This window comes from Nelumbo lutea, chromosome 3 (genome assembly GCF_056320005.1).
Source record: "Nelumbo lutea isolate HS-2025 chromosome 3, American lotus-T2T, whole genome shotgun sequence".
NCBI lineage: Eukaryota > Viridiplantae > Streptophyta > Magnoliopsida > Proteales > Nelumbonaceae > Nelumbo > Nelumbo lutea.
Window position 1 is genome coordinate 60,435,547 of NC_142686.1, and position 72,089 is coordinate 60,507,635.

The 72,089-nt window shown below is 38.3% G+C and overlaps 4 protein-coding genes and 2 non-coding genes across 6 annotated transcripts in view; 2 read left to right on the top strand and 4 right to left on the bottom strand.

Annotated features, from left to right (window-relative positions):
- Nucleotides 1-7,348: 7,348 nt before the first annotated feature.
- Nucleotides 7,349-8,916, bottom strand: LOC148865227 (putative F-box protein PP2-B12). The gene is made up of 3 exons (XM_088974382.1): nt 8,342-8,916; nt 8,091-8,209; nt 7,349-8,017 (listed from the first exon to the last, which is right to left on the bottom strand). The coding sequence occupies exons 1-3, from the start codon at nt 8,639-8,641 to the stop codon at nt 7,540-7,542; spliced, it is 897 nt and encodes a 298-aa protein (XP_088830508.1). The 5' UTR covers nt 8,642-8,916; the 3' UTR covers nt 7,349-7,539.
- A 13,702-nt stretch (nt 8,917-22,618) lies between these two features.
- LOC148865228 (uncharacterized) lies at nt 22,619-25,254 on the bottom strand. The gene is made up of 2 exons (XM_088980118.1): nt 22,900-25,254; nt 22,619-22,798 (listed from the first exon to the last, which is right to left on the bottom strand). The coding sequence occupies exons 1-2, from the start codon at nt 23,324-23,326 to the stop codon at nt 22,791-22,793; spliced, it is 435 nt and encodes a 144-aa protein (XP_088836244.1). The 5' UTR covers nt 23,327-25,254; the 3' UTR covers nt 22,619-22,790.
- A 2,210-nt stretch (nt 25,255-27,464) lies between these two features.
- LOC148865229 (gibberellin 2-beta-dioxygenase 8-like) lies at nt 27,465-32,997 on the bottom strand. Its single transcript, XM_088980117.1, has 3 exons — nt 32,073-32,997; nt 29,685-30,006; nt 27,465-27,989 (listed from the first exon to the last, which is right to left on the bottom strand). The coding sequence occupies exons 1-3, from the start codon at nt 32,525-32,527 to the stop codon at nt 27,756-27,758; spliced, it is 1,011 nt and encodes a 336-aa protein (XP_088836243.1). The 5' UTR covers nt 32,528-32,997; the 3' UTR covers nt 27,465-27,755.
- Nucleotides 32,998-67,163: 34,166 nt separating this feature from the next.
- Nucleotides 67,164-67,270, top strand: LOC148865230 (small nucleolar RNA R71). The gene has a single exon (XR_016112112.1). It is a non-coding gene; the product is annotated as a small nucleolar RNA R71 (small nucleolar RNA).
- A 4,567-nt stretch (nt 67,271-71,837) lies between these two features.
- The window catches only part of LOC148865231 (uncharacterized), a 645-nt gene continuing 393 nt past the window's right edge, over nt 71,838-72,089 (bottom strand). The window contains exon 2 of the mRNA XM_088976364.1: nt 71,838-71,917. Coding sequence (XP_088832490.1) covers nt 71,838-71,917 — 80 coding nt within the window. The remainder of the gene's footprint in view (nt 71,918-72,089) is intronic.
- Nucleotides 71,995-72,089, top strand: part of LOC148865232 (small nucleolar RNA R71) — a 107-nt gene continuing 12 nt past the window's right edge. Inside the window, exon 1 of the small nucleolar RNA XR_016112066.1 lies at nt 71,995-72,089. This exon is cut by the window's right edge and continues 12 nt beyond it. This is a non-coding gene — a small nucleolar RNA (small nucleolar RNA R71).

Genomic DNA, 72,089 nt, shown 5'->3' on the forward strand with positions numbered 1-72,089 from the left:
TCGATGCCAGCTTTATTAGGGAAGTGAAATATCCCAACTGGCTGGCCAACGTGGTGATGTGAAGAAGGCCAACGGGAAGTGGAGAATTTTTATTGACTTCACCGACCTAAACAAAGCCTGCCCCAAGGACAGTTTTCCTCTGACAAAGATCGACTAGATTGTCAATGCAACGGTAGGACATGAACTCCTGAGCTTTATGGATGCTTTCTTAGGATACAACCAGATCCAGATGCACCCAGACGACCAGGAGAAAACAACCTTCATCACTGACTTTAGACTCTACTACTGCAAGGTGATGCCATTCGGCCTGAAGAATGCCGACACCACTTATCAGCGGCTAGTGAATGACATCTTTAAGGATCAGCTTGGTCGGAATGTTGAAGCTTACATTGATGACATGCTTGTGAAAAGCAAGAAGGTTGAGCATCACCTAGTAGACCTCAGGGAAGTCTTCGACACTCTCAAGAAGTACAAGATGAAGCTGAACCTGACCAAATGCACCTTTGGGGTCAGCTCGGTAAATTCTTGGGATTCATGGTGACATAGAGAGGAATCGAGGCAAACCCAAAAAAATCCAGGCCATCCACAACATGCAATCACTCCATACTCACAAGGAAGTGCAACGTCTCATCAGACGAATAACCACCCTTAGCATATTCATGTCCAAATCTATAGAATGGTGCCTACCTTTTCTTAAGGCCCTCAAGCATCTGAAGGACTTCCAATGGACCGAGGAATGTGAATGGTCCTTTCAAGATCTTAAATGGTACCTGAGTTCGTCGCCTCTCCTTACCAAACCGAGCCCAACGGATGAGCTGCTGCTCTACCTCTGGGGACGAGGTTGTTAGCTCGGTACTGGTCAAGGAGGAAGACTGGGTACAAAGACCAATTGACTACACCAATAGGGTTCTGGGCGGCGTAGAAACCAGGTATACAAACCTAGAGAAGGTAGCCCTTGCATTAGTCATCTCGGCAAGAAAACACAGACCATACTTCCAAGCTCACAGCATCCGGGTGCTTACTGACTAGCCCTTCAAGCAAGTACTCCAGAGGTCGGAAGCATCTAGTTGCCTAGTCAAATGGAGTGTGGAATCGAGTGAATTCAACATTGACTACGCCCCTCAGCCCACAATTAAAGCCCAGTCCTTGGCCGGCATCATAGCAGAGTGCACCTTCACTACACAAGATCCGGCCCCCACTGTAGAGATGGATTTTCCATGTAGACGGTTCATCAAACAAACAAGGCAGCAGGGCCAGCCTCATCCTCCTCGGCCCAGACAACACGGTACTAGAGCACGCCCTCAGATTCGAATTCAAAGCCTCCAACAATGAAGTTGAGTACGAAGCCCTCATCATTAGACTTCGGCTTGCCCTAGACCTCAGAGCCTAGAGAACCGAAGCATTCAGCGACTCTCAGTTGGTAGTCAATCAGATCTACAGCCAGTTAGAGATGCGTCACCCACAATGGCGAGCTACCTACAAAAGGCGCAAGAGCTCGTCCAATAACTCGAGTAGTTCAGCATTCAACAGATTCTTTGAGCCAAAAACATCCGAGCCGACACACTATCGAAGTTAGCTAGTTCGCTGAAAACCAACCTCAACTAGACAGTGTAGATGGACACCCTAGCCCAGCCGAGAATTGCGCCGACATCCCTCCTTCATCCTCCCAGTACATGGCCCATCCTGGATAGAACCCATTACAGAGTACCTTTGGTATGGCACGCTTCCAGAAGACTAGACAGAAGCCAAGAAGCTCCAGCATAGATCAATTTGGTACTACCTTATCTAGGGTCAACTTTATAGCCAGTCACATACTCTCCCCTACCTGAAGTGTCTTCCCCCTTTCGACACCGACTACGTTTTTAGGGAAATACACGAGGGCATTTATAAAGACCATCCTAGCACCCGAACCCTGGCACACAAGGCACTCCGGCAAAGATACTTTTGGCCGACCTTGAAACAGGATGCAGCTTAGCTCGTGCGAAAGTGCGACAGTTGTTAATGGCACTCCAACCTTCACCATCAGCCAGCGGTCCCCTTAAATCCGATCACTAGCCCATGGCCATTTGCATAGTGGAGCATGGACATCCTCGGTCTCTTCCCCACCGTGGTAGCGCAAAAGACATTTCTCTTGGTAGTAGTGGACTACTTCACCAAATGGGTGGAAGCCGAAGCACTTGCACGCATCACCGTGCACAATGCCTGAAATTTTTTCTAGAAAGGTATTGTCTAATGATTCGATATTCCACGAGTCCTCATTACAGACAACGGGACGCTGTTCATTGATCGAAAGTTCGGAGCCCTTTGCACCAACCTGAAGATTGACCATCGAACCACTACCGTGTATCGACCTCAGAGCAATGGATAGACTGAAGTAACCAATCAAACCCTATTACATAGCCCGAAGACCAGACTTGACTAGGCCAAGGGAAGGTGGGTCGAGAAGATACCGGGCATACTTTGGGCATACAGGACTACTACGCAAACGACTACTGAAGAAACACCCTTCAACCTGACCTATGGGGCCAAAGCCATGGTATCCATGGAGATAGGCTCACCCAACTCTTCGAACCGAGTTCTACGATGAAGATCTAAACGATGAGGACCTCCGTGCAGAATTAGATCTAGTGGAAGAAGCACAAGATTGGGCACACATCAGGATGACAGCATAACAACAGAGGATGGCCAAGTACTATGACTCTAAAGTCCAAAGACGAGAATTCAAAACCGACAATCTTGTCCTCCGGAAAGTCATAGTGCCCGCCCCAGGAGAAGGCAAGCTTGAAACCAATTGGGAAGAACCTTACAGGGTCACTAATATCCTTGGCCCCGATACTTATAGGCTGGAAGACCTCGACGACAGGCCCATACAGAGGAGTTGGAATACTGGGAACCTTTGAATGTATTACCAGTGATTCAATGTTAATAAAGAACCTTTTTCATCTACAAGTTGGTTGCTCAGCATGCATGCGCACTCCATGCTACACCGCATTCACACACACCACACCATGCCAGCCGCACACACAACACACTTCACAACATGCACCACGCAACATACACTGACTCGGTTGACCACAATGGGTAGAGCCCATGACGCAATGCTCGGCAATGCATATCTGACTAAGTAAAGCAACTCGGCTGCCAACGGCTAGAGCCCAAAGCGGAGAAGAACACCTCCGCCTTCCAAGGCCTGAGAGCGGTCATCAAACTCTGCACACCCCTAGTTGATGCGTACTCAGATCAAAGCTAGCCGAAGAATGACTAGCCCTCAAAGAGCCAAAAAGCTCCCGAAACCGGTTATTGAGCATCCCTCTAAGAGACGAAAGCTCGGATGACACCTTAGCCAGAAGTTGGGGACTAAAGATCTCGGCCACACATGACCTTGGTTGCAAGATCAAGGCCCACAACAAAGGAAAGATAAGGAAAAGAAAGCGCAGTACACAAGCTCGAAACAAAAAGCATATTTCTATTAAATAGTTGAAACCAGTACATAGCTTTAAGCTTGGCAAACTGAGCCGTTTACACACAAAAAAAAAAAAGATAACTCGCCAGTGATACCATGACAATGATAGTAAAAATAGAGTAGGAGTGGAGCCAACAGTCTCCGGTAGACAACACCTCATTCCTTGGCAGGAGGGTCCACCACCTCTTCGATCTTTTCACCATCAACATCCTCTTCACGTACGACCTCGGCGGCGTCATACTTAGTAGTCGGGGAAACACTGTGAAATGGGCCCCAAGCCTGTGCAACCTCGGTGATGTCGAGATAATGGCATAATGCCCTCCTCCTTAAGTGGTTAAACCCAGCCTCGAAGGAGCTCATAGCAAAGTCATCCATCGTATGTTAATCTTCCTTCGAGGTCTTGAACTCCTCGATAGCCTAGGCAGTGGCTTCCTTCTTCAACTGCTCCCGCTCGGCATTCAACTCAATAATGCACTGCCTCAAGTTGCGCACGGTGTTCGACTGTTCCTCGATCTGACGCCTTAGCTCGGTTACCTCCGCTTTCAACTTAGCAGTCCACTCACCAGTTGCTTGGAGCTTGGCCAATTGAGCCCTCAAACGCATAAGCTCGGTATGTTCTTCATCATAGAGACGCCGTAGATGTTGAAGACGGTCAATCACAGCAACTACCAAGCAAGCATTCTACAAAAAGGTGCACATTAGTATGATCAACCTTGACTAAACAAAGACCCAAGAATAAGCATGAACTCACTGCAGTAGCTTGGCGAAGAAGCGAGCACTCTAGGGTGCCACTTGTTGTCTCTATGGCCTCCCGTTGGATGGCCATAGTCATGATCCCGTAGAGAAGCTGCTTGGGTACATCGTCCATCTCGAGGACAAAAAGTCCACCGCGGTGTGGCAGGTTGAGCTACTCCACCCAGGAATGTCCACCTGTGGAGAAGGTGGAACCGCAAAACAATAACCCTCCGGATCAACTACCACAATGTCCTCGTCTTCACCCCGTTGCCTAGCCCTCTTCAGTTGCCGGGACCCCCTCTTAGAAGACCATGACAGATTGGCCTCAGAACTGGGCTAGGCCCGCGCACCGACTCGGGTTCGCCTCTACTGCCCGACCATCATTCTGTAGACAATCTCTTCCTCCCTCGCCATCTCAACACCTGCACCAAAAAAGCGAAGCCCGTCAGAACAGACTTGAGCCCAGAAAAGAGATTCAACAAATAAACTAAAGCAACACAGCAGACCGGCCTACCCATGCACCAGCTCGATAGCAATCAACATCTCAGAACATGTGTATGTCATTACGTTGATCTCCCCAATCATACTTATGGCTGGCCTCTCCTCCCTAGTAAGTCTGTGCCACTTGGGCTGCGACAACTTCGTCTTCGGCTTCTGTAGCGTGGCTAGGAGAGGCAGGCCCCTAGGATAGCACACAAAGAAAAATCCATTCTTCCAGTGCTTCACTGAGGATGGAGCCCCGACCAACACCCTGATATTCTGCCTAGTTGAGAAGTAGGAAAAACCCTGTTGGTGATGCTTCAGCTGGAGGAGATAACTCACCATCCCCAGGGTAAGTTCAATGTTATGGACAAAGCAGTAGGACATGAAGTTGAGCAAAAACTTAAAGGAGTTTGACATAACTGTATCGACAACACCCGGTACCATTCAAACACTCCGACTACCCCTTTATGCAAAGGAAACCTCAGCTCAACCTTGAAGCTCTTCTCGTATACACAGAGTTCATCTGGCCGAGCATCTGTGGACCTCTCTCCATTATGTGGACACCTCATCTTGAACTGTTTGTGTGGTCGCATTGCACAGAACGGTTTCGGGGCGAGCTGTTGTTGTTGGCAAGCCGATCTTGCCTCAACTCAGCCACGCACCTGATGTTGATTGCGATGTGCCAATGTGTTGAGCTGTCTTATTGAGTTGAACACTGTACCGCCAACAACATCCACATGTCTGTAACGGTGTGGGCTGACAAAAATGCCGCTCATCACCTTTCACTCTAGTCACCACTGCCAATAGAGAGGAGGGAGTACGCAAAACTCACGGCACTGGAAACATTAGTTGGTAAATGTTCATTTGATTCACTATTTGTCCAGTCACCGACAGTCAATTAGGCTTTGTTTTTAAGTTATCTCATAGACTATCTTGTCCCCTTTGTGTTTTTGTCGCCATTGCCACCGTTGTGAATAGAATTATATATAAGTCCCAAAATTTACTCTCGTTGGACGGATGGCTACTGTGATTTTATTAAATGTTTAAAAAATAAATCTAGGAGGGGGACGTAGAAGCCTTACCCCTCAAAAAATCTTTAAAGGGGCCATCAACTCATAAATAATGTCTGATGCACCTATAAATCATTTAACTCGTAAAAAAGGAATTCCGCTTCCATCACTAACAAAAAGTTTATGCACATGGCATAGAAGATCAATTACTGAATTGTAGAAAATTCATTGAGTTACTAATTCAACCCATTTTAGCCAGAGCGTCTATACCTGGTTAGCTTCTCTATAGATATGTACAGCCTTCACCCTCCAAGTTCTTCAACACCTCCGGCCATCACTAATTCAACTCCTACCTTCAATAATTTCTAAATAAAAAAAGAAATTTTTGAGGGAATAGCTTTGTTCCTATTCCAATCCACTTGAGGCCTCGAGATATCAACATAGTTCCAAGCACTTTTAGTTGTGAAATCTCCATTTTGATGAGAGTCGAATCTCTGAAAATGCCATCTCCCATCAACTAGAGTTGTATCTTATAACCTTCTTTGGTACATATCATGAATAAATTAGATTAGAAACAAAGTTTTTCACTGATCAAAACAAGGTTTGATGTCAAACAAGATTTGTAATCACATATTAGAGTTTTCTTTTTGATAATACATATTAGGTGTATGTTGAAAAATCAATGTGAAATAAAAGCATGATATTGCGCGCAATGCTTATGTCTCCAATATATAGTCCAAGTTTCATGCTGATGCATTTGAAAATTCCATAGCAAGTGGTTATTGGTCCATTCTGACCAATTTTAATTTTTTTCTTTCATTTGTATGTAGTGAAGATCTTTTCCCTATGACAAATGGACCCAATGCAATCATAATCCTTGTATTTTGTTCTATAATTATGAATTGTTGTTGCAAGATACATATTTTATTATACTAAAGCCATGTTTGGTTCGATTTTTTATCATGGTTATCCATAATGAAATTATAGATTGGACAAAAAACGGGTAGAGATGGGAAAAATGAGAAAATGTTGTTATGTACCAAACACGTTTATTTTTTTCCAGAAAAAAGAATTCTTTTGTGGCAAGAAGGAGAATAAATTTTGAACATATTTGGTTATGAATTTTATTCTCATTCTTTATTTTCATCAACCGAAATAATGCAATACTCAATAGTATATATATAGTGAAATCATATAAGACCCACACCAGTAAAACACAAATCAACCATGTGGTCCACACATCAATAACATTGATGAGGGCGGATTTGGCCCTCCAATAACATTGTGACACCTGATACCTCATGCCAAATAAGAGCCTCTTGACAACTAAGCAGCTTACCACCTTGCAACACTTCCAGGCAGTTCGCCACTAGGCAGTTCACCATCTTGTAGAGCCATTTGACAAATAAGAGCCTCCAATGACATTTTTCACTCGTAGATGTATAATAAATATACATATGATATCTATATATAACAATTAAGGCAAGTTCTAAGATCCAAAAATGAGATGGTAAGATTAGGAGTCAAATCAGGTATTAGACTTTTGGAGTCTATTCGCAGTCCTAGTTATCATTGGTTTCCATATACACATGCTAATTCAAATTCATAAAACAAAGGAAAACGATAACAACAATAGGAAAAATGACATTGTACATTGTTTATGTAATTTATTTTCTTATTGAAATCATTTCCATCACTCAACAACTACATTTTCCAGGTCTGAACCTTCTAAGCCGAAGGACATAAATGCATCAGGAAGGAATAGCCGGTACAAATAAGCTACGTACAGATGTTTATATTGATCCATGCATGTAAGAAGAAAATAGCATAAAGAGGGAGAAGTTATGCTCAGTTACTCTGCTTAGGCCTGAGCTCAATTCCTTCAACGATGAGCCCAGATTTCCAGTGACCACCTTTCACCTCCATGAGACACATCTGCACCTCCCCATCATCTCCCTGATCGTTAAAGAACTCACCCATCTCTATCTCCATCCACCCATCTTCTCGCTCTCGCGGGGACTGGCCTTCTGGCTGTCGCAGCGATGCCGGCGGTGGTAACACCGTGGGTGACAGAAAGGGGTACCAAGGGTCGTACGATGGCCAGTACTCATCCAGATACACATTGTGGTTCTCTACTTCTCCAACCTCATCACCGATAAAGCTCACGAACACCTCCGCCGGAGCAAGGCCAAGCCCTTGTCGCTCCTCCGACAACTTGAACACAAGGTAAGCTGCATAAGTTGTTCTTGGGGACAGAACTCTCGTCTCCACCTTGCCACGGATTTCGAGCCAACACACATTTAAGAGCTCAGCCACCTCTTGGAACCTGTTCATTTTAACTTCATATTACACAATATTTACCGAATTTGCAGAGAGAGAGACAGAGAGAGAGATGAGACCTGGACTCAGGGTAGGAATCCCAGCTCCAGTACTCGGGAGTATCACCCCATATAATAGAAAGCTCTCTAGCTCCTAGCATAAAACATTTCTTCCCACTGCATCTGTCAAGTCGAAAGCTCTGCTTCAATCAAATTCAGAATCCAACTTAATCAGTTAATTGCCGCATGGAAGAAGGGAATGAAATGATAAAGTTACTCTTCTTTACTAAATTCGACAACATAACTGAAAAGGAGAAGAAAATGATTTTGACCTTCTTTCCGTCGTCAATGAGAAGGGGATGATCGCAGAGATGGAAGTAGAAAGCTTTCTTAGATGACAAAATACTCGCAGGCGGAGGAGAGATTGCTCTGGAGAGGATCTCTTGATAATCCGATGGAAGAAACCTATCCCACACGGTGTTAGACTCCGCCGCCGATTGGAAGACTGACGAGACCGCCGCCGATCGGCAAGCATCCCTGGGAGATGTGAAGGAAAGGATGTTGGAGATGCAGCTCTCCGGCAAGGCGGACAAATCCACAGTCCTACTCATCCCTTGTTCCATCCTCTGCATCTTCTCTCTCTCATGTTTTATGGATGCACATAGTTCAAACTTAAAATCTTCGTCGTTAAGGTTTTGACTTCAGTTAATGGATGACGTAGAGGAGTGATCATTTCTGGCCGATCAGGGTTCGGGCAAAAACTTTTGCTCTTTATAGAAACCGAAAAAAAAAAGGGTTAACGGGTATCTTTAAATTTGTTAACCAATCAAGTGGAATTTTTCAAGATTTACAGGTGGTTTTGATTGATCAAAATTCTTTACCTAGAATAGGGCATATCGTTGTTTCCACGGTCCGCTACACAGTTCAGCATTCAGCAAATCTTAATTCGCTTTCAAGTGTGAACATCACATATTACATTTTTGTTTTTTAATTAAATGAACATTGAATCCAATAAATTGATCATTAATTATATGATTAATTAATTAAAGGAATAAAGAGTGACCAATCGGGTGGTATTGATGACAATTTATGGGTGAATTGATTGGTTAAAGCTTTTCGGGTAACATGTCGTTAGAGTGTCAGAGATTTTCCCTTAATAAATAACAGTCCACTGTCTTTAACGTTCATGTGCATAAATGGGTGTCATAGATTTTCCCTAATAAATAACAGCCCACTGTTTTTAACGTTCATGTGGATAACACGTTAAGCATAGATGTAAAAATAACTAATTTATTAATGTGGGTCAATGACAATTAACCCCGTGAACTTTCTTTCATTTGCAAAATGCATCCTTGAACTTTTATTTTGCAATAAATACTCCCTCTTTTTAGAATTTTGTCAGTTAACTTCGAAAAATATTTTCATTCAATTTAATTTTTTAAATCTCCAAGCTACCTCCTTTTTTTATTTGAATGATTTATGATTCCTTGTAGATTTCTGGCTAGATTCAATATCCAGATTAAATGGTAGAGGTTTCTTTCAAAATTTAAGGTTTTGTTTTGTTTTTCTTGGTTTCTTGGAGACAATTAATAGTGGATAATTTTTATATTTTAAGATGAAGAGAGACATTCTTGTTAGTGAAATGAAACAAAAAATAAAAAAAGCTTGTTTTTCTATCTCAATGAAATGATTTTTGTTATTTTAGCCGATTTCATTTAGAGGAAATAGAGGTATTTTTGAGTTAATTGGGGTTTAAGAGAAAGGATGAGAAAAAGAAAATAAGGAAAGCTCATGTTGGTATTTTGGTAATTTAACACATTTCATCATCTAACTTGATGGTCAGGGCTATTTATTACAAAGTGAAAGTTTAGGGGTTCTTTGCCACAATCAAGGTTTAGGGGGTTATTGTAACTAACCCTATAGTACAAGGGGGTCTTTGTAATTTACCCTTGTTAATACCAACCTATGAAATGTCATTAATACCACCTGATTGTCACCTATTTTATGATACCATTGATTGGCTATAAGTTTTTTCAGTATCATAGTCAAACCCTTTTTATAAATAGCCAAACTTTGCTTAGAATAGGTTGTTTTCTCCTTTTTCCTCATTTGCAATTAATTGTATTATGTAATGGTTGGTTTTGTTAAATTGAGGTAGAAAATGACATTTTGACACTAATATTCTTTCAACCAAATTTTAATTAAAAGAAAAAAAGAGAAGGAAATGAAAAATATGTATTGGGGATCTAGCAATCCTCAAGACAAACACAATGGCTATTCTCTTTTTTTAATAGAGTGAACACTACTGATGAGAATAAAATTTATCATATTTTTATCTCCCAATATTCTGTCTTTTACATTGAATTAGTATTTAATTAGACTCGTATTTCTTGTAATTTGGTGTAGGGCAAGGAAAGAAGTCGCAAGAAGAAAAACAAGGCTAATCGGATGGGTTTGCACAGTTTCAGTAGCGATCAGTAATCTGGGCCTAACTTTCATATCTGGGCTCTGATTGGGCTGATTCAAGATTCATTGAAAACATAAAAGAAAAATCTACAACTTTCATGTTTTGGGCTTTCGCAGATTCGGCTTAAATAGAAGTCAAATCCGGGCCCGAAGATAGAGAAATTTCGTAGTGAGGCCCAGTTCCCAACTGAAGCCCATTTCGCAGAAAAACCTTGAAGCGGCCCAAGTTATTAAAACAGCCCACTCGAATTCGAGAATTTCAAGAGTTCTCTTAGATTTAAATTTTAAATGTAATTCCAGAAAGATTAGGCAAGATTTAGATCATGACATAGGAGATAAGATAGGATAGGATAGGAGGAGTTTGGATCAAGGCTAGATTATCCATTCTTGAGATAACTCCAAGTAATTGTAAGCTATATCAGAGTTGGACGTACCAACGCTAAGGTATCGTGAACTGAATTGAGGATCCAGGAAGAAAAGAGAAAGCAATTCAAGAAACTTGGGGGGAAAGTGATCAAGAACTCAAGAAACTTCAAGAAGAAGGTGGCGGCAAGAAGAGGAGATCTCAACACCATGGGTGAATTCATGAGTTCTTTCTTTCCCTTTGTTTGCTTTAATTCTTTTATCATGAAATGATTTGTTTTTAGCTAGGGCTGTGGAAAGCCTAACCCTGTTAATGAGTATATTTTTGTCTTTATGATTTCTCCTAGATTGTGATTTCCGTATAGTCTATGAATTATTTTGCTTAATGCAATTAAGAGCTTGGCCACCCCTTAATTGATTTGGTTTATGTGAATGAATCGAGAGAGGAATTCACATAATTGACGGAATAGTTCATAGTGTGAATTAAATGGTATATAGAGATATATATACATGATTCATCTGAATATAATGGTTTTTCCTCGGACTTAATGCACTCCCATCTTGAGAACTCTACTCGAGAGATCGAAGGGTTACCTGATGGGTGTAATTTTAGTATATTTCAAGAGAGAATATTAAATAAAATTGGAGAGACTTCAGCTTATGGAATGACAAATAATCTTGGTTAATCGAATCCATTAATATTCATTACATTGGTTAGGTGGACCAAAAGCCCTAGCGATTTCATCCATTGCATATTCGGTAGTGATCACCCTTGCTTCTATTTTCTTTTTCTAGTTTTTATTTTCAGTAGTTCTTACTCTTAAATCTAAAATTCGATTGTCCAAATAATTAGGGATGGCTATAGTTCTAATAGTTATTTTGTTAAATCCCCGTGGGAACGATATTCTTATACTACTTGATAACTAGTGCACTTGGTAGGGTTATATATATAGCTATCAACTACCATTGTTGAGCGAAAAATTGCTGCCCTCATCCATCCTCTTATCTTTCTTCATCTTCTATTTTTCCCCTCCTCCCTCTTTCCGCCTAAATGAGTTTCTTCCACTTTCCTTTTCCCCATTTCTAGCAAATAGAGAATCAAATGCAACAATTGTCATGAATGTAGGAGAGAAGTTCAATTATATGTAGTTGCATTGGCTTTGTGCATGCAAAAACATAACAAGCTAAAGCCAAGGAAGAGGTCCTTCCCTACCGGTAGTGTTATGATCATTATGGCCGGAGAGGCTTAGCGTAAAGACCAATATAGGTTTGATTACCTAATGAGATTTATCTCACATAAGTCCATAATCCTTGGGTCTTCATAGGGTGGTTGAATGCAAGGATAATTTAGGTAAATGTTGGGCCAAATTGATCCCATGAGTAATAAATTCGGCCTAACCTCTTTCAAAGGTGGGGCTGAACCCTCATGGACTTGTGTGAGACCTTTGTGAGGTTCCACAACATACAATATTAGGCCCAAAGTGGCCATACAACACCTAGAAACGTGAGCCTTTGAAGAAAATGGGTCAAAGGACCATTACAAATAAGATTAATTAAGTTGTCATGTGATTTGGACCGAAACTAGGCATGGTTCTGGGTATAGAGCACCTATTCTCTTAAGAGGATAATGCTTATCTATACTATATATAAAAGTGTGAAAGTTGTTTGAAGATTTTTTAGATTAAAATTACCCTCTATTTCTTTGTTTGAGAAGGGTATAAAAATCATTTATTATAGTTTTAATGCCAGCTTTAATGGCTTCTATAATGGCCATATTTTTGTAATTAATCCATCTCTAATTGTAAGGGTTGAAAATGTAACTTCAAATATTTCTTTCCACCTCATTTAATCCCCTCTCATTAAGTCTTATACTTAAGGTATTAAATCCGATTTTCTCTTATTAAATTTTATATTTTTTAAGTTATTTTTACTAATAAATTAACTAATTTGATTTAGGTCAATATTTTTAACAATATAATCCCATATATTTTAAAACTGACTAAAAACAAAACCATTTTTTATCCAAGTAGTAGCTAAGAAATTCAAACATTCAAATCAAATTGATTAACCTATGAAGTCATGGTTAGGTAATAAAAATTTTAAAATAAAAATAAATATAAAAATTTACAAATAATGTAGAAAAATTAAACACATTTATTATATTTTTATTAATCAAATTAAAAAATAAGTGTAATAAACAAGAATTATTTTTATTCATCATGAAAATGAAATACATAATTTAGAATTGACCAAAAATGAAATATAAAAATTAATAATAAAAAGTTCAACTTTTGGGTCAAATGTATTAACCTTTAATGTCATAAATAAATAAATAAAAACTAATAAAGTATAAAAATACAAATATGAAAAAATACATAAATTTTCTAAAAGAGCATTTAGGCAAATGTATAATATTATGTCTTTATCATATTAAACAAAAAGTAAGTGTGAAATATTAGAATTATTTTACACAAAAATACAAAAATATTATAGAAAAAATTGAACACATCTACAATTCTATATTTAAACTACTATTAAAAATATGAATAAAATTATCGAACTTTCTTTTGACTAAAATCAAGGTTTTAAAAATTGACCGAGAAACGAAACTACTTTGGCTTTTGATTTCCGAGTTAGGGGTTCAACCGTTCAGTTTGAGTGGGTCAAATCGGTATGATGTAAAATACAATATAACTTTTTATTTTGACCATTAGATTATGATTAGGTTAAAGTCCACTATATATAGACATTATTATAAACGGGAGTGTGAGACTATAAGAAGGAGGCAATTATGTAAAGTTGAGAAGTTAAAAGAAGAAGAGGAAGAAGAAGTAGAAGAAGAAGAGAAGGAAGCATCACCGGAGGTGGTTGTCACCATGTTCACTGATTATTGTTGCATAACCATTTTGCTTTGAGAAGAAGAAGAAGAAGTCGTCGATGGCTATCTCCATGTTCATCACCACTGCTACTACAACACCGTTTTCCCTCTTATTTCATTTCTTTCATCTCTCTAAATCTCTCCTAAATTACTAATCATTTGCTTCATCGATGATTTGGGGTGTATCTCAGATTATAATATAAGATCGACATTTAATCTCTCATTTCTTGCATTCTTCATTAGAATTGTATTTATTTTTTTGCTGTTACAACTTAAAAAGAATAATAGAAATGAGAAAACTCAAAATCAAAATAGAAAACTAAAAATCATAAATAATTTTGGCCATTAGGAATAATTGAATAAGATTATGAGATATGAAAGTTATTTTCAATTATTTTGTTTTTTAAATTCTATTTTAAAATAAATAAAAAATTTGGAATTAGTTTGAAAGTGACACAAGAATCATTAACTGGGTCAATAATTTTAACGGTTAAACCATCTGGGTTAATGGTTCTCTAACCATTTCAACAACTTTTTCCTAAAATAGCAGTTCAGGGCCAAAACGGAACCGGTGGCTTGACCGATTCCTGGGCCTAAATGGTTCGATTGTTCAATATAGTCCAATTTTTAAAGCAATGACTAAAATACTCATTTTTGAATTTAGTCTTAATTTAATTGTAAGGTATAAATTATAAATTGAACTACTACTTTTTGCCCCATTCCCTTTATTTAAATATTACACTTTTTTTTTTATAAATGAACAAAAGAATAAAGACACAACAAAAAGAAGAATTTAGCCAAGTAGGTAGGCATGCCAATGATACTTGAAACTTCATATTTCGATCTGATTATCACATATTTGGTTGAGGTGTTTATATAATCAGATTTGAATTTTGCAATCTACATCTAATTAATAATAAAAAATAAGAAAAAATATAAAAACAAAAAATAAAAAATACATCAACTTTATAAAAAATTTTGGATATATTATTACTATAATTATCATCATCTAGAATCGTCATATGCAAAACACGTGCACACTTTCTAATCTCTAAAAAGGGTATAGATCCAAATAAGATTTGAATAATCACCTAATTAGATTAGGAGAGTGCTCCATATAAAGGGGTTAAGAGGAAGAGGGCAAACAGAACTTGTTCTCCTCGCTCTCTTGCTCTCTCCTCTTCTGTTTTCTCTCCCATAAACCTATCATGACCTAGTCATTTCAAGAATTGATTTTTATCAGTTTTCCCACTGAGTTTATATAAGAAAAAAAATTGGGGAAATAGTGTTGTTGACCTAGCTTCTCTCGTACATTGCATCATCTTTAGTTAGAGGCTGGTTTTGGGACTGATGGTGGACGTCAACATTCACTCTAGGAGTTGTGATTTTTGGTCTTTGTATTAGGTAATCAAAATTAATTTTGGTTTCAAATCTGGTTTGGTTTAATGCAAGATCGATTCAAAAAAATTAATTTTCAAAATCACCGGGAAATCGGTTCACAGAACAGGTTAGGAAAAATTTTTGAAATTCGACCAAACATCTAGTATGGTTCAGTCATCCATATGATGGATTCTAATCCTTCCAACAGTGGTATCAAAACACAAGGTTCAGTTCAAGAGCTGAACCGAATCAGATTTGAAAGAAACATCAAATCGAGAAGAATTAGTCTAGCTGATTTAACCTAATAAGCATAACCTCTGAGAATTCGGTTCTCAGAATGGGGCCAATGATATGAAATTTAATCTTTATATTTTTTGAGACTATTTATAAATTTTCTATTCTAAATTCTTGAATTCTTGGGATAAAAGTGTGATAAAGATTGAATTCTTTAATGGTGGCAAGATTTATGCACACCATGCGATTATTTGATTATTTAGTCTATAATTAACTTTTTATTATTTTTTTAGAAAAATGTATTAGGATATTTTTTTATGTTAGCATTAGAAATTATGGTTTTTCTAATTTATTTGCATCGGAGGACTCTCCAGAGATCGTAGAGGATGGAAAAGGAGATCGATGTGGACATAGTAGATTAATGGCTTCCTACATTTGTCCAAATTAAATTTGTACCATCACATTATCAGCCTTAGTTGTTTAATTTGTTAAATTGTTGTTTATTTTCTGATATGATTGTGAATCATAACTAAAAATTTTTTTATTATAGTTTTATGAATTGATGCATTTTTTTGGCACCAAGCCCTAAGCCAATTTGACCTAGTTCTGGTCAAACTTTCATGGGCCAAACCTATGGTTGGTTGGGGATTGATAATAACCCCTTGGATCATTGATTATGTAATCAAATTTGAATCTAGGATGTTTGACAGTTCATTACATGGACCAATTCGGCCCATACTTGTAAAACCTAATTAGAATTAGATTAAAGTAAGAAAAACCCATTTCAGCATGGGTAGCTATATTGGCCGAATTGCCTTTTGTAGTTGGGCTCATATACCAAGATAAATATTATTAGATAATTGGATCCATTAATGGGCTGATGATGTGTTAATCTAAATGGACTTTGGTTTTACAATATTTTATTTGATTTTGATCAATTATGTATGTGATATGCTATGTGAATGGGATTCTTACATGGGCCATAAGCACTTAGCCCATGAAAAGACTTATGTAGCTCTCCACACCAACATGGCTGGATGCATATTACTGCCATGATGTCCATGGGTCATTGAATGGTCTCTTTTTTGTGGGCCCTTCTCTTGTTTTCTTTCCAAAGAGGAACCACGCGGGAATTCTAGCCTTGGTGGGGCCCATTCAAATATAACTTTTTGAAAGTCAGTGGAAGCCACTATGGTAAGACCAAAAGCTGATATAGGGACTGATATATCTGTTCCTTCATGAATAATACAAGTGCTACAAAATAAGGAATATCATGAGATGATATCTCTAAAGGCCTTTTGTCATTAGCATGAAGATGGGCTAAATTGGTGGGTGGAAATGCACCATAAAATTGGGCTATCCATTTCACCAAGACAGTTAGTGGGATTGCTTGATTGGATGATAGGGACATCATAGACTAGTGGGAGGGACCTATTCTAAAATGGAAGACTCTCTCACATTGCTTTAGGGCTCTCGATATGATAGGTCATTACTTACCGATTAGAAAGGTTCAACCTAAAATGACAATGAACCATGCTCATGAGATATGGGTGGATTCGTGATTTTTCACAGAAAATGATGGGGTTATACAGTTGAAACAATTGGCCCCATGCACCTATGTGATTTTCCATAATTCCAAAGACATGAATAATGCCTCCACCTTTGAAATAGAGGGAAATCTCAAAGATAAATAAATTGAAATGGAATGTAGATAAAATTCCTTTATATGGTACGTAACATGAAACAATAATAAGGTTGTGGACTAATTTACTTGTGCAACTTGTCAAAAATGGCACACAGATAATTCACTAAATTATTAGATGACAACAAGCTCAAGATTGAACTATGTAAAATGGATTCACAACCTTAAGTTGATGCTCATGTCCAAGAAATTGAACAAAGTTGACAAAAACCCAACACCGAAATATCCTGGTGAAAGAGCCTCTGAGGCAAGAAAGAAAGAATATCAAGAATGGGAAGAGAAGAACTCCCTTGCCTGGTGTTACATCATCACTTCACTGGACAACTCTATCCATAGACAATTCGATAATATAAATGTCTATAAAGATATTTTGAATTGTTTAAAGACCATGTATGAGGAGCAGAATCATTCTGCATGACAAATGGTCTTCAAACTGTTAATGACCATGAGGATGACCAAGAACCAACCGGTTCATGACCATGTCATGAGGATGATAAGGTTTATCAATGAACTGGGGACTCTTGGCTCCCAACTAGATGATGACACCAAGATTGATGCCATCTTGAACTCTCTGCCCACATCCTTTAATCAGTTTGTTATGAACCATACATGAACAAGCTAACTACTATCTTGCAATAGCTCAACAATATGTTGCAAGGAGCAAATGAACTGATTAAAAAGGACAAACTAGTAGACACACATGTTAAAGGAGGAAAATCTAGTAGGAAGAAATATAGGGGCAAGAAGAGGTCTCATAGGAAGGGTGGCAAGCAAAAGAGGTAGAACAAAGATAAGTCATCAGATTAATGCCACTTTTGCAAGCAGATCAAGCACTAGAAGTGGAGCTGTCCTTAATATCTAGAAACACTTGAAGGGATGAGAGATCTATCATATGGATGGCTGAACCCTATAGGAATGTTGGGCAAAATTTTGAAAATTTCTCTTTTTCATGTGGGAATCACATTCCCTATTTTAGAAAACTGCATTTTCAAGGATCAATCTTGAAACCAAACCGGACCAGATCTGAAACCAAAGGAAAGTAGAGGGATATACTTGATATAGAGTAATAGTAACTCCCAATGAAGGTGTTCAGGCCCAAGGAGAAAACCAAAGACTGCTCCCATTGAAGATGACATAGTGTGAGGTGGAGTAGAATCATCAGGATGGCCCTTCAACAAGAACCAAATTCTTTAGCAATAATGTGATGGAGGGCTGGTGAGCACAACTTCAAATTACCTTTTCTACCAAAAGGTAATAGCAAGAACCTTTCTCAATCACTCCCATAGGTGGAGATCAAACTGACAGGGGCGACAAGAGCAGGTAAGAACAAAAGACAGGAGTAGTCGAACTACAGATTCTTCTCTCTGTGTATTCTATGAACTGAGTGTTGTTTGTTTTTTTTGGAGGTTCACCCTGCTCCTCTATTTATAGACTTTAAAGAGAGCATCTCCTAATCCCATTAGGAGTTCCCTAATCCAAATCTTGTATTTGGATATGGACTCTCTTTAAGAGATAAGGATAATCCCTTATCATATGTACAGATAAAGATCAACCTCCTAATCAAATTAGGAGTTTGCTGATCCAAATCTTTATTTGGATCTGGACTCTCGAGTGGATAGGGATAATCCTTATCCTATCTGCTGATCTAAATCCTAGAACCACCCCTAATTAATTAATCTTATTAAGCTAGTTCGAATTGGGCTTTAGGCCCATTAAGTCTATGTGCTCACTTAACCTCCTAATTGCTGCCCTAATTGTCTATCATTGTATGGCGTGGGATCCAAACATTAATCTACGCATCAACCACATGGGTTCAATCCAACCTTTGTTACAAGGTCTGGCCGAATTCACTGTAGAAAACAGTGAACCCCTGAGTCCATCACCATGGGCTCTTAATGGGCCCAATATTTACACTAAATGGTCATTGGGTCAAGACATCTTATAGAAACTCGAGGATTGTAGGCAGATGCAAGATTAGCCCATCAGGTATTACCCACAATGGTCATACACATAACCTCTCAGCCCAGAATGATCAAACATTGCCCGACAAGAGAGGACCTCTCCCTCGGTTTCAAGGTACAGTATTGCACTCTCTACTCACATGGATCTCGGGAATTAAAACCTTTTGCAAACATTTTGAGACCATAATATATATGTATATCTCTATATAAATATATTTTGCAAAACAAATTTCAACGGTTGAAATCAACTGCCAGCATTTTAGGTTTCTATTAGAGAGAGTGCATCCCCGATCATTCACTTTGTCTAACAAAGGGGCTGATCCTGTCGCTACGATCGCCCACTTAGATGAATTCTTGGACTGTCCCGACATACTCAGGTTTTAACCCCCTCTAAGGATCTCACTGATTGTTATATCAAAGACAACCCAATCCGACACCTAGTGTAGTATCATAATTGAGTTTAGGGGTCAGGTGTAACATTCCAGTTTTGCCCATCTATCTCTAAGGTCCAGGGCAATACTGGAATTTTGGTCCGGTTCAGGGTTTCAAGAAAACCCACACTGCTTGTACCTCAGGTCTCACTCTAGCAGCTGAGACAAGACGCCCCAACCAACTTGGCGGCACATCAGTGTCAGCCTTGGCAGAAAAAATCTCCCTAGATCTATCCAACGACTATGAAGATTCTAAACTAACATGAGTCTTATAAGTGTCTAGTTTAAGGGTATTGCACACAAATACACCATAATAACATGAATCAAATATGTACTTTATTCATTTACATTAAATATTATAATGTACACCATTTTGATTGGAGCTAAGGGCATACACTGTCTAATAGCTTACACTTGCACTTAAGTCCAATTGGGTATAAGCTGGAGTCCCATGCTTTCCACGTGTTTCTCAAACACTTTCTGTGTCAGTGGCTTAGTCAATGGGTCTCTTACATTTTTCGCCGATTCTACCTTCTGAATCAGGACATCCCCTCTTCCAACTATCTCCCACAGTACATTGTACTTTCTCTTGATGTGCTTTGACTTCGAGTGGGCTCGTGGCTCCATAGCCCGAGCAAAGGCTCCAATGTTGCCACACAACAATGGAATGGGTAATGTGTTGGATGGAACTACTCCCAATTCCTGAGTGAACTTCTTCATCCATATGGCTTATTTGGTAGCTTCACTTGTGGCAATGTATTCGGCTTCGGTTGTGGAATCTATCATGGACCCTTGCTTGTTGCTTTTCCAGCAAACAACACATGATCCTATCATGAAAATATAACCAGATATAGTCTTTCTATCATCTAGATCTGACTGGAAATTGGCATCAATATACCCCAGGATCTGTAGTGAACTACCATCGAACACCAGACAAAACTCTTTTGTCATTCGAAGGTATTTTATTATGTTTTTCACAGTGGTCCGATGCTCTTTCCCTGGGTTAGATTGGTATCTACTTACCACACTCACTACCTGAGAAATGTCAGGACGAGTGTACAGCTTGGCATACATGATTCTCCCTACGACTGAGGCATAGGGAACCTCTTTCATGCCCTCAATCTCTTTGGGAGTCTTGGGAGACATGCCCCTGAAGAGAGTGACTCCATGTCCGAAAGGAACATTTCATTTCTTGGAGTTCTCCATGCTATATCTTTTGATTATTTTCTCAATGTAAGCAGACAGGGATAATCCTATTATCCTCTTCGATCAATCTCCATAGAGTCGAAGACCCGATATATAGGAGGCTTCTCCAAGATCTTTCATGGAGAATTGCTGTGAAAGCCATACTTTCACCATAATTAACATTCCTACATCATTCCCAATGAGTACAATGTCATCTACATACACAACCAAGAACGTATCCTTATCACCACTGGTTTTCCTATAGACACAGGGTTCATCCAGATTTTGCTCAAAGTCAAACTATTTGATGGTAGAGCCAAACCAGATGTTTCAACTCCTAGAAGCTTGCTTAAGTTCATGTATGGATCAGTTTAGTTTACATACCATGTGTTCCTGACCCACAACTATGAAACCTTGCAATTGCTGCATATAGATATTTTCAGTAAGATCTTCATTCAAGAACACAGTTTTGACATCCATTTGCCAAATCTCGTAATCATGGTACGTTGCTACAGTTAGAAGGATCATAATGGATTTAAGCATGGCTACGGGCGAAAAGGTTTTCATAATCAATTCCTTCCTTCTGAGTGTACCCTTTCGCCACAAGACGAGCCTTGTAGGTCTCAACCTTACCATCGGGGCCCTTCTTCCTCTTATAGATCCATTTGCAACCAATTGCTTTTACCCCAGGGGGCGGATCTACTAGAGTCTAGACTCCATTGGTCTTCATTGAGTCTATCTCAACTCTCATGGCATCTACCCACCTCAAGGAATCTATGTCCAACATATCTTCCGTATAAGTTACGGGATCCTCTTCACTAGTCATGGCTTTCACCAAGTAACTTTCTTGGTCATAGCCAAAACAAATTGTAGGCCTGGAAACCCGGGCATATCTCCTAGGTTGGTTATTTTCTGGAGCTGATGGGACATCTCCCACTACCCCTGGGCTCTCCTCATCAAGAACAACTTCCTAATGATGATTATTTAGGACGTGATCTTTTTCTAAGAAGTGGGCATTTCGACTACAAAACACCTTTTGCTCTTTTGGATCATAGAATAAGTAACCCACATAGCCTTTGGAGTAGCCTATGAATAGGCAACGACTGGTCTTGGTTTCCAATTTGTCAGCATCTATTCTTTTAACATGTGCTAGACAACCACAAATCTTCAAGTGTCTTATACTTGGTTTTTACCAATCCAAAGTTCATAGGGAGTCTTCGGAACGGATTTGGTTGGAACCCGGTTCAACACGTATATCGCAGTTTCTAATGCGTAACCCCAAAAGAATGTGGGTAACTCTGAGTGTATGAGAAGTGATTAGACCATATCCAATAAAGTCCAGTTCCTCCTTTTTGACACACCGTTTAGTTGTGGTGTAGCAGGAGGAGTTAGTTGTGGTGTAGCAGGAGGAGTTAGTTGTGATACTATCCCATTGTCCTTTAAGTAGTCCCTGAATTCTCTCCCTAACTATTTTTTCGACCTCTTGTCTAAATTCTTTGAACTTTTCAAAAGATTCAGACTTATGTCTCATTAGGTACACTTAACCATACCATGAGTAATCATCGGTAAAGGTTATGAAAGAAACAAGCTGGTTACGTGTCCTAACATTCAGGGGACCACATACATCAGTATGTATAAGGTCAAGTGTGCCTGTACATCTTTCAAGCTTACCGTTAAATGGTCATTTCATCATCTTACCTTGAAGGCAAGGTTTACAAGTTGGAAGATCTTCTACAGTTAGAAAATCTAAAGGACCATCCTTTACCAACCTTGTGATACGATTTATATTAATGTGGCCAAGTCGGTAATGCCACAAGCATGTGGGATTCACTATATCACGAGTCCTCTTCTTGGGGATTATTTCTGATGTAGTTTCGGTAAGGTTCATTTCCAAAGAAGGATGGAGAACAATAGAGACCATTCTCAAGTTCTCCATATGCGAGGAATTTTTTATTTTGTTCAATAGTAATCACATTATTGAATAAGATAGAATAACCATCCATGCACAATTTTGAGATAGAAATCAAATTTCTTCTTAAATTTGGTATGAAAAGACAATCTTTTAATACAATAATTTCTTCTCTGAAAACTAATTCTACAGTTCCTATGGCTATAGTTGCAACTGTTGCAAAAGTCTCCAAGTAGAGCGTCACTTCTCCATCACTCAGTCTTTTGCTTATCTTAAACCCCTACAGTGAGTAACACGCATGAGTTGAATCCCCGGATTCAATACACTAGGAAACAGAAGTGACCAACAAATTGGTCTCTATAATAAAAGATTCGAAATTACCTTTCTTCTTAGTCTTCAGAAATTGAGGACAGTTTCTCTTCCAGTGGTTGACCTGTTTGTAGAAGTGACAGGCATCCAACGCCTTATCCTTCATCTGTTTCTTAACTTTGCTATTTTTCTTCTGAGCCTTCCCTTTAGCCTTCCGCCTTCTCTTGCCCGATTTGCCACCTTCAACAAGCATGGCTATCAGCTTATCCTTCTCAATTAGTTCTTCAACACTCTGCAACATATTGCTGAGTTCCTGAAGGCTAACATTTAGCTTATTTATGTTATAGTTTATGGTAAATTGATTGAAGGAGGGAGGCATGGAATTGAGGATAGCATCAATTTTAGTGTCATAGTCAAGCCCTGACCCAAAAGCCTCCAGTTCATTAATATAACCTATCATCTTTAGACAATGGTCATGAACCTGTTGGTTCTCAGTCATCTATGCGGTCATAAGCATCTTTAAGACCTTCTGACGAGTAGAACGGTTCTGCTCTTCATACATAGTATTTAGACTATCCAATATATCCTTGGACACTTCGATTATCGAATTGTCGCTGTATCGGATTATCCAAAGAGGCTATAATATAACACTCGGAAAGAGAATTTTTCTCCTCCCATTCTTGATACTTTCTTCGTCTGGCCTTAGAAGCCCCGTCACCCAGACGACTCAGAGCAGGGTTTTTAGCAATTTTGTCCAATTTCTCGAATGTTAGGACCATCATAAGGTTACGGAACCAATTAGAATAATTTGGGACCCTTAAGCTTGTTGTCGTCCAATAGTTTAGCGAATTGAACGTTTGCCATTTTTGATAAAGGGCAAAGCAAATATTAGTTCACAACCTTATTTGATTCATATTATCTACATAGATATGGCTTTCAATCTATGTTTCACTTCCATTTATTCATCTCTGAGATTTTCCTCCTATCTCAGTGATGGAGACTATGAATTATGTCTATAGAAATGTGGAAAATCACATAGGGTGCATTGAGCCAACTGTTTCAGTTGCATAACCCCACCACCTTTTTGTGAAGGATCATATCCACTCATCTTATGAGCTTTCCCTTTGGCCTTTGTTAGACAAGGTTCATTGCCATTTTAGGTTAAACCTTTCTATCCAGTGAGCGCTCACCCATCATATTTGTGAATGCCAAGGTACCGTGAGAGAGTCTTCCATTTTAGGATAGGCCCCTCCCACATCGGTCTATGATGCCCCTATCACCTTATGAAATAATCCAACAGATTCAGTAGCAAATGGATAGCCCAATTTTATGGTGTGTTTCCTCATTACTGAAAGACCCATCTTCATGTTAATGATGGAAGGCCTTTAGAGAGTTCATCATATGAATCTCCCTATCACATGCACTCATATTTCAGTGGAGGGAATGAAATATTACGCCCTAGTTTAATTTAGGTCAAACCAAAGTGGCTCCCACTGACTTTCATAAAGCTAGATTTAGATGAGCCTTAGACAGCTAGGGTTCTATACAATTACTCTTGTGGAGGAGGCTGGAGTGGGGCCTAGATGATCAGATGTACATCTAGGAGCTCAGGCTCAAAAGTAGGAGCCTGCGGAAGATCCTTTCTCCCTTAAGCCTGTGGGGACTCGACGGGAGCTCTCTTGGCAGCTCGCTTCTTCCTCCCCTTCATATGGCTGAAGAGCCTCTCTCCCTTAAGCTTCTCTTTTTCCATGGGTCCTACAATAAAGCCCAGCGTCAGCAACTCAAAGGTACAAACCATAGAGGTAAAATGTTTCAACTCTAGGTAAGATGACCTACCCAGACTCAAGCCGGCTTGTATGAGCTTGCTCTCGGTGATATAATCCTTGTAATTAAACCCGAGCTTAGCCCATGACTGGAGTGTCTCCCTTGTCTTCTTGTCCAGGATAACGCCAGGGTCTTGAACAGCTGCCCTCCAATGAGTGGGGAAGGGCCACCCCGTGGTGCTCTGGACTACAAAGTAGTCCTGCTTCCAGGTCGGGATTTTGCTAGGAAGCTTGTATAGTAACTTGAAACCCAAGCAAGGGGACAAGTAGTAAGCCTGCCTGTGCTCAGGGAGATCGCTTGAAGCGCTCTTCTTTATTGAGAGGATCGAGCAAAAAATGTCTAAGTTCAAAGGGAAGACATATTCGAAGCAAAGAGAAATGGTCCCAACCACATTACGAATGGAGTTTAGGTGAAGCTGGTCTATTGTGACGTTGAAGTGGTTCAGAACCTCTATGATAAGAGGGTGGAAAGGAAGACGAAGCCCGACTATGAGCTGCTCCCAGAAGATCATGATCTCATTAGGACCGTTCTCCCATGGGAAGTTACCCGCAGGTAGACTGTAGGTGTACTCCCTAGGAAGATTGTATTGTTGGATGAGGTATCATAGCCTCTCTAGGGTCATAGTGGAAGGACCGAACCTATCCCGCATCCGACCTCGGTGAGAGGTGAACGCAGATTACACAAGGCCTCCTGTGCCTCGTGAGACTGGACTTCGGTGGGGTCACCCTGAGCTGAGGTACCCACCTTGGGCTCGTCCAACTGACTATCGAAACTAGACATGAAATAAATGAAAATGAGTTGGAAGTAATAAGCAAACTGAAAGAAAAGCTAACGTGACTCACCAAGGAAAAACAACCGAATTGGGGAGAATTGACCCGAGCTGGAGGCCTTGGACGTGAGCTCAAGACGAATGCTGAGAACTTATGGCGAGGAAAAAATGACCAGGACCCTCGCTATTTATAGCCACTATACACGAGCATCAACAGTCAAGATCAAGATGATCAGACGACTCTCAAGAAAACCGACTATGCGACCCCTGAAGCGAAATTGGTTTAGCGCATTTTTTGACGTCCGTGGAGTCCATAGATTGTGTGACGTCCGCGTGTAGACTGTACGCGACCCAGGTTTCCCTTAATTGAGCCGAGTAGTGAACTGGTTTGACCAATAAGCCGCCTAATAAGAAGGCCTGAGCTCCAAGCCAAATCCACCCGGCACAACGCGGACTCCCCGCACTAGGTTAGAACCCCCAGCATAGGGAGTGGGGGGAAATTGATGGAGGGTGATTTGGCCCGACCTCGTAGCACGGGGACACGTGGGTACAAACTGGCATAAATGACAACTCAGTGTGGTAGCCTGGCCATAACTCGGCGTGATGAACTCACTGGAGCCCGGCGAGACAACTCGATGGACGTGGCAACTCACTGAGAAGTAACATCTAGCTTACCTCGAATTCTCCCTAAGGAAGTGCCCCGAGCTCCCTCCAAGTGAGGACTCCCGAGCTCCTTCTAAGACCCGAGCTCCTTCCAGTGGGCCCCGAGCTCTTAAGGGAACACCCCGACCTACGGATAAGTATCCCAAAGTGGAAACATTTTGGGTCAGCCCTATTGACACTCCTGCCCATACTTGCCTAAGGCTCACCTCAAGCATAAGCACCTTGGCGTAACCCCAGCACCCCAGCGTAAGGTAGCTCGGACCAAGGCAGCTCAGTGCAAAGTAGCTCGGAAGATGTGGCACCCCGGCGTAAGGTAGCTTGGCGTAAGGTAGCTAGTAACTGCCAAATCTGGGGGCTGGGCCCATGTCTCTTGTCAGGCGGCGTCGTGCCTACCACTTCTGCCAGATGTGGCACGCCTGACAGGTCTGTACCCTGCAACAATTGCCTACATCCGCCACCTCAATTCTGGCAGTAATGGCTGTGGCAGAGGCGGTTACGCCTGATTTGAGAGATCTCCGATATAAAAATACCCCAACCTCCAAGGAGCCAAGGTATTGAACTTGCGCTATCTTCACTCTTAGCTCTCTCTCTGTATTCTCTTTAATCCTCTCAGAGTTCTAACTTAAGCATCGGAGTGTTCCCGCCGGGCGAGCTCCCCAAGAATTCTTCACCTTCCTCTTCATCTCAAATACCGTCCGTCATAGTTAGGAGCCAAGTTTCTGCCAGATAGGAGTGCCTAGATCACGCAGCAGCAATTTCCTAATAGCATTTGACTGTGACAATAATTTTAATCAGGGTGACCTTTCAAGTTTTTAACCCTCCCTTTTAGGTTTTCAACCTGCCTTTCTAGGTGATGCTTTTGTTTTGGCATTTCTCTTTACTCTCTTAAATCCCTTCATTGTCATGAGGGATGCTTTCCATGTCTTTCTATAGTATGTGCTACACATCCTTCCTGATCAAGGTCTTAAGCTTGGGACAAAACATAGATGGGTAGGTCTATATACTTTCGGGGTTGGATGTGTCTGTCGCCTACTCTCCTCACTCCCCAATTTATCTACTTTACTCTCTTAAATAACCTTGTATTCCCTTCCTTTGATATCATCTTCTGCCCCCTTTGTTTCGAAGTAAATAACAACTTTCTTAAACAATATTAGATGACAAAAGTCAATACAGATGACTCGGCCATATCACATAAACAATAAATAAATTTATCAATGATAATGAGTGATTTTCTATAAGTCAGCTCCAACAATTTTTATAAACTCAAAATTAAAAATGATTCTTAGAATCACAAAATTCATCAGAATTAATCCTCTTTAAGTATGCCAAGCACAGCTAAATAATCCGAATAAAATAAAGTAGTATATCATAATAATGTATATACGTTATCTAGCTATATCTATTTTCTTTTATTTCTTTTATGAAATTGGACTACAAAGCCACAAACGCAAACAATGAACAAGAAAAGCTTCAAAACCCAACAGTCTTGCCCCCCAACAAGGTCTAAACTAGTTGATATCTAGCATTATTTCTCTTGAAACTTATTCAGCACATTTTGATTGTTCAAGATTTTAGGTTTAGTGCTCAAAAGATAACAAAGACATGAACTTTTAAAATTTCTTTATAGAATCTAAGTCACCCAAAGACCAGACAGGTAGGGGCCTGAAAGAGTTTAATTGAGAGGCTCAGAGAGCATGAAACGGGGGAGCCCAACCTTTCCGCCAATGGTCTCTCGGTCTTCTCGCACTTGGTGCATATACATATTGTAAGTGAAGGGCCTGTACTTTGTGCTCTGAATCATCAAATCTCTCGGCGGATACACAAAATAACATATTGAGAACCTTTCCTCCCTTTTTAATGCAAGCACTCTATGTAGGACGCTCTTATATTCGTCATTGCTGACAGCCTGCATATTGTTAGATTATAATATGAAATATAAGCTTTTGATTATAGAGGAGAGATGGGATTTATCAAATTTTCTATACAAGAAAAAATGAAGTCACCTCGGGCTGTATATGTTATCTGTTTGTTTGAAATCAAATTTGAATATAGCATTTTAATCATTTCTAATGTATTTATTAACTATTTAATAAATGGGTTCTATCCCCTCCTCATAAATTTTCAACACTTCAACCTTTTGTCACGCTGAGAAAGTGGGAGGAGAACTCCAAATTGAACTAATGAAGGGTTGGTTTTGGCAAGATGAATTTTACAAGTGGTCTATTTAGAGGATGAGAAAAAAAAACTTCTGCTTGCTCTAATGGTTGATGATAAGGCCACACTTCCTTCTTTTGTAATTTTTTTTTTTTTTTTTATGGATGAGGTGGTTTTAAGTTTTAATCAAGGTTTTAAAAACCGATCCAGAAACCGAACCATTCTAGCTATCAGTTTCCGGGTCAGCAGTTCAACCGGTCAGGTCAAATAGTTTGAATGTTGTGCATATTAGGGCAAATTTATATGAGATTTGACTCATTTGAGAAAGGAGAAAGAAAAAAGAGATGTCGGCTGAGAAAGCTAGAGGCTGAGAAAGAAAAAATGAAAGAAGGAAGGAGAGGAGGGAAGGAGGGAAGAAGGAAGAGGAGGAGGAGGAGGAGGAGGAGGATTCGATGCTCACTGGCGGTGGCGATAGTGATGGCGAGGCAGTGGCAACAGATGCAGATCTGAGATCTGAGTTCTTGGATCTTAGAGTTCTTGGATCTCAGATCTGAGATCGATTTCTCTAAAGCACCTGTAGTCTTCTTCTTCTTCTTCTTCTTCTCTTTGTGCTAGATCCCAGATCTGAGTTCATGTCCCAAACTGGATCTTAGATCTGAGTTCTCCTCTCTGCAGCTTTATATTGTGAACTGCTGACCGGGTCAAATGAGTCGATGGTTCGACTGCCTAGGTCAACAGTTTTCTGACAAATTCAACGGTTTTTTATCCAAGAACGGGTTAGGGGTGAAACGAACCGGTTGTTTGGATGGTTTCCGAGCCTCTAGGTCAATGATACTTCAAAAACATTTGTTTTGACCTCTATGGTGAAAAATTGAAAATGCCAACTTGTAGTATAGGAGCCAAGGTTACCTCCCAAATTATGAAGTTCTATTATGCCACGTGGCTATAAAATTTGAATCTTATTTGTGCTCCTTTTAAAAAGGAGGGAATGATATTTTCACAAAAGATGCTCATGCATTGTCACTCTATATTATTAAAAAAAAAAATTAAATTTTGAAATCATGAGATATATGGCCTTGTTATCTACTTAGAGACCATTCCTTCCTTTTTAACAGGGGCAAAAATCTCTCGGTGGGTAACCCGCGGGAGATACAATCACTGTCTCACTATTATATATAAGAGATCTAAGGGTCCATTCGATGACAATTGAGACTAAAAAATTTATTACTTTGTCATTGGATAAGTTTTTAATGGGATTGTGAGAGGCTCAATTTGGAAGGAGTATAAATACAAATATGTACGATGTAAGTATATACAAAATAATGCAAAATATAAAGTTTTGTACTCTGCATATTTATTTTTGTGCTGCTTCCAAATTGAGTCTTAATAACTGAAACTGAAGTTTAATAGTATTCTCCTAAATATTCAAGTGTTAGCAATGGCATACCTGCATCATGTCGCCCATGTTGACGACAAGTGTATCGGAGACTGGTTTGATATCAATCCATCTTTCATCTTTGAAGACTTGCAGACCTCCCACCACATTCTCGTTCAGTATAGAGAGAACTGAGCTATCGGTATGAGCTTCCAAGCCGGATACTTGGTCGGGATCAGGGTAAGGTGGGTAGCGGTATAATCGCAAATACCCTGTAGATTCTGATAAGTAAGGTGCACACAACGCTTGATCCATGCCGAGGTTTGTAATAAGAACATCGAATAATGTATGAGCTAGTCGAGCCATGTGTCGTCCATATTCCTCAAGTAGGCACCTTGTCAATGTCAAACAAGCCAAATATAAATGAAGCCATATATCTTTATTAAGCATCGAAGATTGGTACTTAATTAATTATTCTTGTAAACATGTATCATAACACATGATAATGGATATTATGTCAAGTCAAGCTCAAATAACATAATACTTGACTTAACTCGATTATAGCCCTATATATATATATATAAAATTAGGGGAAATCTATGATGCGGAAAAGATATGATATGGAAAGAATTTTGATCAATCAAAATCCGCTCATGAATTTTGATAAATGACATCTTATTTGCTATCACGTTTATGATTCTAGTTTATTGGTCAGTTGTTTTTTGGATATCATATCTTTTCCATATTATAGTTGAACCCATCAAACTAATCACTAAGTTAAAGGCATTTGAACAAGTTCATAAAAAATTAAGGTAGCATTTAATAACATTTTTTAGATGCCCATGGTCTGAAAATTTTGCTTTTTAGATGCCACTAATGTTTGGGTTTAGGTCTATTTAGAGGATCTGAAACACAAATTCAGATCTGAATTGGTAAGACCTAGTTTCATGTCTTACCAAAATTATATAAACTTCAGACGTGATAAAATGACATTAATGCCCTCATTACTGTCATCTATTTAATAACAACAACAGCAACAACAACAACAACAACAATAATAATAATAATAATAATAATAATAATAATAATATAAATAATAATAATAATCTAAATAATAATATTGAATATTATTTCACAATATTAGAAAATATTATATAATAAATAGAATTACCAAACATTCATTATTAATTAAACAATAAATAGTACTATTATTTTGAATAAATAATAATGGTTAGTAAAAATATTTGTTTAATAATAATAATATAATTAGTATGAAATAATAATAGGTTTATTAATAATGATAACAATAATAATAACTTATTTCATATTATTTAGTAATAATAATAATCAATAGTATTTATCCAAATAAATAATAACATTAGTAATATTATTTATTTAACAATAACAGAAATAAAACTATTATTATTATTATTATTCAATAATAATAAATATATTAATATTAAATAATAATAATTATAAGATTATAAATGATATTATTTTAATTTTAATAAATAATAATATTTATATAGTGATAAGAATCATTAATAATATGTTTATTAGTGATAACTAAAATGTTTTTTCTTTTTGATTGGATGATAATAATAAATAAATATTATTATTAAAGAAATAATAAATAATTATTTAATTCAAAAAATCATAATATTTATTTATTAATAGAATACTACTATTTTTATTTAATATTCTTTTTATTATTTATAATATTATCAAATAGCCTATTTCTAAGGGTAGAATAGTAAACTTCACTACTTCAAATGTTAAAGAATTGCTCCAACTCAAATGATCTTATCCTTTCAAAACCTCTGAAAAAACAAAAAATCATTTCTACTTCATTTTAGATTTTAGATCCGAATAATAGCTTTCTTTTTAGACAGTAGACTTCAGATTTATCAAACTCCACCTAACTCTAAATGGTTTTTCATCTTTCTACTTTTTATGTATATGTTCATACATGCATGGCACCAGACTAATCCAATATGACAATAAAAAAAAAAACTGAAAACGGGTTGGGTTGGGTTGATGATTGGATTAGGGTCATTAGGGTTGCAAATATCAACATGTAGCAAATCTGATTCATTCAAGAGTGATGCCATTGAGCTAAGGATCAAACCTTCTGAACCATATGTGATAATACTACTACTACTACTTACTAATAATAATAATAATAATAGTAATAATAATAATAGAAAAGGAAGAACAGTAGTAAATTGTTCTTGTTTCCATTCTTATTACTATTATTGTTTTTAAAACAATAGTAGCATGCATGCGATGCTGGAGTCCATCACTTGATGGTAAAACCACTATACAAAACACTTGAAAACAAAATTAATATGAAAGATTTCATGGAAAAGCAGATGATCATCAACTTCTAGCTAGTTTGTTCATAGACAAAGAACAAAGGGGATTAAAAAATGAAAAGTATACAAGAAAATAGATTCATACCCGAAAGATTTTAACATGGGATCATGATCATCATCCCCTTGAAGCTGTGGTAATTGACTCAAGCGCACGGAGAACCCTTCCACCCAATTGAGATTTGGTAAGCTTCTCTTCATAACCATCCCATTCGGGGTAAGGGCAGCGGGGTTATCCCAGAAGTAGGCTATTGGGCCTTTCCAATTGGCTTCTTTAGACTCAAAGGGGAGAGAGAACAGTTGCTTTATTTGGTCTCTCAGCCGGTTTGAGAGGTCAGTAGGGACTCCATGGTTGACCAAACGAAACATGCCCCAATCTCGACAAGCTTCTGCAAGCTCCTTGGGGTCTAAGTGATGGAAATCAATTTGAGGGAGGAGAAGATCCGAGTCTGCAGTCGGTTGATGAAGGGGTTGACTAGGGTCTCTGGTCTTGTTTTGGTGGATGGGCTGACGATAGGGAGGAGGGTATGAGGAAAGGTCCATTCTTGAATTGTTACACCAATCTTCTAACTGAGGGGGAATTCAGTTATATTCTATTTTTTGGCTACCAGAGTTGAGGCTTTATAAATGAGAAAATCTTTCCTCTTTAATGCATTAACAACTAAACTTGTAAATGTGTTTCTATGTAAAGTGTGGTCTATTTGGTAAGAACAGTTGATAAAAGCACTAACTAGATGTAGGAGAAGGCACTGAATTGCATGTATTCAACTACCTCCTCCAAATGGTAACCATCATTAATAAATTGGTCATCAAGTCTATTAGAACCCCTTCTAACATGACAGATGTTGCAGGTGTTAACCTGCTTTCTGACTCTGAATAGGACTGTCAATGGACTCTTAAAGTTTGAAACCTAATCCAATTATATTGAATTCGGATTAATGGAGACTGGAAGTATAATTCGAGTGAAATGATGAGTGAGGAGATCCACTCCTTTTCTCATGTCTATTCACCTCATCATCTCTACACTTTTCAGGTATTCCCAATGATGATTTAGTGCTTCTTTCTGTTATACCAGAGCAAAATTATTCATTACTCTATCATCCCATCTGCAGATGAAATTTAAGGGAGCATTATTTTCTATTGGTCCATACAAAGGCGTCCAGTCCTGATGGAATGCATTCAATGTTCCCTCAGAAATGTTGGGAGGATATCTATGGCCAATTCTCGTAGAATTTGTGCAGTATATATACCTTCTGTACCCATTCACTAATTAAAACGATGAATACTATGGGCATTGTCTTGATCCCAAAAAAGAAAATGAAAGAAACTATGGCTGATTTATGTTCAATTGGACTACCAAATGTCTCTTAGGCTTAGTTTGAAAAAAATACAAATATAAATATGTATGGTACAAATATATACAAAATAATACAGAATACAAAGTTTTGCACTCTCAAATTTGTATTTGTAATCCTTTCAAACTATTGCAAAAAATTATCTCCTTGTAACGGCCATTTTTGGATGAATTATGTAGTCACCCCTTTATGAAATGCCTTTATACCAGGCATCAAATCATAGACAACCTGTTATTGCCTCTGAGGTCATGCATTCCATGCACAAAGCTGAGGCTGTGTTTGAAAACGATGCAAATGGAGTGTAAATCCTAGTTCAGTGTTAGGGATGGCAATTTTCCCCATCCTCAGCGGGGATCTAACTTCCTCGATCTGATGGGGATTATTTTGGCGGGGCGGGGATTAATAGGTATCCCTAAATCGGGATTGGGGTTGGAGATGGGGATTGAGGTCCCCGCCCCACCCCGACCCTGATTATGTATATATATTATTATATTATTTATATTATATATATAATATATATTATTGTATTATTTATATATATCATATATATATCAAAACATATTTAAAAATTTATTTATAATTAAAAAAATTTATTTATTTTAAGTAAATTTATTTTTTAAATAAATACTATTATCTAAAAAAATTTTGGGGATTTGGGTCCCCGCGGGGAACCCATCCCCGTCGAGGATCGGAGATGGAGAACAAATTTTATCCCTAGCGAGGATTGGGGACGGGGAATATGATCTCTGCCCAGAACTCACCCCGTTGCCATTCCTATTTAGGGTGAATTTGTATTCTGGTTCACTTTTGCCTATGTTTGGCAACATTACATTTATGAATTGACAAATGACAGGCCAATGCACATTTACGTTGATAATAAGGTGTAAAAGTACATCAATAAAAAAGAAGTAAGTTTACATAAATTTGGATTTAAGTGGGCTTTTGATAAAAAAAAGCATATGATTTATTGAAATTCATGTTTGCATCCATTACAGATGAAAGTCTGTTTGGTAAAAAGATAAATTTGTCAGTGCAAAACTGACCCAATTTTACAAATTATATGAACTGTTTTACACTACATACTTACATTCACACTTATTTGTATCGTTTTCAAACACAGCCTAAAGGACATCATGGTTGTTTTATATTGAGGCTTGAAGCCTTGAATTAGCAAAGGCGTATGATAAAAGTAAAGTGGGGGTTTCTTACTCATACTGTTGAACTCAAAGGTTTCTCTCCAGTTCCTTTTATGATCTTGTTCACTCATGTATTGCCTCCGACCATTACCGAATCATTTTTAATGGGGAGCATGCTATTGTTCCTTCCCATGACTTCGACAAGGGTGGCCTTTGTCATCCTCTCTCTTTTCATCTTGTACACTCATTTCCTCGAGCAATATGGAGACAATTACTTCTACAATGTGAATTATATTCACCAAGAACGTAACCATTCTCAAATTTTTTTGGCCGGGCAAATGGTTAACTACTTGTATTTGGTTCATAAGAACACACACATACAGGAGGAGAATGGCATCATTTCTCACAGTTAATTTGATAAAAGCAAATGGAATATATATTGGTTGTCCCTTAAGCTCATATAAGCCCAAGAAACAGGATTTTCCCTTCATCCTAGATAAATGGAATCACAAACTACAAGGATGGAAAGCAAAGTTCTGGTCTCATGTGGACAAGTCAGTATTAATTAAATCTACCTTGAGTTCCAATATACCTACCTACTTTATGGCTATTGCTTTGTTTCCTAAAACCTTGTGCCATGACACCCCTATAGGGCACACTCCATATGCATTGGGAACATCACCCCATATTTGTTATAGACAAACATCACCCCATACTTGTTATAGAGAGCTGTGCCAATTACAATTTTGGAATGTGCTGTGGGATGCGTGTGGATACTCTGTGAGTGCCCATATGCAGGAATCCTTTGATAATGAGATTTTTTGCGGTGCTAGAGTGATGGAGAGTGGCCTTACATTTATCTAAAAGAGATTTTTTGGGATTTAAAGGCATGCATTTCAAAAACAAGTCCCTTCTAATGAATCTCCGTTGGTGTTTCAGAAAGGAGAGAGATAAGCCTTGGACCAAGTTATTACGTCATAAATATATCTCTACTGGGTACCACCTCTAATCCTTGGATTCCAGCGTTGGTTCGGGATCCTCATCCATACGCGAGCAATGTTTTAAAATCCCGTTCGGAATCAGAATTGCTTTGCCATTGGTTTTTAGGTTAACAGTTTGATCATTCGGTCTGAATAAATAGTTTATTGTAATTTAAAAAAAAATTAAAACAAGAAAATGATCAAACGAACTATCGTTTAAATTGAACGGATTGATAATTTAACTGTTTAGGTCAGTGGGTCGCTAATAACTTTTGGCAAAAAACAGAGTCAAACGTGAATGGAACTGATTGCTTGAATGGTTTTTGTGTTGAAGGATCCAACCATCCAGATCAACGATAGTTCAAAAACCATGTACTGGAGTGTTGAATCATTTACATCTAGTGGACACCATGCATGAGTATTTTATTGTCTATTCGACTACCATGCGGGCCGAATAATGCTCGTGAATTCATGATTCCCTCTTTTGGATGAAGACGAATTAAGGTACCTTTTTGTTGTTATTCTTCTTATAAAGTTTTATGTACAGCAAGAGCTGGGATCTTCTTCACGTCAACAGATGGTTGTCAATGGCATGTGTTGAACATATTTCACTGAGAATTCACATGTTCTTATGATGCAGCTTAAGTATGTGTTTGGTTCTATGGACGTTTATTGAGGGAGTGTTCATAATATAAATGTTTTTTTTTTTTCAGCTTAAAGTACACATCAGCATTTCATTTCAAAGAACCACCCAGACATTGGGGAAAACAAAAATTTAACATTTCGCCAAATACCACATGCACGTAAGTCAAAATGTTTCAGTGTTTTAGTATTTATTTAATAACAAAGAAATCAGATAGTGGTTTCAAATGCAATAAACCATAACACCTATGTAACACTGATTTGCTAGCATTTTCTCAATAAACAACTATAAAACCAAACATAGCCTAAATGGATCCCCCAGAATGGGTGGTACATTGGTTTAAGTAAAATGGAAGGGGAAGGTACCATAACACCTATGTAACACTGGTCTTTGAGGACAGAAAAAAAAAATATAATAAAGCCATGGGACGTAATTATGCTACAACTAATAATGCACATATCTTGAAATTACTCTTGCACATTGGAATACACCCACTGACTGCCGGCGGTTCAGCATGAAGACAGCCCAACTAACTGGTCAGCATCTTTTGGAAAAGGAAAGTGCAAGTGTCATCATTAGAAAATAGTAAGGGAGACCGGTTTTGTATTGGGGTTTTGACCGGTTCAAAGAGTAAACGGATCTTAATAAACCGACTCATTTTAACTGGATTAAAAAAAAAATAAAAAAAAACAATCTATACTGTCAAATATGCCTCTATCGACATATCCATATTTTAAATCTTTCTCTGTAGCTATTAGTTTATGCTGAAATTTAAAAACGGATGCTTTTGCTTTTTTTATACTCTTAACACACATTATTGTTGAGAGCGATTGCTTAAAGACAGCAAAAGTGCGGTCTCTTCGTTTACTCTGTATAACTTCACTCGCATTAGATCATCAAACAAGGTTGTTTCATAGCATCGCCAAGTTTACTTGCTCAATTCAAAGCATTTACACCTACTCCTTATAGCATTCTTTTATTCATGATTTGATTGTAAATGACATTATTTAATTAATAGATGCTTTGATTTCTTAAAAAACAACAAAAATGCATATATTTAATCTAAGGTTTAAATTTTTATAACATATCGGTCGATACGTATCATTTTAGGAAAGGGCAGATACATTGAACGTATAGAATTTCATAGTCTTGCATCTTTTCACCAGTACCGGACCAATATGGGCCATGTCCAATACAGACTGATACACAATATGTATAAGTAGATACAAATCCGAATTCTAATATCTTTTTCTATTTTCCAAATTCAATTTTTATTTCTCTCCTCTCTCACTTTTAATTAATTAAGTATTTGTATTTGAGATGCCATTATATGCTAAATTAGGTAGGAAGTTTTGAACCATGATCACTCATTTGCAATGACCATGAGTACTCTACCACTGTGCAATACCTTAATTGCTTGTGCTATATTTTGATTTTTAAATAATCTTTCTTTTTTCTTAGTGGATATTTATCAATAAATGCTAAAATTTGATTATTAAAAAGTTGTAGAAATTAGGGTTTCAAGAGAAAGAAAGAAAGAAGAAAAGAAAAGAAGAAGAGGAAGAAGAAAGGAAAGTGTCCAGAGGTGTGTGTAGTTCACTGTTCACACACTCAAAAGTTCACTTTATAATTGAAAATTAATAATTATAAGAAGGCCCCTATCTGGGTGTCCAAATACAGAGAGAGTATAAGAGAGGAGAAAATGACCAAAAACACCCCTATCTGACAATTCTCAACACTCCCCCTCAAGCTGAGCATATATGTCAATCATGCACAGCTTGGCAAGGTTCTTAGGAAACTTTGGATGGTGAACACATTTAGTGAGGCAATCAACTAGTTGGTCTTCTAATCTACAAAAGGAAGGCAAATCTCTCCGCTAGATATTCTTTCTCTAATAAAGTGTTTATCCACCTTAATATGCTTTGTACAATCATGTTGGAAAGGATAGTGAACAATATTTATGGCTGCTTGGTTGTCACAATATAGTCTCATTGGAATATCTGCTTGATGCCCATCTTAGTTAATAAGGTCTTCAACCAAAGTAGTTTAAACACTCCATGAGCCATTGCCCTATACTCAGCCTTAGCACTAGAACGAACAACCACAGATTATTTCTTTCTTCTCTAGGAAACCATATTGCCTCCAACTAAGACACAATAACCGGATGTAGATCTTCTATCATCGATGGACCTTGCCCAATCAGCATCTATGTAAGCCTCAATCTATTGTGGTTGGAATACAATATCCCTTTTCTAGGGCATCCTTTTAGGTAAACTAAAATTTTGTTAACTGCCTACATATGAGATGTCTTGGGTTCATGCATATATTGGTTAACCACTCCAACAGCATAGGAAATGTTAGGTCTAGTCAAACAAAGAAACAAAAAGCATCCCACTAATCTCTAATATACCCCCTGTCTAAAAGAGCTTCTCCTTTGGTAGAGTTCAACTTGTGGTTGGGATCAATTGGAGTTTCCACAAGCTTACACCCTAATTTTCCAACCTCACGAAGCAAATCAAGTATATATTTCCTTTGTAACAGAAAAATCCCCTTCTTGGATCTTGGAACTTCATTACCAAGAAAGTATCAGAGATCACCAAAGTCCTTAATCTCGGATTTAGAAGCAAGGAATAACTTTAATTGAGAGATACCTATGATATCATCACCTGTCACAACATGTCATTAACATATACTATCAACATTGTTACTCTACCATCAACTCTTCTAATAAATAAGGTGTGGTTAGCTTGAGATTGAGAAAAACCAATCTTTAAGATGGTATTCCTAAACCTGTCAAACCATGCTCTTGGAGATTGTTTTAGCCCATATAAAGACTTCTTCAAGTGACACACTTTTTCATCACTGTTAGGGAAACTTACCATAGGTGGTAAGTCCATATACACTTCTTCTTGTAAGTCTACATTAAGGAATGTGTTCTTTATATCCATTGGATATAAAGGCCATGAGTAATGGGCGGCAAGAGACATGATCACACAAATAGAGTTCATTTTAGCAACTGGAGCAAATGTTTCCAAATAATCAATGCCATAAGTCTGAGTGTATCCTTTGGCTACAAGCCAAGCTTTGTATCTTTCAATTGAGACATCTGCCTTGTGCTTAACAGTATAAACCCACTTACACCCAATAGGAATCTTATCTTTAGGGCATGGAACAACACCTCCCAAGTCTAGTTCTTTATCAGGGCCTCCATTTCTTGGTTCGTAACTTCCTTCCAATTGAGGCACTACATTGCCTCTGTAACATTACAAGGGATGGAAACAGAAGAGATAGTAGAAATATAGGTACAATAGAAAGGGGGGAGAGCATCATAAGACACATAGTTAGTGATAGGATCCTTACTACATGTCTTTTTCCCTTTCCGAATGGAAATAGGAAGATCAAGGTCAGAATCAATAATAGGATTGTTAGGAGGTTCAAGATTACCTGAGTTTGGGGAATCAGGTTGTGATGGACATTCTACTTCAGGAGCCACCCTCTTACTGCACCTAATGGAAAACTATTGCCAGGACCAAGGTTGATACATAGGAGGAGGAGGAGGAGGAGGAAGAGAAGGAATAGAGATAGAAAGAGAGGGAGGAATAGAGGTAGGAACAGAAAGGCAGAAGGGAGTCTGATCTTCACTTGCATTCTCCCCCTAAAGAGAAGGATGGGATGGCTGAAAAAAGTTAGAGAATTCCAAAAATGTAACATCCTTAGAGACATATCTCTTTCTCGAGAGAGCATCAAAGCATCTATAGCCTTTCTGGACTATAGGTTAACCAAGGAATACACACTTAACGGATTTAGGATCAAGCTTGCACCAAGAAGAACTCATATCATTAACAAAACAAACACAACCAAATACCTTAAGGGGTAGATTAAAAGGAGGTTCATCAGGGAATTCAAGAGTAGTTGATGAGGAGAATGAAGGTTAAGGACCCTTGATGGGAGTCTATTAATGAGATACACAGTTGTCTCAATAGCATCACCCCAGAAACGAGTTGGAACATGAGTTTGGAATAATAAGCCTCGAGTAACTTCAACCACATGCATGTTTTTTCTTTTAGCCACCCCATTTTGTTATGGAGTATGATTACATGAACTTTGGTGAATAGTGCCCCTATCTTCAAGAAGTCTATGCAAGTGATGTTCAAAGTATTCCTTGGCATTTTTAGATCTTATTATCTAAACTCTTTTCTTAAACTATGTCTCAACCATATTCATGAAGTTTTAAACAATTGTAAGAACTTCGTCTCTACTTTTCACCAAGTAAAGCTATGTATACCGACTATAGTCATCAATAAAGAGAATGAAATATCTGTATGAAGGGAAGTGAGATCCATCATATGAATGGATGAACTATGCAGGGTGGTTGCGCAAAATTTCAAAAATTTATTTTCTCCCTTCTGGGAATCGTATTCCCAGTTTAAGAAAAATTGCATTTTGAAGGGTCGTTCTTGATCCAAACCAGACCAAATCTGAAACGAAAAGAAAGTGAGAGCAATACCTGATGCGGAATCCACACGTGTAGCTCCCAAAGTAGGTGTTCACACCCAAAGAGGGTACCAAAACCCTCTTCCACTGAATATGGCGTAGCTTGAGATGAAGCAGGTTCAACAATGCAGTCCTTCAGCAAGAATAAAAATCCAACGGCTTGGATCAAGCATGGGAGGTGAGCACGAAATCAGATATGATTTTTCTTGCAAAAATTAGAATCACAACTGATCTTTGTCAGTTCAAGTATGGGTAAGGGCGGCAAGAGCAGAAGGAGAAAGGGAGAACTGAGAGCAGTGTGTAAACCTGGAGCAGTTCGCCCTCCTCTATTTAAATAGCTTAAAGGGATGCACTCCTAATCCAATTAGGAGCTTCCTGATCCAAATCTTTATTTAGATCTGGACTCTTTAAGTGGATAAGACTTATCTTCTTATCCTTATCTACTGATCCAAACCCATATCCCTGTCCAAATTCACCCATACTAATTAATCCAATTAATCTAGTTTATAATGGGCCCTAGGCCCATTAAGTAAGTAGGCTCATGTCCTCTTTTGATTGATGGCTAACTTGGCTCTCTTTGTATGGTGTGGGACCCTAACATTGATCTTCACAAAAGCCATATGGGTTCAGCCTAGCTTCTATGACAAAGTCTAGTCGAATTCACTACTAAACACAATGAACCCTTGAGTCCATTAATATGGTCTCTTAATGGGCCCAACATTTACACTAAATGGTCCTTGAGTCCAGCCACCTTATGAAGGCCCAAGGTCTATGGTCTTAAGTGAGATTAGCCATCAGGTATAAAAGCCCTAAATGGTCTTACACTTAACCTCTCAGCCCTTAATGATCAAATACTACCCGACAAGATAGGACCTCTCCCTCGACTACAAGGTATAGTGTTACACTCTCTACTCAGATGGATCCTAGGAATTAAAACATTTTCATAAAACATAATATATATATATATATACTTTCATAAATATATTTTGCAAAAACAAATCTCAAACATGGTTGAAATTAACTACTGGTAGTTTTGATTTCCATCAAAGAGAGTGTTGTCCCCGATCATTCAATTTGTCCAACAAAAGGGCTGATCATATCACTATGATCACCTACTCGAGTGAATTCTCAAATTGCCCTAACATACCCTGGTTTTAACCCCCGCTAATGATCACACTGATTGGCATATCAAATACAGCCCAATCCAACACCCAGTGCAATACCATAATCAAGTCTAGGGGTTAGGTGTAACTTTCCAATTTTGCCCACCAGTCTCCAAGGTCCAGGGCATAAATAGAAAATGGTCCGGGATCAGTGTTTCAAGCAAACACACACTACATATGCTTCGGGTTTAACCCTGGCAGTTGAGACAAACTACCTCAACAAACTTGGTAGCACATTAGTGTTAGCCTTGGTAGGATAAACCCCCCAGGTCTATCCAATGGCTGTGAATATTCTAAACTAACATGAGTCTCATAAGTGTCTAGTTTAAGGGTAATTACACAAAAACACACCATGTATAACATGAATCATTTATGTACTTTTATTCATTTACAATAAATGTCTAATGTACATCAATCTGATTAGAGCTAAGGGCATACACTGCCTAACAACTCCTACTTGCACTTAGGTCCAACCGGATACTAGCCGGCGTCCCAAACTATCCATGTTTTCTCAAACACTTTTAGTGTTAGTGGCTTTGTCAATGGATCTGCTACATTTTCCGTTGATGCTACCTTTTAAATTTGGACATCCCCTCTACCAACAATCTCCCGTAGTACATTGTACTTCCTCTCGATGTACTTTGACTTCGAATGGGCTCTTGGCTCCTTAGCTTTAGAAATGGCTCCGGTGTTGTCACACAATAGTGGAATGGGTGATGTGCTGGTTGGAACAACTCCTAATTCATGAATGAACTTCTTCATCCATGCTGCTTCCTTGGCAGCTTTACTTGCGGCATTGTACTCGGCCTTGGTCATGGAATATGTTGTGGACCCTTGTTTGCTACTTTTCTAGTTAACTACACAAGACCCCATTGTAAAGATGTACTCAAATATAGACTTTCTATCATCTGGGTCTGATTGGAAATCAGCATCGATATACCCTAGGATCTGAAGTGAACTATCATCAAGTATTAGACAAAACTCTTTTGTCCTTCAAAGGTATTTGATTATGTTCTTTACAGCTGTCCAGTGCTCTTGTCCTAGGTTTAATTGGTATCTACTTACTACACTCATTGCCTGAGAAATGTTTGGCCGAGTGCACAACATGGCATATATGATGCTCCCTATGGCTAAGGCATAGGGAACCTCTCTCATGCCCTCAATCTCCTTGGGAGTCTTGGGAAACACACCCTTAGAGAGAGTGACTCTATGTCTAAAAGGGACAAATCCCTTCTTGGAGTTCTCCATAGTGTATCTTTTGACTACCTTGTCAATGTAAGTAGATTGGGATAATTCTATTATCCTTTTCGATCTACCTCTATAGAGTCGAAGTTCCAAGATGTAGGAGGCCTCTCCAAGATCTTTCATGGGAAATTGCTATGAAAGCCATACCTTCACCGTAGTCAACATTCCTACATCATTCCCAATAAGAAAAATGTCGTCTACATACAGAACCAAGAACGTAACTTTATCTCCCACTACTTTCCTAAAAACACAAGGCTCATCCGGATTCTACTCAAAGTCAAACTGTTTGATAGTATAGTCAAATTGGATGTTCCAACTTCTAGAAGCTTGCTTAAGTCAATAGATGGATAGGTTAAGTTTACACATCATGTGTTCCTGATTCGCAGGAATGAAACCTTGTGGTTGCTGCATATAGATATTTTCAGTAAGATCTCTATTCAGGAACGTGTTTTTGGCATCCATTTGCCAAATCTCATAGTCATAGTGTACTACTATAACTAGCAGAATCCGTTTGGATTTAAGCATGGCCACTGGCGAAAAGGTTTCCTCATAATCAATTCCCTCTTTCTAAATGTACCCCTTGACTACAAGAAGAGCTTTATAGGTTTCAATCTTCCCATCAAGGCCCTTCTTCTTCTTATAGATCCATTTTCCACCAATTGCTTTCACCCCAAGGGGTGGGTCTATGAGAGTTCAGACCTTGTTGGTTTCTATTGAGTCCATCTTGGCTTTCATAGCCTCTACCCATTTTAAGGAATCTATGTCCATCATAGCTTCCATATAAGTCATGGGATCTTCTTCACTGATTATGGCTTCCATCAAGTATCTTTTTTGATCATAGCTGTAATGAATTGGAGGTCTAGAAGCCCGGGTAGATCTTCTAGGTTGGACGTTATCTGGAGCATGTGGGACATCTCCCACTACTCCTAGGCTCTCCTGATTAAGAACAAGTTCCTGACAATAATTATCCAAGATGTAATCTTCTTCTAAGAAATAGGCATTTTGACTACAAAACACCTTTTGCTCTCTTAGGTCATAAAATAAGTATCCTACAAATCGGCAACGACTGGTCTTGGATTCCAATTTGTTAGCCCTTGTTCTTTTAACATGTGTTGGACAACCCCAAATCTTCAAGTGTCTTACACTTGGTTTCTTACTGGTCCAAAGCTCATAGGGAGTCTTAGGAATAGATTTGGTTGGAACTCGGTTCAACACATAAATCGCAGTCTCCAATGCATATCCCTAAAAGGATATAGGTAGTTCTGAGTGGACGAGAAGTGAACGGACCATATTTAATAGAGTTCAATTTCTCCTCTTTGATACACCGTTTAATTGTGGGGTAGTAGGAGGAGCCAACTGTGATACAATCCCTTTGTCCTTTAAACAGTTCCTGAATTTGTTAGAGATATTCACCTCCTTGATCTGATCGAAGGGTCTTAATCTATTTCCCCGCTGTTTCTCTTCTTGCCAAAACTCTTTGAACTTATAAAAGGATCCAGACTTATGTCTCATTAGGTACACATAACCATACTGAGAGAAATCATCGGTAAAGGTTATAAAATAAACGCGTTGGTTGCGTGTCCTAACACTCATGGGACCACATACATCAGTATGTATTAGGTCAAGTGTGCCTGTAGATCTTTCAGGTTTTCTCGTAAATGACCATTTTGTCATCTTGCCCTGAAGGCAAGGTTCACATGTTGGAAGATCTTCTATAGTTAGAAAATCCAAAAGACCATCCTTTACCAACCTTGTGATGCGATCTATGTTAGTGTGACTAAGTTGGTAATGCCACAGGCACGTGGGATTAACCGTATCATGTGATCTTTTCTTGGGGATAATTTCTAACAGTAGCTTCATTTATGTTTGTTTCTAGAGAAGGACGGAGGACATAGAGACCATTCTCAAGTTCTCTGTAAGTGAGAAACTTGTTATTCAGTTTAATAGTAATCGTATTACTAAATAATATAGAATAACCATCCTTGCATAATTTTGAAATAGAAATCAAATTTCTTCTCAAAGTAGGTACTTAAAGACAATCTTTAAGCCTAACAACTTCTTCTCTAATAATTAAATCTATAGTTCCTATGTCTGTAACTACAACTATTGAAGAAGTCCCCAAGTAAAGTGTTACTTCATCATCACTCAACCTTCTACTTATTTTGAACCCCTACAATGTGTTACATGCATGAGTAGAAGCCCCATAGTCAATACACCAAGATGCAGAAGTGACCAACATATTGGTCTCTATGACAATAGATTTGAAATTACCTTCTTTTTTCTTGGTCTCCAGATATTGAGGACAGTTCCTCTTCCAATGTCCGGTCTACTTGTAGAATTGACATGCATCCGATGCCTTATCCTTCTTCTACTTTTTAGACTTGCTAGTTTTCTTTTGAGGTTTCTTCTTAGTCTTCCTCTTTTTCTTGCTAGACTTGCCACCTTCAACAAGCATGGCTATCGGCTTATCTTTCTTTATTAGTTTTTTTGGCCCCCTACAACATATTGTTGAGTTCCTGAAGGCTAACTTTTAGCTTGTTCACGTTATAGTTTATGATAAACTGATTGAAGGAGGGAGGCAGAGAGTTTAAGATTGCATCAGTTTTAGTGTTATCATCTAGCCTAGAACCAAGCGCCTCTGGTTTGTTAATGTATCTCATCATTTTTAAACAATGGTCATGGACTTGTTGGCTCTCAGTCATCTGTTTGGTCATCAATAGTTTGAGGAACTTCATCGGGCAGAACGATTCTGCTCATTATACATTGTCCTTAGACTATCAATGATATCCTTGGACACTTCGATCTTATCAAATTTTCTCTGTATCGGATTGTCTAAGGATGCTACGATGTAACATCGGGCAAGAGAGTTCTTCTCCTCCCATTTCTAATACTCTTTCTTACAGGCCTCAGAATCCCTACGAACATTCCGATGTAGGATTTTTGAAAACCTTATCCAATTTCTCAAACGTCAGAACCAACATAAAGTTACAAAATCATTCAGCATAATTAGGTCCCTTAAGCTTATTGTCATCAAATAACTTTTGGCAAATTGTCTGTTTGCCATTTATGATAAAAGGCAACACAAAATAGTCCACGTCCTAAAATTGATTCATGTTAATTACATAGATAGGTCTTTTATCTATGTTCCATTTTCCATTTCTTCATCTCTAAGATTTTCCTCCTATCTCAATGATGAAGATGCAATAATGTCTTTGGAAATGTGGGAAATCACATAGGTGCATGGAGCTAATTGTTTCAACTGCAAAATCGCACCACTTTCTGTGAAGGATCTTATCCACTCATCAAATGAGCTTTCCCTTTCGCCTCTGTCAAACGAGGTTCATTGCCATTTTAGGTTAAACCTTAAGTGCTGACCCATCATATCATGGACCCCAAGGTATCATGAGAGAGTCTTCCATTTTAGGATAGGCCCCTCTCACATCTGTCTATGATGCCCCTATCATCTTATGAAACAATCCGACAAACTGGACTGGAAAATGGATAGCCCAATTTTATGGTGCATCTCCTCATTGCCAATACAACCCATCTTCATGCTAATTATAGAAAGCCTTTAGAGAATTCATCATGTGAAATTCTCTATCACTTGCACTTATATTAACTGGAGGGAACAAATTAAAATGACCCTAAATCTGATTTAGGTCAAACCAAAGTGGCTCCCATTGACTTTCATAAAGTCAGATTCAAATGGGCCCAAAGTGGGCTAGGGTTCCACACGATTCCTCTTGGGAAGGAAGCTGATCTGGAGCCCATTGAGAAGGGAGACCATCCAATGATCTTTAGGGCACCATGGCAATGATGTGCATTCAGCCATGGTGTTCGTAGAGAGCCACTAACAATTAATCATGGGCCAAGTACTTATGACCCATGTGCGAATCACTTTCACAAATTGATCCAATCAATTAAATAACTTGTAAAACCCTAATTATTTAAATTTAACACATTCTCAGCCCATTAAGGCTCATGTATTATGAAATAATATCATCTAGGTATATGGGCTAAACTGCAAAAAGCAGTTCGGCCCATATAGTTGTTATGCTGAAAATGGGTTGATACTGCTTTAACTTAGCAAAATAGGGTTTTACAGGGGTGGGCCGAATTGCATCATGTGATGGGCCATCAAAACCTTGTACCATAACCGAATTTGGGTCACCTAAAATGTGACCCATGGGGCTGAGAACAAACCCCATCAAACCATGGGTTCGGTCCAACTATTTTGAACCGAACTAGGTCAATTTGGCCAAGGGTTTGGTGTCCAAAACATGTTGCAATTTTCAAGATTATGATCTGAAATTATTTGTAGCTGATTGTTGACATTCAATCACAAAAATAAAACACAAGAACTAGGGCTGCAAGTGTGATGGTCCAAATTTAATCCGGACAAACTGCAAACCTGCAAAAAAAAGGGTTAATCGTAGATTGCAGATTTCTTTTCCACAAAAATCTTCTTCTCCTCTATGTGCTCCAACAAGTCTTCCAATGCAAAAAATAAAAAATCCTAATTTTCTATTAATTACATCAGATCAAATACTATACATTTTGTCTAAAAAAAAATTATTTACAAATAAAAAAGAATAGAAAATATAATGCAGGGTACACAATTCTTGGCGCCATAAAAGAATTCGATCTCCATCACAACAACAACCCAAAAAATCAAGAAATAATCATAGAACCATTCTAAAATTATTACAGAATAATAAAGATTTAATTTCAGATCAAAACACCCAATCTGAGAATCGAATTCTCAGAAAAACTGTTAATTTGCGCAAATTGAGTAGAACAGTTTCTACTGGTTTGTGTTGCTTCAGATCTGATCTAAATTTGTTTCAAGACATGAACCTAGCTCTGATACCACTGAAGGGTGGCTGGGTGAATTTTCAAAATTTATTTTCTCCCTTTCAGGAATCGTATTCCTAGTTTTAGAAAAATTACATTTTTCAATGATCGTTCTTGATCCAAAGCGGACCAGATCTGAAACCAAAAGAAAGTGAGAGCAATACCTGATACGGAATCCACATGTATAGCTCTCAAAGTAGGTGTTCATGGCCAAAGAGGGTACCAAAACCCGCTTCCATTGAAGATGGCATAGCTTGAGATGAAACAGGTTCAGCAATGCAGTCCTTCAGCAAGAACAAAATTCCAATGGCTTGGATTAAGCAAGGGAGGTGAGCACGAAATCAACTCTGATTTTTCTTGCAAAAATCAGAATTACAACTGAACTTTATCAGTTCAAGTATGGGGATTGAATTAGGGTTAGGGCGGCAAGAGCAGAAGGAGAGAAGGATAACTGAGAGCAGTGTGTAAACCTGGAGCAATTCACCCTCCTCTATTTAAATTGCTTAAAGGGTTGCACACGTAATCCAATTAGGAGCTTCTTGATCCAAATCACTATTTGGATATGGACTCTTTAAGTGGATAAGACTTATCTTCTTATCCTTATCTTCTGATCCAAACCCATATCCCTATCCAAATTCGCCCATACTAATTAATCCAATTAATCTAGTTTATAATGGGCCCTAGGCCCATTAAGCAAGCAGGTCACGTCCCCTTTTGATTGCTGGAAAACTTGGCTCTCTTTGTATGGTGTGGGACCCTAACATTGATATTCACAAAAGCCATATGGGTTCAACCTTGCTTCTATGACAAAGCCTGGCTGAATTCACTATGAAACACAGTGAACCCCTGAGTCCATCAATATGGTCTCTTAATGGGCCCAACATTTACACTAAATGGTTCTTAAGTCCAGCCACCTTATAAAGGCCCAAGATCTATGGTCTTAAGTGAGATTAGCCCATCAGGTATTAAAGCCCTAAATGACCTTATACTTAACCTCTCATCCCTTAATGATCAAGCACTGCCCGACAAGAGAGGACCTCTCTCTCAACTGTAAGGTACAGTGTTACACTCTCTACTTGGATGGATCCCGGGAATTAAAACCTTTTTGCAAATCTTGTCATAAAACATAATATATATATACTTTCATAAATATCTCAAACACGGTTGAAATTGACTGCTGGTAGTTTTGATTTCCATCAGAGAGAGTGCGGTCCCCGATCGTTCAATTTGTTCGACAAAGGGGCTGGTCCTGCCACTATGATCACCCACTCGAGTGTTTGATTTGTGTGTGTGCGTGTTTTTTGTGTGTAAAAACTTGTAGATGTAAATATATATTCCATTTCATGAAAAGCGTTTCATTTTGGTTTCTATGTGAATGAATCTTTGGATTGATGATCAGTTATCTAACAAAAGACATTGTTTAATTTGAAAAAGAGTGCTCTTGTGTTAATATGCCTTTATTCTTGTGGGCATGTTAGCCTTTTATGTGATTCCAATGGAGAAAGTGTGAGAGAGCGAGAGAAAGAGAGAGAAGAGAGAGAGAGAGAGAGAGAGAGAGAGATTGGGCCGGATGGGCCATAGTACCCACTAAATCTTTAAATATTTCTTTAATGCTATTCTCTCAAATATATGGTGTGGCAGTTGATTATTGTTAATTTTTTTCCTGTTGTTTGATTAAACTGCCCTCTCATTAAAAACATAAATACCAAGAAAGGTTAGATCATTTACTCTATATTCCATAGATGGACAATGAGATGCTGATTGCGATTACTGGAGCTGTAACTAGTGGAGTTGCAGTTGCATTGACCCTTGTACAAGAAAGGTTGGATTGTGTTGATAGGGAACCTTCCGTCAATCGAGACTTACAAAGGCAAGATCTATTGGATTAGTTGTATAAGGGACAACATGTTGATTGTTACAACCAGCTAAGAATGGGGAAGGAATCCTTCTACAAGTTGTGTAAAATTCTACGGGAGACCGAACAACTCCATGATACATTGAGGACTAGTGTAGAAGAACAAGTTGCTAGATCCTTACACATTTTAGCACATAATGTTAGGAATGGGACTATGGGATTTCATTTTAGTAGATTTGGAGAGACTATTAGCCGCCACTTCAACTCCATGTTAGATTAAGTTTTGAGTTTGGAAGATAGATACTTGGTCCAACCAACTAGTCCTGACACACCACCAAAGGTTAGAAACCTACATGACTTTTGGCCACATTTTTAGGTAATGAAAGTGTCAATATTACATATGTCAATTATCTATGTTGATTTAGGAAGTGAAGGTTCCACTAGCAAGATTGTGTTGGGGCAATTGGCAGAACACACATACTTGTGAAGGTTCTATTGGTAGATATATCTAGATTTTGTGTTTGTATGTCCTACCCAATACAAAATATCCTTGTTGCATGTTCTTTTAACTTGCTTTTCACCTACGTATTACTTGGATGGGAGGGTTTTGCATTGGACTCCCTTATGTTAAGTAGTGCAATGGCAAGGGAACACAAATTACATGTCCCACAAGGTCCTAATACATATCCATATAGGTTATATCAGGTGTAAATGTGGAAATTGGTATCTAACCATTTTCTCTTATTTTAAATAGGTAAATATTACTTTGTAGATGATGGGTTTTCTCTAAAGTCTAACTTCTTAACACCGTATTGGAGCACAAGATATCATTTGAAAGAATGGGGTGCACATTAACCTGAGAACCCCAAAGAGTTATTCAACCTCCGTCATGCTTCATTGAGAAATGCAATTGAGCAAATTCTTGAGGTTCTCAAGAAATGGTTTCCACTATTAGTTTCTGAGAACCATTACCCATTCAAAACACAAGTCAAGATTTTCTTTGCATGTTGCATATTACATAACCATGTCATGGGAATGGATCTATAAGACCAAATCATGTCTCAATACGTTCTGACGTAGCTGAAAGTGCAGAGATTGATGTGGATGATGAGGAAGTGGTAGATAATGTGGTTGATGATACTCAGGTATCTCAACCATCTTAAGACATTAGTAGAAATGAGTCCATTAGAAAAGGACACCGTCTTAGAGAAGAGATAGCAAATCAAATGTGGGTAAACTATTAGTGGGCTCAGTCTAAGCATCGGTGTTAAATTTCTTTGTTTAATCTTCATGTAGATTTCTATGTTTGACTTCACCATGGACTTGTACTCTTTATTGAACTATTAGCATTTTTTATTATATTTTCTTTGCCTGGTTTATGTTAAGAACACAACTATCTTGTGTTGGATCTTATTATTTTTTAGTTGTACTATGTGTGTGCTTTTTTCTTTTTTTTTATGGATGATTGGAATGGTGGAACTTGGCATAAATTTGGTTGAGACTGGTTGAAATACTACTATGAACTAGTTGAGGTGGCATGCTAGATGTATGGATTTTATTATGTTCATTGTGTAACTTGAGTTATTGTTGTTTGGTAAGAATTACACATGGATACTCAGTCTAGCGAAACTGATGGTAGAGCTAATAAGGTGAACATGAGTTGGACAAGTGAAATGGATAACACATTGATTGAAACTCTAGTGGAGCAAGTCACACTTGGACACAACGTTGAGAAGAGCTTTAAGGCTTTGGTGTACATTGCATTTGCAAGAGCCATAAGTCTGAAATTTGAAGTGGAGTGTACATAGAACCACATTAGGAATCGAATGAAAACCATAAAGAAGAACTTATCTACGATAACGAACATCATCAACTCTAGTGGTTTTTCTTGGAATGACATAACTAAAACTATTGATGCAGAGCCCCATGTATGGAATGAATATATTTAGTTAACCTTCAATATGATATTCATCCTAAATATTACAATTTACAAATAAGATATGAACTTGTTGCAATTGATCCATTACAACTGAACAAGGACACCTAGAAGAAAAGTAGTTTAGTAGAAAATCCACCCACAACTACGACCAATTGGCTATAGTATGTGGAAATGATCAAGTAACTGGATTTAGGGCATCCACTGCCAGGGAACTAAACAGGCGTGAGGCAGCACCAGTGAATGAAACACTAGCATGCTGACAATGCAGGAGCCTATATTTGATGAGGTTGATGGAGATACTGTTGGTGACTCAACACTTCAGTCTAGGCCACCTGAGTAAAGGGATAGGAAAACCATCACATTGACGCCCAAAGATTGCAGAATAAGGGGGCGAATTTCAAAAATTTTTCTCTCCCTTCAACTAGGAATCGAATTCCCTATTTAGAAAATCATATTTTCAATGATCATTCTTGAACCATAAATTGAACCAGATCTGAACCAAAAAGGAGTAGGGAGGGATAATACCTGATACAGAGAAGTAGTATCTCCCAATGGAGGTGTTCATGCCCAAGGAAGGATCCAAAATCTGCTCCCACTGAAGATGGTGCAGTGCAGGGTGGAGCAGAATCAGTAGTGTTCTTCCAAAAGAACTTGACCCTTCGCAAGAATCAACTGGACGACTTGTGAATACAACTCCCACCAATCTTTTCTCCAAAGGATTGGTATCAAGATCAAATCTTGATTTCTCCCAAGAACTGGAGATCGAACTGCTGTAGACGGCGGCAACAGGAAGGAGGCGGCAAGAGAGTATTTGCAGGATGCAGAATTCTCTCTTGTAGTAATCTCAGCTCTGAAGACAAGGATCTCTGGATTGCATTGCATGTCTAAAGAGTGTCACCCCCTCTTCCTTTTATAGACTTAAAGGGATCAGCTCCTAATCTCATTAGGAGTTGCTAATCCAAATCATATTTGGATTAGAAGTCCCTTTAAGTGATAAGGGATAACCCTTATCTTATTTGTAGATTAGATCAGCCATCTCCTAATCTAATTAGGAGGTTTCCAAATCTAAATCTCATTTAGATCTTGGACTCTCTAAGTGGATAGGGTCTGGGCCCAATCCTATCAACTGATCCATCTCAGAATTCGCCCTTTAAGTGACTAATCAAATTAGCCCAGTTCAAAATGGGCTTAAGGTCCATTTAAGGTTATGTATTCATTTAGCCTTCCAAACTGCTGCCCAGTTGGGCTTCCTTGTATGGCGTGGGACCCAAACATTGATCTACACATCAGCCACATGGGTTCAACCCAGCCTTTGTTACAAGGCCTGGCTGAATACACTGTTATGGACAGTGCACCCCCTGAAAACCATCTCATGGTCTCTATGGGCCCAACACTTACCATAAGTGGTCCCTGGGCCAAGCCACCTTGTAACACCCAGGGACTGTGGGAAGACGCAAGATTAGCCCATCAGGTATTATCCTCAATGGTCTTACACTTAACCTTTCAACCCATAATGATCATACACTGCCCGACAAGAGAGGACCTCTCCCTCGGCTGCAAGGAACAGTGTTGCACTCTCTGCTTATATGGATCCCGGGAATTAAAACCTTTTGCATATCATTTTGAAACCATAATATATATACTTTTATATCTCATATAAAACATATTTTGCAAAAACAAATCTCAACGATTGAAATCGGCTGCCGGCAGTCTTGGTTTCCATCGGTGAGAGTGCATCCCCGATCATTACCTTTGTCCGACAAAGGGGCTGATCCTGTCACTATGTTCACCCACTGAGATGAATTCTCAGACTGTCCCAACATACTCATGTTTTGACCCCCGCTAAGGATCTCACTGATTGGTACATCAAAGACAGCCCAATCCGACACCTAGTGCAGTATCATAATCGAGTCTAGGGGTCGGGTGTAACTTTTCAGTTTTGCCCATCAATCTCCAAGGTCCATGGCAATACTGAAAATCTGGTCCAGTTCAAAGATTCAATTAATTCCACACTGTGTGTGCCTAGGGTCTCACCCTGGTAGCTGAGATAAGCCACCCCAACCGACTTGGTGGCACCACAGTGTCAGCCTTGTCAGGATAGGTCTCCCCAGACCGACCCACTGGCTGTGAACATTCTAAACTAACACGAGTCTCATTAAGTGTCCAGTTTAAGGGTATTACATAGAAACATACCAAGGGAACATGAATCAAATATGCACTTTTATTCATTTATAGTAAAATCATAAAGTACATCATTTTGATTGAAGCTAAGGGCATACAAAACTATCTTACACTGAGGAGGGTAGTTCAGCTAAGTGGAGGGGTCTGGGGAAGAGAAAGTCGTTTGTAGATGCAATTGCTGAAGAAGTACATGAGATTGCATCTAGCATTAAGTCATTGGCTTTTGCTATTGAGAAGGGAATCGGGTTGTTGAAGAAGGAAAAGATATATGATGATGTGCTAAGCTTAGGGGATCACAACCCCTCCTTCCTCATAAGGGCAATTGATTATCTGATTGAGTCTAAAAATCGGGCAATAGCATTTTATGCCTTGGCTCTGGAATTGAGGAAGTCATGGTTGGATTTGAAGCTGGGCCCACTTAACTGAAGTTACTTTGTTAATACTCTTTTTATGGAGACATTGATGAATATATGTTTTACTAACACCCCACCTTTTGTTATGCTTTATGGGTTGTTCCTTGGACACATTTTCATGATTTGGAAAACTAAAACATTACTTATTTTGACATATGACTCAAACATGTCTTAACGGGCTTTGCCTTGATCAGTCGATAAAAACAATCTTGTTTTGTGGAAGAATTGAACATTATTCGAGTGTGTAAATGAAGATACTAATGGTTCATGAATGATTATAGAATCTTTAGTTTGAACAAGTGTTAATCTCTTTGTTAAATACAAGTTTTCACTCAATATATGGGATGTTAGACAGTTATGCCCTTAGCTCCAATCAAATTGATGTATCTTTTGACATTTACTGTAAATGAACAAAGTACATAATTGATTCATGTCATTGTGGTGTGTTTCTGTGTAATACTCTTAAACTATACACTTATGAGACTCGTTTTAGTGTAGAATCTTCACACCCGTTGAATAGATTTGGGGAGATTTATCCTGCCAAGGCTGACACTAATGTGCCACCAAGTTGGTTGGGATGGATTGTCTCAACTGCCAGGGTGAGACCTGAGGTACATACAGTGTAGGTTTTCTTGAAACCTTAAACCGAACCAAATTCCAATATTGCCTTGAACCTTGGAGATAGATGGAAAAAAACTAGAATGTTACACCTGACCCCTAGACTTGATTATGATACTGCACTAGGTGTAAGATTGGGCTGTCTTTGATATGTCAATCAGTAAGATCCTTAGAGGGGGTCAAAACCTAGGTACATTGGGGTAGTCTGAGAATTCACCTGAGTGGGTGATCATAGTGACAAGATCAGCCCCTTTGTTGGACAAAGTGAATGATCGAGGAATGCACTCTTTGATGGAAACCTAAACTGCATCTGCCTATAGTTCTTGGATTTTCATTAGGTGTCTAGATCAAAAAACCATTTAGTTTAAATGCTGGGCCCATTAAGATCCCATGGTGATGGACTCAAGGGTTCACTATCTCCTACAATGAATTCAGTTAGGCCTTGTAACAATGGTTGGGCTGAACCCATGTGGCTGATGTGTAGATCAATGTTAGAGTCCCACACCATACATAGAGAGCCAACTGGGCAATAGGTTAAAGAGTAAGTGAGCACATAAGCTTAATGGCCCTAAGGTCTAATTCGAACTAGACCTAAGTTAGTTAATTAAAATGGGGCAAATTCAGTTTTAAATTGATTAGGATTAGCTGAAGGATAAGATAATTCTTATCCATTTAAGAGTTCAGATCCAAATATAAAATTTGGATTAGGAAATTCTCTCCTAATTTGATTAGGAGGCTGATCTAGAGAAGGCTATAGTAGTTGAGTTTCTAAATTTAAGCAGGTTTTTTTTTCATTGAGATTAGAATGTGTGTCTCTTAAGTAGCGTGGGTGATTAAATATTTACTCTGAATACGTGTTCAACTCCTTGATTAACAGGTTATAACTCAATATATGGGGTTCAGAAGTTCCCATTTTGATAAAATTAATTATTAGTTGAGGTTCTGAATATAAGCATGTTTTTTTTCTTTGATATTTGTATGAGTGTGTCTCTTGAGTAGTGTGGGTGATTAAATATTTACTATGAACAGGTGTTCAAATTCTTCATTGACATGTTTTAACTCAATATATGGGGTTCAAAGGTTCCTATATTGATAAAATTAATTACTAGTTGAGTTTATTAATTTAAGCAGTTTTTTTTTTAATTGAGATTAGTAGGAGTGGGTCTCTTGAGTAGCGTGGGTGGTTAAATATTTACTCTTAACAGGTGTTCAACTCTTTGATTGAGGTTTTTACTCAATATATGAGATTCAAAGGTCCCCATATTTAGCATGTCTAATTTAATATTAGATTTGGTGGTTGATTTATTTCCAAGTTCAATTATAGGTTAATTAGACATGGGTTTGATAGAATATGTGCTTATGTGGTTATAGGTCTAAAATGGCAAAATATTATGTTGCGTTCAAAGGGCACCAAACAGGAATTTTTTCACATGGGCAGAGTGCAATGCCCAAGTACACAAATTTAGCGGAGCAACTTTTTGTTCATATAGCACTTCGGAAGTGGTTGTATCTCAATTGTAGAGATACCAGCATAATTTGCATCCACCACCCAAACAACATACAATTGGGAACACCTCTAGGACCTACGTAGAGAACACTGACATGGAGGTGAAGGCATTGAAAGAAACCCATTCACAATCAATAGTCATTTTTGTTTTGATAGTCAGTTTGGTGGTTAAGACGGTTTTATATTTGCTTAAATGATGCCACAAGTATTTGCTTGTTTTGAACATAGAGAAACCATGACATGATAATGCACGATTTTGGGAGTTACTTTTGCTAACTTAAATAGTATGGATATGCTGTATTTTAAACACATGTTTTTAATATATCCATGTCAGCATGCCACATGGCAAGAATCAAAAAATATTTTGCTATGTCATCCCATAAATAGGGCAGGGCTATGTTATGGAATTGGTACCATTTTTACTAAAATCAAACATATTGAAAAATTTTCACATCAACCAAAAATTGGAAAGAAAATTCTATGGGATAATAGGTCTTATCAAACAAACACAGGCACACAAATTGAGAAAATAAAATTTTCCTTTCTCATCCCATCCCTTCTCGACAACCAAACAAACCATAGGGTTTGAATATGGTGAGGGTTTTGGGTAAGAAAATCTATTCATAGGGGATGATGCAAAAGTCATCATGAAGCTTTTGTGTTTTTCTTTTTTTATGCCAAAAGGCTCAAATTAATTGGATTTTTCAGCATACAAATTTTAAGAACTGCATGACACAAAAAGCAAGGTTTAAAAACCAGACTGAACACGGAACCATTTTGGTCACCAGTTTTTAGGTTGAATGGTTTGATTTTCTAATTTAAATGGATGGCCCATTCTGATTAAAAAGTAAAAAATAAAATAAGAAAATGGCCAAAAACTATTGTTTGGGTCGATAATTCGACTGCTCGAATCAGCGGGTCATTGACCAAGTCAACAATTTTTTGCCCAATAATGGTTTTAGGGTGAAAGGAATCGGTTACTTGGATGGTTTCCAAGTCAACTGGTCCAACCATCCGGTCTAGTCTGGCTTTGAAAACCATGACAATAAGTCAATGATAGAGGACAAAGTATAGAACGATGAAAGAGGTAATGCTTTCTTGGCTAGTGTTTGGATTTTGGAGGGTTTTTTGTTAGGAGTTCTTAACTTCTTCACAAAATCTCAAATTGGATTTTCATTCCCATAGGGGAAGCCTGGAATGGCCATTCCCCATTATGGAGGAATCCTATTCTGACCAAATAAATGGTTTGATAGCTATTCCAAGAAACCAAACGGACTCTAACACTACTCCAATCACTAATCTTCCAAACAAGACCCTAGTGCAGTAACTCTAAGCTATGAATATAATTCTCTTTTTAGAGAAGGAAAGGTACTATTAGAAAGAAAATAAAAAACTGTACACCAGTCGGAGCTCAAAAAAAAAAAAGAAATGGAGCCCTGGAGGAGACCAGGGAAGGCTTGGATACAGGTCATGTCAAAAACAAGTGAGACCAACCATATTAACAACTAAAGCTAAAATCAAATTAACAAGAAAACTTGGAAGAACAAAATCAAGCCCGAGCCAACCACACACCTAACCAGAGCCCCAACCTATAATTCTTATCCCCATGATGGATTGGAGCCCATATTTGCCTAAAGGAGATCCCCTTCTAGGAAGTAAATTGATGGGAGAGCCTCTAGGCTGTCATTGCCAAACAAGCCTGATTAAAGACTCTGAGGTTTCAAGAACCTAGACTTCCCATTGGTTTGGCCAAGCAAGATCTTTTTCAACTACCTCATCCTCTTCTCTACCTTTTAGGGTGATGCTAATTTTTCACATTATGAAATTGGGAAAGTTAGTCAACCCATGTTCTTGTTAGACATTTATGCCCTTAGCTCCAATCAGATTAATGTACCTTTTGACATTTATTGTAAATCAATAAAGTACATAATTGATTCATGTCATTGTGGTGTGTTTCTATATAATACCCTTAAACTGGACACTTATGAGACTCGTGTTAGTTTAGAATCTTCAGAGCCATTGGATAGATCTAGGGAGATTTATCCTACCAAGGCTGACACTGATGTGCCACCAAGTTGGTTAGGGTAGCTTGTCTCAGTTGCCAACGTGAGACCTGAGGTACATGCAGTGTGGGTTTTCTTGAAACACTAAATTGGACTAAAATTCTAGTATTGCCCTGGACCTTGGAGATAGATGGGCAAAACTAGAATGTTACACCTGACCCCTAGACTCGATTATGGTACTGCATTAGGTGTTGGATTGGGCTATCTTTGATATGCCAATCAGTGAGATCCTTAGAGGGGGTCAAAACCTAGGTATGTTGGGATAGTCCGAGAATTCATCTGAGCAGATGATCATAGTGACAGGATCAGCCCCTTTGTCGGACAAAGTGAATGATCGGGAATGCACTCTCTCTAATGGAAACTTCAACTGCCGGCAATTGATTTCAACCATTGAAATTTTTTTTTGAAAAATATATTTATATAGAGATATACAAATGTTTGCAAAAGTTGTTAATTCCCAGGATCCATGTGAGTAGAGAGTTCAACACTGTTCCTTGCAGTTGAGGGAGAGGTCCTCTCTTGTCGGGCAGTGTTTGATCATTACGGGCTGAGAGGTTAAGTGTAAGACCATTGATGGTAATACCTGATAGGCTACTCTTGCATCTGCCCATAGTCTTTGGATTTTCATAAGGTGGCTGGACCCAAGGACCATTTAGTGTAAATGTTGGGCCCATTAAGACTCCATAGTGATGGACTCAGGGGTTCATTGTCTCCTATAGTGAATTCAACCAAGCCTCGTAACAAAGGCTTGGTTGAACCCATGTGGTTGATGTGTAGATCAATGTTTGGGTCCCACAACATACAAAGATAGCCAATGGGGCAGCAGGTTAAGAGGTTAAGAGAGCACGTAAACTTAATGGGCCTAAAGCCCAATTTTGAACTAGGTTAATTAGATTAATTAAATAGGGGCAGATTTGGGTTTGGATCAGTAGATAAGAATAAGAGGATAAGTATTATCCACTTAAAGAGTCCATATCCAAATAAAGATTTGGATCAGAAAACTCCTAATTTGATTAGGATTAAGCTGATCTTGAACTACAAATAAGATAAGGGATTATCATTATCACTTAAATAGTCCAAATCCAAATAAAGATTTGGATAAGGAAACTCCTAATCAGATTAGGATGTTGTCTCTTTAAGACTATAAATAAGAGAGCAGGGCGGACATGAAAGACACACCAGACAAGACACAGCAAACTGTAGAGTTCTTCCCTGTTCTTGCTGCCCGTACCCAGTTCGATCTTCAGTTGTGGGAGTGATCAGGAATTTTTCTTGCTGAAGAATCCAGTTCTTGCTGAAGAATCCAGTTCCTGCTGAAGAGCCTTCCTGCTGATCCTGTTTCACCTCACACTGTGTCATCTTCAGTGGAAGCAGTTTTGGTTTTCTCCTTAGGCGTGAACACCTTCATTGGGAATTACTACTACTTCGTATTAGGTATATCCCTCTCCTCCCTTTTGGTTTCAGATTTGGTCCGGTTTGGTTCAAGATTGATCCTTGAAAATGCAGTTTTCTAAAATAGGGAATGCAATTCCTAGATGGGAGAGAGAGAAAATTTTGAAATTCTGCCCAACCTTCCTGCAGGGTTCGGCCATCCATATGATGGATCTCTCATCCCTTCAGTTCTTTTTGTGGATTTTTGTGGGGATCATGAAAATTTTATTTTCCTAGGTATCACTTTTACCAGGTAAGTGATACCCATTTCCTAGGTTCCCACATGGGGGGGAAGTTGCCAACACTTGGATGGAAGAAAAATGCCTCTTTTAATAATAGACTTTTATGGCTAAAATAATCATTGTCTTATTTACTTGGGAAACAAAAGAACATAAGTGAATGTAGTTACTTGGGTAAGTAACTTATTGAAAAGCGAATGAGGCCTAGAAGACATCCTCTCTTGGAAAAAATAGAATCATCATCTTCCTCTCCATCCCAGAAGATCTCAAATCGCCCCAACACCTCTTGGATGGCTCTATTACCCCCATTTGTGAAGATTAATGTGGATGGTACTATAGGATCGAAGCATTTGGGCATAGATATTGTCATTAGGGATTACCGTGCCTCTTTTCTCTTTGGCAGATCCATCAACATTGTCCTCTGTACTAGAAATGACTGAAGAAAAAACCCTTACAGAAGGTTTGTGTATGGCCCGTGACTTGAAATTGGACCACATTTGCTTCGAAGGAGATGCACAAAAGATCTTTACTTACCTATTGAACTCTTAGACTAAAGTTCCTTGATGCATCTACACAATTATAGCCAACTATAGGGATCTTCTATCCACTTTTCAAGTCTATCTAGTCTCCTATATACATCCCCCCAATATAGGTAACTCCGTTGCCCATTTAGTGGCCGAACATGGATGTACTATCGCTAGGCTACTCTCATGGTCTATTCCTTTATATTTCCTCTTGCCTATACTGAACAATGATCTGAATGAAATGATTTAGCTATTGGGTTCTTTTCAGAACAAAAAAAAGAATAGAAAAAAAATACTCTAGAAGAAATATGCATCTTGTTTGTGAATGTATTTAACACATTTGATGGGGAATTCGAAAATAGATCATGGTGACTAAATATAAGAGTGGTTGTAGCAACTCTCTTAATGAGAACTTCAGACCCCGCTTAACTAAGATCATGGATCACTTTAACTCCTACAGTTCTACCCTTAATGGCAGCAAAAATCTCTCGCTTATTTCAACCAAACATTGTTAGAAGAGTAAAAGGCCCAAGTACACCACATTTGATGAGGGCTGATTTGGCCCTCCAATCACTTTAAGGCACATGGCGAGTCTAAACCATTTTATGACACTTTGGCATGCCACTTGTAGACAAGTCACATTCAACCAGACTAGCCTAAGCCTACCAGTCCAAATTGGACCTCGATCAATGGAAGACTGACAAATTGCTCTGCGACAAGATGGAGCATACCATCCTGGAGGAGCAAGCTGATGACTTCAAATACTGGTTTGTTCCCCCCTAACCTAGGTAACTAATGACATAAGTAGCCAGATGACATATGGGGTACCAACCTACATGGCAGGTTGTCCTTATCCTGTTAGCACGCCTATTGGTTCCGAAATAGACAATGGCACGTCGCCCACATGGCAGGGATGACCCCAATTCTATTTGCTTTATAGGGAACTAGATGAGAATCATCACCAATGCCAGTAGAATGCACCCCAAAGATAATGGGCCAATAAGCCTTATTTCCCTTGAATATTTTGAACACCTCTCCTAGACCCCAAAGCCTATATAAAGGCTCCTCCCTAAACTTACAAGGTATGCATGATTACGTGTATAGCAGCTCTTCAATTCTCTCAATCTCTCTACTTTGTAAGTCTTTAGCTGAGCTAACTTAAGTGTTGGAGTGCCCAACTTGGGTCCAAGCCCCTGGGTACTTTAATCTTGTCTTTCTTGTAGATCGGTTTGCCAACATCGACACCCATACATTCAAGTTATCCTCTAGCAAGGAAGTTGGGGGATTTGAACTACATTAATTGGTATCGTCTATGGGAAATGAGCAAAAAGCTAACTCAATTTCTCACTCTTACCAATCTCTGACAATGTCTTCACCAAAAGGTAAAGGAACTCAAGTCGAGTCATTTTTGGTTCCTATTGGCATGGGAACCTAGCAATTTCTGGAATTGATGAACTACATGCAAAACATGGACCTACGCATGAAGTCATGGGAGCAATGCCTTGCCGCTCTCAGGCCAATGCAACCCAAGTGCTTGAGCAACTACAACCTCTTCCCCATAACCAAAACCAGCACCACAACCGACCAGTCACCCCACCAAAGGACCAATGCCGACCTCACAAAGACATGGATGACCTTGCCATGACACACTCCTTGGAGGATCCCATATACAATCCTAACGGGGAGGGTAGACACACAACCTCCTTGGTTAGGTCAGATAACTCGGCCTCCATGATGGGATCTAGGTGGAGAAAGCGTAGGAGGTGCCCCAAACGCGAGCTCACCAGGAGCTAGCTTGGCCCTAGGGAAGGAGATCAATGTGCCAACCTAGCTAAGAACCAAGAAGCAATTTGGTTTGACACCTCTAAAGTGCCTTCACTCACCCGGCTGTCGCCTCTCTTGGATGAGATCCTTGCTATGCCTCAGCTTAAGGATTTCAAGACCCTAAACTTGGAGTTATATGATGGATCCAATGACCCCCTAGACTACCTGGAGAGCTTCCAAGCCCTTAAGCAGCTCCATAGAGAAAGTGAGGCCAGCCTAGGCATGGCTTTCCCAATCACATTCTGCAGGACAACTCGGAAATGATACTTTGGACTGGCCTCAAGCTCCATCAAGTCTTGAAATCAGTTGGCTGATTTGTTCACTAACCACTTCATCACCGGCAAGCGCCAACCAACGACCACAATGAGCCTCATGTCCATCTACCAACGTGCAAATGAGAACCTCTAGGACTACAAGTATAGAACCTTGACCCTGCTGTGCAGGTGACCGCATTGATCAACAGTGTTAGAGATCCCAACCTGCGCTTCTCAATGTCAAGGAGCTGGTCTACAGCTGAGGTGAACAAGGCGGGAAGAGGAAAAGAATGAATTATGTCAAAGATCATGGAGAGAGTAGTAGCAAGAGGGGTCAACAATACAACAAGTCATCTAGGCATTCTAGATCTCTTGGTCATCAATCTAGGTCATCTTCCCGATGCTCTAGGACTCCCTTAGTAAATTACTAGAACTACTGATAGCTATGATTATAACCCTTGCAAATGCACTAGTCATCAAGTAGTATAAAAATATCATTCCCACGAGGATTTAACAAAATAAGTAATAGAACTGCAGCCTTCCCTAATTATTTGGACAGTCGAATTTCAGATTTAAGAGTAAAGGCTATTAAAAGACAGAAAAAGAAAACAATAGCAAGAGTATCAATACTGAAGTATGCAATGATTGACTGAATTCACTAGGACCTTTGGTCCGCTTAACCATTCCAATGAATAGTAATAGATGAGATTATCCAAAATATTTTGTCATTCCCATAAGATGAAGTTTTTCCAATTTTATTCAATATTCTTTCTCAAGATATATCAAAATTACTTATGTCAGGTAACCCCTAGAGTTCTCAAGATAGAAATGCATTAAGTTCAAGGAAAAACTATTACATTCAGATGAATCATGTGTATATACCCCTATATACCATTCAATTCACACCATGAATTATTTGGTCTGCTATATGAATTCCTCTCTCAATTCATTCATATAAACCTAATCAATTAAGAGATGGTCACTCCTAATAGCATTAAGCAAGATAACTCATAGACTATATAGAAATCACGATCTTGGAAAAAGTAGAATAAAAATATATTCATTGTTATGATTAGGCTTTCCACAGCCCTAGCTACAAATAAATCAGTTCATACTAGAGAAAATAAAGCAAACAAGAGGAAAGAAAGAACTCATGGTATTGCCCTTGGAGCTGAGAATTCTCCTTCTCCTTGCCGCCACCTCCTTCTTGTAGTCTTCTTGCTTGATAGATTGGTTGCTCCTCTGCCTCTTGATACCTCTCTAATCCGCCACCCATCCCTTTATATAGCTTAAACGGGGGGGGGGGGGGTGCCTCCAACTCCTTCTTGGAGTTTATCTTTCAAAAATAGAAAGTCCTAGTCTAATCCTACTCTTATCTCTTTATCTAGTGAACTCAATCTCCTTATCTTTCTAGGATTACATCACAAATTTAAATCTGGTAGGACTCTTCTCAGTTTCTTTTTCTTGCATTCGTATTAGGCTTCCTCTGCGAATTGGGCTGCTGCAAGGCTTTTCTACAAGTTGGGCTTCAGCTGTGAATTGGGCCTTCCTATGAATTTTCCCGAGTTCGGCCCCAGATTTGACTTTGATGCAGGTCGAATCTGCGAATAATCAAACAAGAAAGTTGTAGCTTCCTCTCTTATCTTTCCAGTGAGTCTTGAATCAGCCCAATCGGATCTCGGATCCGAGAGTTAGGCCCAGATTACTGAATGGTGCCGAAACTGTAAAAAATCATCCGATTTGCCTTGCTTTTCCCCTAATGCCTTATTTCATGCCTTGAACCGAAATACAAGAAATATGAGTCCAAATAAGTACTAATTCAGTATAAAAGACTGAATATTTGGGGATAAAAATATGATAAATTTTATTCTCATCAAATCCCCCCACACTTAAACTTTGCCCGTCCTCGAGCAAGCCAAGACTCAAGCAAAAATAAAACAGGAACAAACTAGCTAGCCTACTGAATTTTAAACTCAACTCTCTTTCATCTTTCTCCACAAATATTCTATGTTAACTATTGCAAACTATGGAATCAACACAACCCAGTCACACATGACTCATTCATCAGTCAATCCAATTCCTGCTACTACAAACCAGGTAGTAAACTAGGGAAAACATTTTTATATCCTCTCTCTCTCCCTTTTTTTTTCTTTTTGGTGGAAGTGAGTGCATTTTATGCTCCATCTCACTTTTAGGATTACTTGGTCAGTAGGTCTATTTTATGCTCCATCCTACTATTGAATTACTTGACTGGTAGGTGCATTTTATGCTCCATCCTACCAAAAATATTCACCCTATTTACTTAAACCTGAATTTAGGACAAGCTTAACTAGGAATGACTTCAGATAGGTCATGTACTTCTTAATTGTACCTCATTACTAGGTCCACAAGAATTTTCCTAGAATATTGTTTCAATTGATTCCAAAAGAGTTGAGTCTTTCATTTTTTTTTTTAATGCAGAAAAACACGACCTAACACAACCTAAATCCTAAATCCCCTCCCCCACACTTAAAACTTACATTGTCCCCAATGTAAGGTTAAATGCAAAGAAAGGGCAGAAAAACTAAACTAGAAATGTAAAAACAAAAAGAAAAAGGAAAAACAAATTTCCTATTTTTAATAATCATGAATCGGATCCTCTAACTCTCGTGGTTGCAACTTTTGGTGTGCTCCCCTTTCATCCATCATGGGCAAGTTCAAATCTGGAATAGGGGCCTACAAAACAGAGGGTAACGGTCTCTTATAAGAAATCAACAACATAATATAATGAGCATTACGTTGTCTGGGCTTGAACCCTTCTTGGCCGGCCTCCAAACAGTTCAAAACTTCCTTAATTTATTCATCCAAAACCTGCACATCTTCACAAGAGTTAAGAATGCAGCTTCCTAAAGGGTCATCTAATTTAGATGCGTTAATTTCATCTACACCAACATCAATGCCATCGATTGCATAAATTTCATGTTCAATTGTGTTGGGATATTTCATGGTTTTAAATACATTAAACACCACTTCTTCACCATTGATTCTAAGGGTAAATAAACTTTTCACACATCAATTAAAGCATTACTAGTAGCAAGGAAAGGTCTCCCTAAAATCAGAGGCATTATCCTATCTCCCTCCATAACCAAAACAACGAAATCAGCAGGAATAATAAAATTGTCCACTTTGACTAAAACATCTTCTACTATTCCCCTAGGATATATAATGCTTCTATCAGCTAATTGTAGGATAATAGTAGTAGGTGTCAGTTCATGCAATCCAAGTTTTTCAAAAATAGAATAAGGCATTAAATTTATACTAGCACCTAAATCACATAAAGCTTTCTCAAATTCAGCATTCCCTATGGTGCTAGGTATAGAAAAATTCCCTGGATCCTTAAGCTTTGGGGGTAGTTTATTTTGAATAATGGTTGAGCACTCTTCGTTTAACTTCACCATCTCACAATCCTCCCACTTCCTTTTATTCGACATCATCTCTTTCAAGAATTTTGCATATTTCGGCATCTGTGACAATACATCAAGAAAATGGAGATTAATATGAATCTTTTTAAATACTTCTACAAATTTTTCAAATTGTTTATCCAAATTAGCTTTTTAGACTCTACTGGGGTAGGGGAGATGAAGTTTAATAGCATCCAAAGTCAGTTTAGGTATACTCCCTTCAATCTCCTTTTGTGAATCGACTACTTCAGCTTCCTTGTCATCATAGTGGGTTTCGCCAATTGTCTTCCCACTTCTCAAAGCTATGGCATTTACTTGCTCTCTTGGATTCTTCTCTGTATTGCTAGGCAGTCGTCCCTCATTTCTTTTCGATAATAGATTCATAATCTGCACCATTGGGACTTCTAAGTTCTTGATTGATGCTTCTTGACTTAAGAATCTCTTATCATGTTCTTGGAGCTTTGCTTCAGTAGCATTGATGAACTTAGAAATCATTTCTTCCAAATTACTCTTCTTTTCTTGTGGGGGCGGCTGTTGTTGGAATCCCATGGGTGTTTTTTGCTGGTTGTTGTTCTATGAAAAATTTGGATGGTTACTCTACCCTAGGCTGTATGTGTTTGAGTAGGGGTTGAAATTCAGCCTACCAGTAAAAATAGCAAGCTCGTGTGAAGCCAAAGGATTACCTAATGGACAGTCATAATTAGTATGTCTTATTTAACCACAGAAATCACATGGGATGCTAGATGATGTATTCATTGCTGTCATATTAAAAGTATCAAATTTTTTATTCACACTAGCAAGTTGAGTAGATATGGCTGCAAGGGAATCGATGTGGTGTACTCCCCTTCGATCAGTTCGGTCATTACTCCACTAGTAGTTGTTTGACACCATCTCTTCCACTAGATCATAAGCTTCCTATGGTGTTTTTCTCATGATTGTGCCACCTACAGCTGCATCAATAATAGAACGATTAGAAGGGGTAATACCATTATAAAAGGTTTGAATTTGACGCCAAGTTGGTATCCCATGGTGATGACACTACCTAAGCATCTCCTTGAATCGTTCTCATGCTTCATACAAGGATTCCCTCTCTAATGGAGCAAAAGTAGTGATATCATTAATTAATTTTGCTGTTTTAGATGGTGAAAAATACTTACCAAGAATTTTTGGGTCAAGTCAATCCAAGTGGTGATACTTCCTGCAGGGAATGAGTTAAGCCAATCTTTAGCTCTATCACGCAATGAAAACGAAAATAGTCTAAGCCTAATAGCATCATCACTAACTCCATTATGTTTAAATGTATCACATATTTCTAGGAAGTTAACAATATGTGCATTAGGGTCATCACTTGGCAACCCACTAAATTGAATACTTGTCTGAATCATTTGAATGATTGCAGGCTTGATTTTGAAATTGTTGGTTTGAATTGTTGGTTTGCAAATTCTGGAAGTAGCCCCATCAATGGTTGGACAGACGTAGTCCAAAAGGGTGCAATTTTCTCCTGCCATCTCTTCCTCAACTTCTATTACCAGTTCGCCAATTTCAACCCCCTCTCTGTTTTGCCTCTGTTGGCTCTTTGCAACAAATGAAGGGTCCTCTCTATTAAAGGATCGAATCGTGCTAGTCCATCTTGTCTAGTGCTTGTCATGCACTAGTGAATCTAAACACAGCTAGAATTCGAACAAATAAAAAAAAATAAAACAGAAATAAAAAGTCCAAATTAACCAAGGTTAATAAGCTCTAATATTATTTTAGGATTAAATCCCTGGCAATGGTGCCAAAAACTTGATAGCTATGATTATAACCCTAGAAAATGCACTAGTTATCAAGTAGTATAAAAACATTGTTCCCATGAGGATTTAACAAAATAAGTATTAGAACTACAACTTTCCCTAATTATTTGGACAATCGAATTTCAGATTTAAGAATAAGGCTACTGAAAGACAAAAAAAGAAAACAAGAGCAAGAGTACCAATACTGAATTTTGCAATGATTGATTGAATTCTTTAGGACCTTTGGCCCGCCTAACCATTCCAATGAATAGTAATAGATGAGATTATCCAAGATAATTTGTCATTCCCATAAGTTGAAGGTTTTCCAATTTTATTCGATATTCTTTCTCAAGATATATCAAAACTACTTCTGTCAGGTAACCCTTCGTTCTCTCGACTAGAGTTCTCAAGATAGCAATGCATTAAGTTTAAGGAAAAACCATTACATTCAGATGAATCATGTGTATATACCTCTATATACCATTAAATTGATACTATGAATTATTTGGTCTGTTGTATGAATTCCTCTCTCGATTCATTCACATAAACCTAATCAATTAAGAGATGGTCACTCCTAATAGCATTAAGCAAGATAACTCATAGACTATATGGAATTCACGATCTTGGAAAAATCAGAATAAAAATATATTGATTGTTATGATTAGGCTTTCCACAGCCCTAGGTACAAATAAATCAGTTAATACTAGAGGAAATAAAGCAAACAGTAGGAAAGAAAGAACTCATGGTGTCACCATTGGAGCTAAGATTTCCCCTTCTCCTTGCCACCACATCCTCCTTGCAGTCTTCTTGCTTGATAAATTGGTCACTCCTCTGCCTCTTGATACCTCTCTAGTCCACCCCCATCCCTTTATATAGCTTAAACGGGAGGGGGTGGTCTCCAACTCTTTCTTGGAGTTTATCTTTCAAAAATAGAAAGTCCTAGTCGAATCATACTCTTATCAACTTATCTAGTGAACTCAATCTCCTTATCTTTCTAGGATTACATCACAAATTTAAATCTGGTAGGACTCTTCTCAGTTTCTTGTTCTTACATTCATGTTACGCTTCCTTTGTGAATTGGGCTGCTGCAAGGCTTTTCTGCAAGTTGGGCTTCGGCTGCGAATTGGGCCTTCCTATGAATTTACCCTAACTTCGGGCCTGGATTTGACATTGATGCAAGCCAAATCTGCAAACAATCAAAACACAAAAGTTGTAGTTTCCTCTCTTATATTTCCAATGAGTCTTGAATCAGCCCAATCGGATCTCGGATATGAGAGTTAGGCCTAGATTACTGAATGGTGCCAAAACTATGAAAAATCATCCAATTTGCCTTGCTTTTCCCCTGATGCCTTCTTTCATGCCCTAAACCGAAATACAAGAAATATGAGTATAAAAAAGTACTAATTCAGTATAAAAGACTGAATATTTGGGGATAAAAATATGATAAATTTTATTGTCATCAAATCCTTCCACAATTAAACTTTGCCCATCCTCGGGCAAAACAAGACTCAAGCAAAAATAAAACAGGAACAAACTATCTAGCCTACTGAATTTTAAAATCAACTCTCCATCTTTCTCCACAAACATTCTAGGTTAACTATTGCAAACCGTTGAATCAATACAACCAAGTCACATATGACTCATTCATCAGTCAATCCAATTCTTGCTACTACAAACCAAGTAGTAAACTAGGGAAAACATTTTTATATCCTCTCTCTTTTTTCTTTTTTTTTCTTTTTAGTGATAGTGAGTGCATTTGATGCTCCATCTCACTTTTAGGATTAATTGGTCAGTAGGTGCATTTTATGCTCCATCCTACTATTTGAATTGCTGGCTAGTAAGTGCATTTTATGCTCTATCCTGCCATTGAATTACTTGACTCGTAGGTGCATTTTATGCTCATCCTACCAAAAATATTCACCCTATTTACTTAAACCTGAATTTAGGACTAGCTTAACTGGAAATGGCTTCAAATGGGTTGTGTACTTCTTAATTATACGTCATTACTAGGTTTACAAGAATTTTCCTAGAATATTGTTTCAATTGATTTCAAAAGAGTTGAGTTTTTTTTTATGCAAAAAAACACGACCTAACACAACCTAAATTCTAACATAAATCCTAAATACCCTCCCCCACACTTAAAACTTACATTGTCCCCAATGTGAGGTTAAATGCAAAGAAAGGGCAGAAAAACTAAACTAGAAATGTAAAAACAAAAAGAAAAAGGAAAAACAAACTTCCCTATTTTTAATAATCATGAATTGGATCCTCTAACTCTCGTGGTTGCAGCTTTCGGTGTGCTCCCCTTTCATCCATCTTGGGCAGGTTCAAATCTGGAATAGGGGCCTACAAAATAGAGGGTAACAGTCTCTTATTAGAAATCAGCAACATAATATGATGAGCATTACATTGTCTGGGCTTGAACCCTTATTGGCTGGCCTCCAAACAGTTCAAAACTTCCTGAATTTCTTCATCCAAAACCTGCACATCTTTACAAGAGTTAAGAATGCAGCTTCCTAAAGGATCATCTAATTTAGATGCGTTAATTTCAGCTGCACCAACATCAATGCCATCGATTGCATAAATTTCAACTTCAATTGTGTTGGGATATTTCATGGTTTTAAATACATTAAACACCACTTCTTCACCATTGATTCTAAGGGTATGTAGACCTTTTTGCACATCAATTAAAGCATTACTAGTAGCAAGGAAAGGTTTCCCTAAAATCAGAGGCATTGTCCTATCTTCCTCCATATCCAACACAATGAAATCAGCAGGAATAATAAAATTGCCCACTTTGACTAAAATATCTTCTACTATTCCCCTAGGATATTTAATGCTTCTATCAGCTAATTGTAGGATAATAGTAGTAGGTGACAGTTCATGCAATCCAAGTTTTTCAAAAATAGAATGACATTAAATTTATACTAGCACCTAAATCACATAAAGCTTTCTCAAATTCAGCATTCCCTATGGTGCTAGGTATAGAAAAACTTCCTGGATCCTTAAGCTTTGGGGGCAGTTTATTTTGAAGAATGGCTTAGCACTATTCGTTTAGCTTCACCATCTCACAGACCTCCCACTTTCTTTTATTCGACATCATCTTTTTCAAGAATTTGGCATATTTCGGCATCTACATCAAGAAGAGGGAGATTTATATGAATCTTTTTAAATACTTCTAAAAATTTTTCAAATTGTTTATCCAAATTAGCTTTTAGGACTCTTCTGTGAAAGGGGAGAGGAAGTTTAATAGCATCTAAATTCAGTTTAGGTGTACTCCTTTCTATCTCCTTTTGTGAATCGGCTACTTCAGCTTCCTTGTCATCATTCTAGGTCTCGCCAATTGTCTTCCCACTTCTCAAAGCTATGACATTTTCTTGCTCTCTTGGATTCTTCTCTGTATTGCTGGGCAGCCATCCCTTCTTTCTTTCTGACAATAGATTCACAATCTTTACCATTTGGACTTCTAAGTTCTTGATTGATGCTTCTTGGCTTAAGAATCTCTTATCATGTTCGTGGAGCTTTGCTTCAGTAGCATTGATGAACTTAGAAATTATTTCTTCCAAATTACTCTTCTTTTATTGTGGGGGCGGTTGTTGTTGGAATCCCATGGGTGTTTTTTGTTGGTTGTTGTTCCATGATAAATTTGGATGATTCCTCCACCCTAGGTTGTATGTTTTGAGTAGGGGTTGAAATTTGACCTGCTAGTAAAATTAGCATGCTCATGTGAAGCAAAAGGATTACCTAATGGACAGTCAGAATTAGTATGTCCTATTTGACCACAAAAATCACATGGGATGCTAGATGATGTATTCATTGCTGCCAGATTAAAAGTATCAAATTTTTTATTCAGACTAGCAAGTTGAGCAGATATGGCTGCAAGGGAATCAATGTGGTGTACTCTCCTTCGATCAGTTCGGTCATTACTCCACTGGTAGCTTTGACACCATCTCTTCCACTAGATCATAAGCTTCCTCTGGTGCTTTTCTCATGATTGTGCCACCTACAGTTGCATCAATAATAGAATGATTAGTGGGGCTAATACCATTATAAAATGTTTAAATTTGATGCCAAGTTGATATTCCATGGTGAGGACACTTCTTAAGCATCTCCTTGAATCATTCCCATGCTTCATATAGAGATTCCCTCTCTAATTAAGCAAAAGTAGTGATATC

Bases quoted from the DNA above. Each gene is read 5' to 3' on its own strand.
- LOC148865228 (XM_088980118.1), bottom strand. From the start codon at position 23,326: ATGACTGAGAACCAACAGGTTCATGACCATTGTCTAAAGATGATAGGT.
- LOC148865227 (XM_088974382.1), bottom strand. From the start codon at position 8,641: ATGCAGAGGATGGAACAAGGGATGAGTAGGACTGTGGATTTGTCCGCC. The intron at 8,210-8,341 runs GTCAAAATCATT...TGATTGAAGCAG, and splicing joins TCATTGACGACGGAAAGAAG to AGCTTTCGACTTGACAGATG. The intron at 8,018-8,090 runs GTCTCATCTCTC...TAAAATGAACAG, and splicing joins GATTCCTACCCTGAGTCCAG to GTTCCAAGAGGTGGCTGAGC.
- LOC148865229 (XM_088980117.1), bottom strand. From the start codon at position 32,527: ATGGACCTTTCCTCATACCCTCCTCCCTATCGTCAGCCCATCCACCAA. The intron at 30,007-32,072 runs GTATGAATCTAT...GACATTGACAAG, and splicing joins CCCATGTTAAAATCTTTCGG to GTGCCTACTTGAGGAATATG. The intron at 27,990-29,684 runs GTATGCCATTGC...AACAATATGCAG, and splicing joins ACATGGGCGACATGATGCAG to GCTGTCAGCAATGACGAATA.